Genomic DNA, 72,089 nt, shown 5'->3' on the forward strand with positions numbered 1-72,089 from the left:
AGCTGATTGCATATGGAACAGCTGTGGTAACATTCCCATAGCCAATTGCATGGAAACACACTCCAATATCTAGGAACATCATGTTGGCGTTGGTCCTTTTCATTCTCTGTGAGCAGGACCTAAATTTATTGTTTGGCAAACAGCATCACAGATGGTATTGTGATTTACCTCTAACATCATACAATGTGGAAACAGGCCAACAGACAGGAGGGGGATGTGCCATACATGACTACAGAATGTAAGTGTTGCGTTTTTGCATTTGGAGTAATGTCGGTTTAACAGGGTGTGTGTGGATATGGCTGATCTACATGATTTAATACCAACATGACAGTGTTAAGTGCTTGAGGAAACTCCCATCTGTAGGGTTATCTGCAGACTGGGCACTGTGTGGAGTCTTTTGTTCTTGTGTTACAGAACATCTATCTGAGAACTGCAGAAACATAGTCTGAGGATTGCAGTCAGTACATGGTGAGAGCCATGAGAGTTACTGACTTCATATCCCTCATAGGACATATGCCACAACAAACCCTGGTATGACAGTAAATGTATGAGGTTGTCACAGCAACATGCCAATATTGGGCCAGTGTTTGCGGCTCCAGCCACAAGTCTGTCAACCTTTGTACATATGTCATGCAGTAAGAGGTGCATATATTCTGTACATCATTATTTATTGACATCATACCTGATAACAAGCCAGTTAGATATCAGACTGCTAGACATGTTATGTATAGTAGGGGTTGTTTCTGAGAACATAGCGTGGGCATTCTGTGGTTGTGTGTACAGTACTGGGGTCTGTGTACTTATGGTGATTGTTGACAGTATGTGTATTGCCCATACGTACCTTGGGCTGTGCACAGACTGTGTTAGATGCCATTGCTCTTGGTCCTGTTCTATCTGATGTTACATGCTGCTCCAGTGTATGGTACCCTATTGGTTCACATCTGTAGGGCCAGATACACACGTGTCCCATACCACTGACAGGCATCAGACCACACTGTGTCATAACCCAGTGTATGTAGGGTTAGTATTTGAGTGGCACATATGAGGATGGTGTTTATCAGACAGTCCATATAGTATCATATTAAGCTTACCTACCATATGTGGCTGTGTTCACATTGGTTATGGGCATGCACTTTCTTATGTAAAAATAACCGAACAAACTGCAGTAAACCACCAGGAACAGTGTTGCAAAATCCAATAGAAAAAAGGCTCACAAAGTACAAATGCTTAATTTATTTAAACCAGATAAAAGCGTTCGGGATGTACCCTTCTTCAGTTATCAAAGAATATATTTCACTTAGAGTCATCTCATTTTATATTCCCAAAAGCATAATAGCACATGACACAGCCAACCAATAAAAAAACAAATCATATTAACAGATAATTAATCTAAAAATAAATAATAACAACAATATAATACAAAAATAACTATATATGCTTGTAGAGCATGTTAGCACACATTTAGAATGAATACTTATGCATTTTCAGATTATTTATATTTCATTTGCTTTTCAACTAAGTAAGGCTTTATGGTAACCATGTTATTTAAACCAGGAAACTTATCAGCTTCTAGTCTGGTTATCCACCCATATTCAGCTATATCCAATCTATTAATCATATCACCCCCTCTTATATTTTTGTAAACAACTTCCAAAACTTTTAATTTAAAGGTGTGTCCAGCACCATATTCACTAACATGCTTATCTAAAGCATTTGTCATCACATTTCTCCTTATATCTGACTTATGCTCTATAATTCTGTGCCATGTGCCATTATATACCAATAAATCTAGTCAACTATATATTATTTTGTGGTATCGTTCACTTTGACTGGTTTTTGGTGTTTAGTGACTGTGTTCCAGCCATACTCCATTTGTCTTGGTTTTTGGCTCTATAATTCTGTCTTTTAGCCGCCTAGAGCATTTGCCCACATAAAAACATGTGCATCTTGTACATGTGCCTAATTAAACAACAAATGTCGTATTACAAGTTGCCTGACATTTTATACTATATCTCTTTCTAGTTATTGGGTGCTCAAAGTCAGATAGAAGACAAATGTTACTACAAGTACAATTATAGCAGGGAAGTGTCCCTTTCTTTACAGTACAATATGTCCTAGTGTCAGTCTTAAAATCTTTATAACAAAGTTGTCTCCTCAAATTTATGTTTTTCCTATAAGTACAATAAGGCCTTTTCCCCAATAGTTTTTAAAGTTCTGGCATTGAGGTTAATATTCGCCAGTTCCTTTTAACAATAGCTTCTATATTTGCAGTCATTCTATTATATGTGGTTATATATCTCACATTAGCTGTTATACCCTTATCTTTTGCCTTACATAAGTTTTCAATCCCTTTATCACTAAACAAAGGGGGGCAATAGCTGTCCTATCAGCAAGTATTTCTTCCATTGTTTCAAGAACAAAGCTTTTATTATATCCTCTATTAATGAAATCATGCATTAATTTTTCCATTTGCTCTTTACATTTAACATTTTCTGAATCTACTTATTCATATAAATTGTGCTTTCACTATGCCACGAAATACATGCTTAGCATGCATGCTGTCTATATGTGTATATCTATTTACCTGAACATCCTTACTATAAACACAGGTATTAATCACACCATGTACATTAGTAAGCTGTACATCCAACATGACAACATATGTCATTACAGTAGCAAGGGATGTGAGTGTCATGTCTGGAACACAGAAGTATATAAGACCTGCACAGCACTGTTATCCATGTGAATGTGTTACAAACAAGGGTAATAACCCAGGTAACGTGCTGTCACACTGGCATGTAGTGTATCATGGCAGTACTACTGTTAACAGTGCTGTCCCAGTTAAAAGTAGAGTGCTAAATGTAGCACTGACAACAAGCACACCTGCAGGCATAGCTGGACTCTGAGGCCTCACTGTCATGTTTGGCATATACTTCTCAGAAGTACAGGCAAGCACGGAAGGGCTGTGGCTGACTAAGTTTGCGGACGACTGCAAACTGGGTGCTATAATAGAGTCTCCGGCTGCCATGGAGATCCTCCAGAAGGGCCTAAATGAGACTGATGCATAGTGACAAAGCCATGGTCTCAAGCTAAATGCAAAAAAATGCGTAGTAATCCCCTTTGGAAAAAACAGAGTACCCACAAACTACAACATAGGCGGTAATCCCCTGAAATCTGAAGAAGAAATAAGGGATCTAGGGACAAAATTAGGTAGTCAGCTTTCCTTTGATAACCATGTTGCCAAAGTAGTTAGAAAATCCTTCTATGTGACCCATCTGATCATGAAAGGGTTTGCATCAAGATCTAAGGATGTAATGGTGCCCTCTACTCTTCCCTCATCAGACCCATTATTGAGTACAATGCACCAATTGGAATGTACCTGGCTAGACATCTCCAGCAGCTGGAGAGACCACAGAGGTACCTAACCAAGAGGATTACTAGCCTCAAACAGTTGCCCTATGCAGCATGATTGAAAAAGCTAAGACTGTTCTCTGCTGCATACCGCTTTCTCAGAGGCGATCTCTGTCTAACATACAGAACCATGTCCAACCCAGAATTGTTGAACATGCTCCATCTTAGCAAAACCAAATCTACTCGAGCTACACGCTCTAGGGATATAAACCTCAACACAACAATGAATAGAACATGCTGGAGGGATAGATTCCCTTCGCAGAGACTTCCCTTACTATGGAATAGGGTCCCGATCGACATAAGACAGAGCCCCTCACTATCACTCTTCAAGAGGAACCTTGATGAGTGGATGGGTAACAGAAAGTTCCCACCGGGGATCACACCAACAGCACTACTAGACAGGGGCCAAGGGTACTAGCTGCTAGTACAAGGGTCTAAGGAACTACTAAAGGGGCAGTGAATACCACACAGCATGGCTGGGCTAATATATGCCTTCGGGCAGACAGCCCAGTACCAACCTATGAACCTATGAACCTATGTTCCTGGTGTGTGAGCTGTGTCATAGTATATATCCCCTACTGGATAATGACATGTTATGTGGAATGTAACTGTAGACTACTGTCTGTACAGCACATGTCAGTGAGGGCTTCCAATATGTATTAATGGCATACATATTGTTGTCAAACGTCTATCTGTGGACACACTCATACTACTGCATAGCTACTTGCCAAGCTGATGTCTGTCAGGCCTTGTACAGATGTGCAGATGGCAGGTATACAGATTGGATATGTACAGGCAACCTATGCTTGACTGACACTGACATGTCTGCCCAGCTGTGTTATAACTGGCACCTATAGGAGACAACACCCTTTACACACCACATGCCACAAGTATTTCCACTACACTACCACACTCAACAGAACATGCTTGGGTAAAGGTCTCCGTCAAAGACACTAACCATGTTTTGTAATATATGTTGCATACATGTCAACTGGATCACCTCAGTGGCCATTTGCAGGAAGCACCCATAGAATTGGCTGATGCATGTCACTCTCACCCTGAGGGTTACCACAGTGGTGTCTCTCAATAGATTGCCTGCTGGCACATGGCAGGTGGCATGATACCACTGTACACACATCCCTTACCCTACCCATCTCACCATGGACAATAGCCAGGTACACACCTATGACCACCTGCATCAATGCACCCCAGTACTGACAATGTGTACATGTGCATTACTAAGGATAGCAGTGTCTGTGTGTTAATACACCTGTTGTTGGGAATACCATGAGGGCCTTCACAACCATTGCAACACCCATTGCCATAGTAAGATGTGGCTGCTGCTGTATCGGACATGACATTACATGTACCCTGTTACACTCCTCTCCCTAACAGCTACATGAGCCTTGCAGTACCAGCACAACAGTGTTGTACAAATGGGACGATAGGCATGGGATACCCATTGAGTTCTGGCAAGTGTGTGCATGTGTGCATGTTAATATATCTGTAGGGTACAGCATTCTGAGGCCACATACTCCTATTACCATATGCATTGCCACACAGTAGTTGTTGCTGCCCATAGTTGAGGCATTACAATGCAACACCCTACTATGCCTGTGGCATGTGCATTAGATGCATATCCTTGTAGTACCACTGTTGGGATATACAATGGGTTGTATCACAGTCATGGGCAATGTGTGATGGTGGGTATGTCAGAGTGTCAGCATGGGTTTCAGTGAGTACAATATCCACTGTGGGATGTGGGTGCTGTGTACACTGTCATTGCGCCATGGTACACCCTGCATATGTCCCATGTACCACTGTATGGTGACCACTGTCACCATCAACCATACAGGTAACTGATACCACAATCCAGCCCAGTTATGCATGTGCTATGTGCAGCCTACATGTAACACACTGGACACACTGACAAGTTAGTTAGCACTGATAGGCCCAGGTCTCTCAGATGTGTGTCTGCTAATGTATATATGATGGTATGTCACACTATGTATTGCCCATATACAACCAGTACATCCCCCATTACCATACCATACATGTCTGGGGATGTTCTGCATGTAACATGTAACCTGGAACACACTTCACCCTAAACGCTGTGTGGTGTGTACAATGAAAGCCACACACTTCAGTAGCACTACATACCTAGGTAGGGGTCTAGTCCCAGTGTTGCCAAGTAAGAGTGTGCATGTATGTGGATAGGTCTACATCAGGTTGCTGATTATACATGTCCCAGCGGGTCACCTGTCCATGTGGCACAGGCAATAAGTGTTATACAAACCTGTGACATATGTTCAACTGTACCCCGGATATGTCACAGCCATGGTGTCAACACAGTGCCATAACCCTTGTGGAATATGACTGCAGACCATACTCCTGCTGACACATGTACAGCTATGACACAAATGGATAACATTATAGAGTCCACAATCTCCCAGTGTTACTAACAGCTATAATGCATCATTGCTGGACAGCTACACTACCTGACATTAAAAATTACTCCTGACAACATGTTACACTGCAGTACATTGGTACACTGTAGTTCAGTCACTGTGTGTATCAGAACCATATTAGCCTGTCCATGCATCGATGTTATGGATGACAGGGATGTGGCACAGGTATCCTCATATGCACAGGGTGTGTTGTTGGTTTGGCAGAGACCGAGTGTAGGCCATAGGTTTGGCACCATGTGTGTGGGAGGGAGGTATAATTATTTGAAATAGGCATGGTGATGTGGTGTGTGTAGGTATGGGGTTGCCCTAGGTGTGTTCATATATGCATGCACACAGTTCTCCCATGTGGCTGCCTGATACAAGTTTTTTTTGGACAGTGCAGACCATACCTGGCAGGGTGTGCAGTTCAACACCTCTGGCCACGAACACACAAACTGTGCCTGCCAGGGGTTCCATGAGCATGTCCAGGTGCAGGCCTCAATGTGCTACTCTCCCCCTGATGACAGATTTCTGCTAGAACCAGGTCCCTCTTGGCACTGGCCAGGGCCACATGCACATGGCCTGGTGTGGTGTGATGTGGACAGCACCCCCCCTGCAGTGCTGTTGCTGGTACTGCCACTATGGGAGTGCCTTGGTGTCCTAGCACATCCACGTTGACTGCCAGCTTTTGTTGTTGCTGGCTTATGTCCATGCAGCTGTCACCACATTCCCACCACATGTTCAACCATGGACAAACCACGGTCGATGAGGCCCACCATCTCACCCAACCATCTATCCATGACCTCGGTATAATCATGGACAGCACCAGACATTTCATGGAAGTTTTCACTTAAAGATGTGAGAGCAACCCTCTGCAGCCTCAGGCCCTGTCTGGGGTACAGTTCCATACGTGCCTGTGCCCCCATGACAGTCTAATACATGCACCTGCAAGTACCAGTTGTGGAGCTTCTGCCAGGGGCATGATGACCAATGGTCCTACCATGAGCACCCTGGTACATCTGTCTATGTGGTGCCCTGCTGGACATCCAGCTATGCCTGCTGTGACCAGACACAGTAGGCATAGATACCACACTCTCCTGTGCACTGCCACCAACCGCCAACTATCCCTCTGCTATGGCCACTGGTGATGGGGTATGTATAGGTACTGTAACTGTGTGCAGGGTTGAGGTGGCTAAGAGGGGGATGTCAAACGATGGCACAGTTTTGGCCCCTGATAACCCTGCCTGTGCTTCAGTAGTACTATCATCATCTTCAGTGTCTGTATGGGCACCAACATGAGACTGCATCCAGGATGGACCCTGACCCACCTTGCCACCTGTGGGGGAAAACAAGAAACTCACTTTAAGACCTGTACAGCATTGGATAACAGTACACACACATACACACACACACACACACACACACACACACACACACACACACACACACACACACACACACACATTCCACCTTAATACCTACCTGTTCCTGATTTTACAAACAGTCCAACGTTTATTCACATAAGTTCCCCATCCTGCATCACACTTGGTAACATACACTCATTAATACTACTCATTAATGTACCATTCCTCTAAATGCCTAGATGAGTGATCACAACACAAGACCTGTTATTCCATTATCTCCTTGACCTGAGTGGAGTAGGTTTTACATGGTCTCACTGCTGTCATCCAGTGTACACCCTGTGTATGTCCGGACATCGTGAGCATGGCCCCTATATGTTAGGGACTACTACGCTCACTCCATAATGTCAAGCACTGGAGTGTCATGTGTAAGTATTGCTCAGTACATGTCAGATCTACTGCTCAATCACCCTATCATGTGGACAACAGTAAAATATGGATACACTCCCTGATGTTGTCTAGTGATTCTCCAACGCATCTGTAGTGCTGCATACATGGGTAGTCATTCACTTCTTTCCTGATTGCAATATTAAGGGTATATCTGGTGTTTACTTTCCCTCCCAATGCATGTTCCATGCTACAGACCTTATTATACTATCAGCTGCTCTGTGATTACATATCAGACAAGTATTCCTGGTGTCTCATGTGTCAGTCCATGTCCATGTACTGCATGATCCCAAAGGGAAGTACTGCCGTATGAACAACCCCACAATTATACATGTGTATACATGGGCACCCACACAAACACACATCAACCCCCCTCCACTCCACCAGATTGCACTTTCAGACAAAATAACCCCCCCACACACACACACACACACACACAAACACACACATACAGGTGAGGTTGCACAAAGATAGTACACACAGTCCTCCCATTACCCATCTGTCAACATGCATAAGTTATGGTACTCAACAGCATGTAGTGCAGCTATAGTCAATCCATGTTAGCAGCAGTATACATGTGTGTGATGTGATACATGGGCTGTGTTAGGTGATGCCCCTTCCCCTGGAAAACACTGCACCCATGTACACAGTATTGCTGTGCACCTGTTCTGCACCCTGCCATGTACTGTGCACCAAACCTCACAGGTGTACAAACCATTGCTGACTGTGTATTACTGTGTCAGCTATGTCTGCTCAAATGCTCACAACCCCTATGTTTTTCAGCGACACATACCTGGGATGATATGTGGACAGATGTCATTTGTGAATGCCTGATGTCTGGTTTACAGATCTCAACATCAGCGGTGCATGTATGACCAATCCAATAGTATTACACTGACAACTGTCAAACCATACCATGGCTATGGGGAGTGTACACAACCTTATTGATATGATGCACTCTTCCTTGATCTGCCATGGGACCACATCACCACATATATTAACAGCACATGAGCCTGATATATGACATATGTCCTGTACATTCACATGCAGTGTCTAAGAAATGTGTTAGGTGTGCAGATGCTGACCACGATGCATTCACTCTGTGGGTGCATATGTGTGTATGTCCTTATCATGACAGTTTGTTGCACCTATTGTTATGTGTACTACAGCAGTCATTATTCCTGGCAGGGGTATACTAGCATGGGCCATCTGCATTTGCCAGTGTATGGTCAGTCTGCCCTACACATGTTCCCCAACTCTGCATGATTGCAAGGTCTACTCATGTGCACATCCCTTGGTGTTCACACACTGCTGTCACTATTGCTTTGGGGGTAGGGTTACATCTGCCTCAGTTCCTGAACATGACTGCGTACAGATACAGCCATTCTTAACATCCTTAGGATGCCTGCTGCAGTGCACTGGTGTGTCATGGTGACACACCCTCCCCACCTTCAGCCTTTTTGCAAATGCTTGATAAGTATGGCCTACACATGTGTCAGTTTGCAGTGTCCCATACACTGAACACCACATGTTACAGCCAAATCCCAGCTAATAATGTGGACCACAGTATTATGTTATGCCATAGTGTAGACCTGTAACAGTTACCATTGTAATACTGGTATATACACTGTTGTTGCACTGTATAAGGGTGATGTTTCACACATGTCCCTACTGTAGGCCATGTATCCCACCATTATATTCATCCCTGTGGACACATTTCACAATGACAGGATGTTAGTTATCCTGCAGGTGTCTGACATACCCTTCAAATACCCCATCATGGTCACCACTGTGATGCAGTGCATTTAACAGCAACAATACATGAACATGTATGGCATGCATTATGGATAGGTGTGTTAGATGTGTGCATGGAATATACCATAGCCATTACATGCCCAGTGTATTGGCAAACATCAACATAAACCATACTCAACAGCTACAGGCTGCTGCCTTGGTGGTATACCAGAGCAACCTACATAAGAGTGTGAGAGATGTGATGTCAGTGGCCACAGCTGTGGCATTGCTACAGGGTGGATGCAGCATTACAGTACATCAACAGTACAAGTCCACAATACTACACATGCACATCTATTTATTACTATTATGCAGCAACAAACTATATATATGACATCTCACATATGCATGATCTACCTGCACAGATGCGGATGCTTATGCAACAGTGGTCTACTGATGTGCCCTGTGGCCTTACCTGCACACTCCTCAGCCAGTGTGTGGGTAGCACCCACCTCCACAATGGTCTCTGCAAGTTGTTGGGTGTGCGGGCGGGCAGGTGCCACGGGGCTGATGAGGAGCTCATCAGCACGTGTCAGGGGAGATGGATGGCATGATTCCCCCCTGTTGCAAGCTGATCCCCTGGGACTGCAACAGCACACCAATAGTCATTGTAAAGCAGGTCAGAACAATGATGTCAGACCTGCTCATAACTGCGGTTATGCAAGCCGACATCATTGACCCTGTGGACTAGATCATTCCACAGGACAGTCCACTCCTGCTGCTCATGGGAAGCCCTGCTGAACAGAACCAGATAGTGCTGTATTAGGTGGTTCAACACAACCTCATTTTCTGCCGCTCAATACGTGGGTAGACAACTGTGGGTCATCTTGCATGAAAGACATAAAGATAGAAACAGGTCTGAGCAACTCATACAGCAAGGTTACCATAGTTCTTAATACACATCTCCGTCACTCCCCCACCATATCAGAGACAACAAACTGTTCAGACAACTCAATAGGTATGGCTACAGCTTACCTACCATTGGGACATATATTGTATTGTACCACACTTTGTGGTACGTGTTTGTAGCCATGTTCCCTGTGTAGACACTATCATTGCTGGCCTGTTATGGACTATTTCACCTGCATGCCATTGTCAGAGCCACTATGATTCCATATATGCATGTGGTATGCTTGCTATGTGATTGCTGCACATCTGCCATTCTGTGTTATTGGGGATATCTATGCATGCTGTTGGACATGTTCTGGGATTGTGTGGACTATTACTACCCATATATGTTCTATAACAGTGACGCAATAGCATGTTTAGGGTATAGTTGCCAGCAGAATCACCTCTCCTACCTCATCTGGCCATGTTACCAGGCCACATCACATGTGGGACCCAACTTGGGGGCTCCTCATCTGTATATATATATATATATGTATGTATATATATATATATATGTCTATATATGGTCCAGCACTACCTTCAGGTGAAACCACCTCAGGGGCACACACAGACACGATCCTGTCACCCGAGGTCAGGTCCAGGATCTGTTCCATAGGGGGTGCACAGACATTTGTGGGATGTGCTATAGGACCTTGAGGCACCCAATACACATTCACAGGGTCCATATACTCCTCCTGCTCAGCCTCCAGGCTAAGCACCTTCAAGGCCGTGGACTGCAGTTGTGAGTAGAAATCAGTGGGGACTTGTTCCCATTGTTTCCATATGGAGGCTAATGGGGGTTCCACATTGCAGACCACACACACCATCCAGGGTGTTTACCCACCACATGTGTCATATACCACCCCCTGTAGGCTGTCCTCTATATCTATCAACTCAAACCACCTCAACAAATATACCTGTTATCCTTCCCCATTTTCCCATTCCCTACTTCAAATACAAGGGCAATGTGGTCCCAACAAGGGGTTCACATGTGACATACCCATCCATGTTGCACACACTTACAGCTGTATATATCTGTGTATATTGCTGTGTGTGCTGTTCCCTCACACATGGCATGCAGCACTGTGGTGGTAATATAGGGGACATGTATTTACATACATATATGTGTGTGTATGTTTGTATATATGTAGACATACGCATATATATATATATATATATATATATATATATATATATATATATGTGTGTGTGTGTGTGTGTGTGTGTGTGTGTGTGTGTGTGTGTGTGTGTGTGTGTGTGTGTAGATATATATTATGTTGTATATATGTATGTATATGTATATATATATATATATATATATATATATATATATATATATATATATATGTATGTATGTATATGTATATGTCTATATATGGGCATCTGTATATCTGTAGACATACATGTGTATACATACCTATATATGGGCTACATTCAGACATCAGGTCCACACTCTCTAACTCCTTCCTGCACAGCTGCACTGTTCTGCCTTGCTACAACACAGACACATGCCACATATGGACACAGCCTAACATTAAGGGGTATATATAGGGCCAGATTGCAGATAAGCCTATTACACACCTATGGCATTTCAGCATGCTACAATACATGTTAACCTGAGTATCTTGCAAGTGGTGGACTCTGGAACCCATGTGTCCATCATTATGGCATTACGTCCACCACCAGCTATTGGCCACAGTAATATACATCCTTTCCATTACACAACACACACTATGTTGGCTTACATCTTGTCATTCAGTGCTGCTCTGCACAGTTGATGGGTATGGCCCACTCCCCACTCACTCACTCTAATAGCCATAGCATTATAACAGCAACACCTGATGGCACATATATATCATTCCACATCATCTACCCCAGTATTATGGACCAAGCACTACACTCAATTACATGCATATATACTTCACATACCTGTTGTGGGAATGAGGTCTGTTGTGAATGGTGTCCTTGTAGGAGTTTTTTTTCTCCTTGGCTGTGGCCTTAACCTGCTTCCTTTGTTTCTGTTTTTGGTTTGGTTGTGATTCTGGTTTTGGTTCTGGATCTGTTTTTTCTCTCTCTCTGTTTTTCTCTCTCTCTCTTTCCAGTAAATGGATTGAGCTGCTTGGAAGAGATTGCAGCATGGCTTTTGTAGGTGATGCACATGATCAGGTGATGGCCTCTGCACCAGTCAGTGTCCTCCACTTGCTACCTGCATGCAGCATGCTGTGTAGTACTTCCAATTACCACTGTCATGGCAACCCACTACTATAAATCCCTACATCATGTGGGCATAGTCCCTTTACCTTTCCTGTATGGTGGACATCCTTCTTGTGTGTGGGTAGCAGTATTACAGATAGCAGGTAGCAATACTTCTTACAAGAGAACTTACACACTCAAGCCAGCTACATATTTGTATGAGGTTTCAGAACTACAAACAGAGTGTGAGTAGTGTTGTTGTATGCATTGTATAGCACCACTGTTTCAGGGTTTGTGTGTATATACTAGTTTAACATGGACTGCAGTCTGCATAGATCTCAACTGTGTGCCTACCACTTGATGGCCAGAGGTGTGCCTGTTATGTTCTGCCTGTCAGGACTTGTGTCAGATATATCACTGGCAGTGTGTGTGTTGAGTGCTGTCAGTACATGGCTACATCCATTTGTGTTTCTGACTTCATATTCCTGACTAAGGGTATGTAGCAGACTATCCTGTAACACCAGCAACTTGCTCAGTGTATGACAACACTATTTCACATATGGGGCTGTGTTCCAGCCTCTGTCATCCACCTACATACCAGGCTTTGTCCATATGACATGCTGTCAGGGGTTGTTATGTATTGGGCTGTGAGTATGTCATGCTGCCATTCCTGCCATCATTCCACTGCTGTTGTGGCCCCCACACATATTGTGGGGTTGGGTCCATATACGTGTGGGCTTCATCTGCACAATACATGTGTGCCCTCATGCAGTCCAGAGGTTAGTGTATGTAACAGTAGTATATGCCCCTGTATGTCAGTCTATGTGGTGGGGGATGCACCATAACTAACCTAGGCTGTTACAACATGTGAGGGATATCAGGGCTAAGCTGCTTTAAGGTATCTGGATGTACATACAATTCACCTTGGGTAAATGCAAGTCTACTGCTTCCTGCCATACAGACTATTCTGTTTGTCAGTGTGATTGTGATGGTTTCAGTTATGCCTTGTTATGTAACAAATACATCCCATTGTGTCAACTGAAGTCTTTACCGCCTAGGGATTGTGTACAGACTGTAGATAGAGGCTGCTGGACTATACATCTGCATTACTTAATGTTGATTGATTGTTATCCTGTGGCCCAGACTGTCTTTACTGTTGTACTACTTGAAGGCCTTGGGCTGGACAGCAACATATGTTATGCTTTCCGGAATGCTGTATTAATTGATCTGTTTGAGAGTTGCATTAGTCTGTTTATATGTATTTCATAGTCTAAACAGCTATATGACATGACATATTTGACTGTAACAGTACACAAATAAAGCTTTTTCATGTATGCAAACCTGTGTGTGGTGTTATATCCTTTGACCTCTCTAAAGGTGTATGTTTCAGGCAACAATTGTCTTTTGTATGGGTGACTCATACAGTGTCCAGTTGGTAAGGTGGCAACTGTAGGCATACTGGCTGTTCCGTATGATGTGCACCCTCTAAATATGTATCTTCCTATACATATCTCTGTGTGTGTATGTGTAGTTACATATATATATATATATATATATATATATATATATATATATATATATACATATATGTGTGTGTGTGTGTGTGTGTGTATATGTATCTTAGGAATGTTTATTGCTTCCACATTGTACATTCCCTATGGTAGCCAGAAAGTACTGCATGATATGTTATTGATACCAGCCTGACATCATGCAGGTGGGATGGATTACTGTTAACATCTTGTGTCCATGTTGTGTGGGGTCCTGGTTATGGGACTTGCAACAGTTGGTACTGTAGTGCAAGGCAGACCAGTTTGGCTGTGAAGCGGGGGGTAATATCAATAAGTAAAAGAGGTATGTAGCTTGGGCCCCCTCACCCCCATTAACGGTGCCTGTGGTCATATATGTATTTATGTTCTCTTTTATATCTATAGATATATATCTGTATATATATATATATATATATATATATATATATATATATATATATATATATATATATATATATATATATATATATATAAATCATATATATATATTTATATATATATATATATATATATATATATATATATATATATATATATATGAAGACATATATATCTATAGATGTATGCATATGTGTATGTATGTATGTATATATATATATATATATATATATATATATATATATATATATATATAAATGTATATATCTATTTAGATATAAATATATATACACACACACATACATCTACATGTTTAAATACATTTCCTGTACTGTTGAATGCCTGAATGCCTGTGCTGGATGATATGTTTGTAGAAACATCAGGGTTATGTATATCTGGCATGGTTTAGTGGTAAATCACTTTGGCTATGGTATGTAGGGTCCAAGGTTTGAGCCTTGCAAAGGCTGTTTATTTTGTTGCTGGGCAGAACAAGGGCTGTTGGATACAGAGTGATTAAGGCATTTTTAAACAGTTGTAAGCGGGTTTGCGCAGAGGTAAGTACTCATAACTTCTGGTTACAGTTTATTATACTCAGCTTCTAAATTGCTTAACTTGTGTAGGCATTGCTTACCCCTGTGCAAACAGGCTTATACCCGCTTAATGTTGCTTAAAGGTGCTTACTCCCGCTTAACCCGTGCTAATTTCTTTAAAAGAAATGAAAAAGTGTTGATAGGAAAGTGGTGAAAAAGGGGCACAAAGAGGGAAAGACATTATGGAAAATAGCTAGGGATGTGCAGGAAGGGCGTAGGGAAGTCCATAGCTGCCCATTTCTTCTACAGCAACAGCTGTGCATATACACTGAATTTGGAGATAGATTTGGGCACTCATACCCCTGAGAGAAGGGTGAGGACAACAATAATATGTTGTTAAGCCAATTAGACCAGATTACATTTGTCCAGTGGACATGTGTGCGAAATAGACAGCTATGTATGGTGCGAGATTTTTTTTTTTTTATAGGAACAGATTGCCCTTTTTTTTTAGGTGAGAGTGGCATGTTGGGGAGAGATAGTAGGTATATTTTGGGAGGTACATTGGGTAGGTTAACAGATAAGACAAACAAGATGCATACAGGAGCAGTATATGACACATGTGGGGGGTAAACACCTTGATGGGGGGGTGTTGGGAAATCGGAAGCCCATGAGCCCCCTAGTGGAAACAGTGGGACTGAGGTCCCCATCCATGGGCAGTCACCACTGCACCTTCACAGCCCCGAAGGTGGCTGTGCTGGGGGTTGAGTAGGAAAGCCAAGCTGACCCTCTAGTCATGGCACATGGCCCTCAAGCTGGCGTAGCAGATCTCTGACCTCCCTGCGGAGCTTGCTATGCACCACGACCTGGACCTGGCGATGGGTGACAGGTTCCTTTCCGTGCTCACTCCCAGAGGTGAGGGAACCCCTTCCCCCTGAGACAGTTCCACCCGAAGTTGCTGCAGGACCAGTGGACGAGAAGGTCCCGGGTTGGGCCCCAGTCATGCGGCTGCCCGGTGCCATGGCCAGCTGAGGTGGAACAGGTGGTTCCGCCGGTATCCGCCTTCCTATATGTGCTGTGATGTTTAAGTTTTATCAACATATGTGGGTTAGTAATAGTCAGCACATTCCAGGATTAGGTATAACAGCATGCATAGATATTCCCCTTTAACCCAAACAACAGATATGGAACAGTTGCATATCAAACAGAACACATGCATATATGGGACCACAGTGGTCATTACAACAGCATGCAGGTACAGTGATGGCAGCATGACACCAATGTGGGAGTATTTCAACATAGCACATGCACAGAAACAGATTTAAATAATTATCATACAATAGGACATATGTCCCAACATTAGAGTTAAGTCAGCACATACCAATTGAGTTGTGTATTTAGTTTATTGTTGCAGATATGGTGGGGGGAGAAAAATATGTCAATTAACTAGTATATTCCTGTAGTTCACATTACTTTCCTAGTAAGTGCTGTGATCTATACCTTACAAGTATTAGTACACTAACCTATTGCCTTAGTGTGGACAGTGGTATGGCTGTCAACAACTATAAACATGAACTGGTCTTACCTGCAGTATACCCCTCTTACCTGGTATATCTGTGGAGGTATTGCTTGTTAACACTACCTAACTGTTTCTACACATACTCCCAGATTCCAGGTTGATGTTATGCACATACCTGTCCATCTCTTTTTGCACACACTCTGGGCATGTCTTCACCACATGCAGGTGAACCAGGACATATTTCCACTTTTGCCCTCTTAAACCTTTAGTGACTTGTACAATGACAGGTTTGTTTTATTTGACATTTTTCAAATATGTACAGGTCTGACAGTCAGTTATATGACATGACATTCTGCCTACATGTCCGAAATTGGCACACTGCTATGGCAGGGTAACAGCCAGCAGATATGGGCCAAATAACTGGAAATTCTGGACATTTCTGTACACTTGTGGAGTATGATTCTGCATACAACTTACTACCACTCCCAGGATTCAAACCATGGCTGTGTCTGCTAAAAATAAGACACTCTCCATCACAGTTGAATGTGCTATATAGGTATTGCTGTGTATCTCTTGTTTGATTTCTGTCTGTAATTCTCCTGTGGTTTTACATTCTGACCTTGTAATTACAACAGTCTTATACAGGATTTCTTAGACAGTTGTATTATGTAGTACAGTGTGGGTGACAGTGATGAGTAATACCTTATTACTCTGAGCACCTGCAACACTAACAATACCATACAATACCAGAGTAAACAGTACCAGTACAGGATATCAAACTTTTATTTATAGGCACAGTGTTCGTATCTGACAGACCTGTGGGAGCAGTGTTTGTTAGCACTACCTGCATGTGTCCACACAAATTACCAGTTTCCACATTAGTGTTATGCACATATGTCTCACTCTGTTACTGTACACACTCTGATCACAGCTTGACAACATGGGGTTGGAGATGGGACATACTTGGCTACTTACTCTCATAACATTTTGGGGGGTTGCTAGAGTGACAGGTTTGTTGTTATAGATGTCTGACAATCAGTTGTATGTCTTGTTTGCTGTCTAAATGGCTGGAATCATCCCATTGGTTTGCCAGGGGGACAGGGTGACAGGCAGCAGCTATGGGCCAATTTACTGGACATTCTGGACACTTATGGGGTATGATTCTGCATACAGCCTACTATCACTCCCAGGATTCGAACCATGGCTGTGTGTGCAAAAAATACAACAGTTCATGTCGCAGTTAAGTGTGCTATTTGGATTTTGTTGTCTGTCTTTTCAGTGTTTTCTGTCTAAGTCTCTCTCAGTTGTACTATTTGACCTCTTGGGATTACAACAGTCATATACAGACATTCCTATACAATTTACTTATGTAGCATGGTATGGGTAACAGTGCTTACTACAATAGTACTATTAAGTGATTGCAACTGTACATTACCATATGATACCAGAGTGAACACATGCAGTCCAGCAGTTAGACCTTAATTGTCTGGCTATTATGCTTTTATTTACATGCAACCTATATGAGACTTTTCCTGCCCTATTCTCTGGTGTATGCAGTACATGCCTTAAACAATACAGGTTTTATACTGGCAATTAACTTACTACTACTTTTAGATTTATTTCCTATGACAGTACATGCAAGAGTATTACTAACCTGTCTCACATCACAACTACTCCAATCTACAGCCATGGGCCTCCTGGTTCATAGCCTGCTCACTTGCCGTTGTGAAAGACATAAGAGGAATATTTAGCCATACCTATCCATAATATACATGAGCTGGCAACCATTAAACAGGTAGTGGACAGAGATTTACACACAGCTTGGACTTCCGCTGTCCTCCTAGCCTCTTGGATCCACTGATCCAAGAGATCCCCCTTTCACTATTTCAGGTCAGCATAGTGATGCCTGATCTGCTCACCAGTTCGGGGTATGCCAGTGGCACTGGTGAGGTCATGGGTGAGACTGTCCCAGGCTTCTGCTTTGTATTGGGAACCCTGTACTGGCCCTGCAGCAGTCTCATGTCATGGTCTTTCACAAGGAGTCCTGCCATGACTCTGGACCCCTGTATGCCCTAGCGCTGCACCCAAAAGGCACTTCCCACTCCCATTCCAGACATAGTGCCTACAAGGGGAAGCTACAACCAGTTATGAGATGTATTCCCGCCTGTTGGGTTTAAATAGGGCTGGTTTCCTGCACTGTGCCATGATTGGATGGTTTTGAAAAGGCTAAGCTATGGGCAATCCTGCTTACCTAAGGTTGGCATTGCTTATAGGGATATACCAATGGGCAGGCTGAGTTAGCTGGCCTATACATTGCTTACACCTACTAAGCTGGGCTGTGCAATGCTTAGCGTTGCTTAATATTTAAGATGGATTATATCTGCATTGTGGCATTGATTTATTATTCATTACATGTTATATATGTGTTTGGTATCCATGATTCATGTGTACGTACACTGTATGGGGTCCTTGTGTTTATTAGGGGATTTCAACACTTTATTACAGTGACACCTCACATCTGGGCTGAATGCAGTACTCCAGTTCACATATTTATGTCCTGTAGTTGGTTATACAATATAAAACTGTATAAAGATTCCTTTCACATGTTCAGTTTGTATTTCCTATGGTGAGGATCTGTTTGGTGATACCTCAATCATATGTACTGCTGTGATGGCTTAGTGGTTAAGTACTGTGTCTATAGTGTACAGGGTCCTCGTTTCAAGTCCTGCAAAGGTTGTTTATTTTGTTTCTGGGCAGAACAGTGGCTGATGCATACAGAGTGATTAAGGCACTTTTAAGCAATTGTAAGCGGGTTTGCGCGGGCATGAGCGAAGGTAAGCAATGCTAACCTCCATTTATGTATACTTACAGTGAGTTAGCTTCAATATTGCTTAACCTGTGTGCGCATTGCTTACCCCTGTGCAAACAGGCTTAAACCTGCTTACTACTGCTTAAATATGCTTACTCCCACATACTACGGTGTAATTATGCTTACTCTTGCTTGCTAGTACTTACACCTGCTTACCACCGCACTAATTTAGACAGTGATGTCTAATGGTTCTTGGGCAGGTGGTGGATTTGGCAACTGTATGGATTTATCATCATTACACATTTTACCTTCCATTTGTATCCCTGATTCCTGTGTACATATACTGTATGAGGCATTTGTCATTATCTGTGGACTTTGCAACATTATGACAATGACACCTCACATCTCCAGTACTCCATTTCACAAATATATATTATGTTGTAGGCTATGCAACAAAATAAATTGATCATAAAGTGATATGACATGGAAAATGGATTGTATTGGAGTGGGACTTGAACCAGGAATGACTGTTCATAAGGCAAATGCTCTGCCTACTACACTACTGCTAGACTGCTTCATTTGCATATATCTTGCTTTTTATCGTCTTGTGCCATTTAAGCTGCATTAACTGTAGCTAAGCGATGGGCAAACCTATGCACCTATGGTTAAATCTGATCTGTTTCATAAAACAAATTCTTTATATTTAAATGTTGTAACTATTGCTCTTGTACACTTGGGGGGATGTTGCTGGGGATATACGAACACCTATGAGCAGTTTCGCTCATTCTTACTCCAACACTGCTGTTCCTGATTGCAGGGGCGTGTATATTCTGAGATCTCTGCTCTCATACATGCTTCATGTCCATTTAGGAGCTCAGGCAGCATGTCTTCATTACTATGCATGGTCCTGCTCCTAAACGTCCGCTTCCGTACAGGACTAAACTAGTCCTGCATGGAAGGATAGTGAATCTGGGGGACTAATTATTATGGGAATATTGGTTTAATTCTTAAGTATGCCCTTCAGGCCATTTTAGAGTGCTGCTGTCCAGTAGGATAATTGAAAATATGAATTATCTTCCAAATGCCTCACTTGTTACCGGCCAACACTGCTACAACAAAATAAAACAAACATACTCCTATATTCCATCATTAAAATGAAAATAGTAGCTTTTTTCCAAAATAGTCTACAAGGCAATATATCTCTACACACTGTTAAAATACAGGAAAACAAAGTCTACAACAGTATACACATTAGTATTATTAGGAGGACAGGTAGTTCAGAAAATAGTTGCTTTTGTTTGCTGGCCTTAGCATGACTGTTTCAGATTCATTATATAGAAATCCTTTATTCAAGTCTTTGCAGTACTGAGTTCCACATTATATAACACAACTGTTAGAGGCAGAAAGTGAGACTTACTTTCAAGGATTTGTGGCTCTGCTATTATGATAAGACAGTAGTGACTCCCTATCCATTCTCTCCAGGAATCTCATGAAACTTTAAAGGGCACAAATGTCGTAGCACATACCATGCATTTCACCTGTTAACCAACATTTTTATGAAGAAGTGCTTCTTTTATTAAGATTCAATTTTGCCAATAGATATGCATGCTCATATTGTGTCTCCTTACTGCTGCATCCTAGCCTGCCATTCCTTTGCAGCATAAATTCATCACATTTACCCCTTAGTGCTTACTACAGTCATATTATTTTCCCATCACTCCTTTCACAAGTTATGACTAAGCTTCATTATGCTCCTGTCATGTGTCATACACTGCACTGCCCTCACCAACGTAGTCATTTTCCTCTGTACTTTCTCCCGCATTGTGACCTTCCATTTCCAGTGATGTCTTCAGACATGTACAAATTACTCCAAATGTGACTTGACTGGTGTCTGATAAAGGGAAACTGGTGGTATTTTAGATTAAATTCCTACTGGAATTTAGTTCTTCTGTTACAACAAGTGATTGTTGTATCTGGCACCTGTTTTCAACACTGATATATTTCCTTTCATTTCAAGTGCTTGGATTTGTCATTTACAAGAGCAAAGCAATACGTGGACTGATATTTTGTATACTGACATTGTGTCTTTGCTATGGGTGCCTATTGAATGCTCATGGACTCAAAGTCCCAGCCTTCATAATGGCTGGAGAGCCCCACAATTAGAATATACAAATACCAGGGGAGAAGGGGGAACAGCTTCCCACATCAAGGGTTTGGTAAAGTGTTACAGTGATATTCAGAATTCACTTCTGTACTTTTTAAATCTTACTTTATTTTTTGAACTGTCAAAATTCACATTATTGGGTCTCACTCCTCTGAGAGGGGGGCCTTTAGGCATATTTCTAAATTATGGAGTGACTGTGTAGAATGTGATATTGGGTCCAGCCTATAATCTATATTACCATTATTTTCTCATATTAGAAATGAGCAAAAACGTCATTGAAATGTTGTACCAGTCACAGTAAAGTAAGATAACAAAGATTGTCTATAAGTTAAATGTAAATTTATATATATGACAGTAATACCTTTGCACTAGAATTGTGTAGTATTTACCATTCAGTGGAAAATGGTGTTATAAAATTTAACCAATATTTCTAAAGTAAGTCTCATTTGCAGAGAAGAGCATCTGCTTGATGTAATCTTTGAGCTGAGAATTTTCTTGTCATTAATAATAAGATGGGAGCTGTTCTACATTTCTCAAGTATGTCTTTGGTATGCAGTGTAGCTCACCTGTATAACTATGGAATCAACCAAGATCCTCATGCAAAATATCAATTATTAAGAAAACTGTAGTAGTTAGACACTATTTATTATACAACCAATGGCAATTCATAATTTCCTGACTATAAAGCATATAAATACTTTTCTGGTCATCTGCTAATAGAAAATCCTTAGATTGATCACAACTAGAAATAGATTCCCCTGCAGAGACTCAGCCACAGCATAAGGGGTGAACTAAAAATGCAGGCTTCAGTAAACTCAGTCTCTTTGCAATTCAGATGAGATGCTGAACATCACAGGATATAATAAGGTACCCTCGATTACATTGCCAGTCAGTTTCAAACACAAAAAGAAAGAGGCCTTAGGCAGTCTATCCCTACATGTGTAAAAGAAATAATTAACCTTTTAAGCAGATTAATGTGGGTAATGATCTGAACAAACGAAGTCTGCCATGCATTATTAAATGTGTCCTTATTTCTAATACACGAGATGGACTTGAGGGATTCTCTTTCTCTGATAATGTCAAATCATTGACAGTAAAAGTTTAGACCTGATCAGAGCTCTGACAGAAGCATTAAAGATCATTATGCTTCAAAAAGGGAATTGATACAACATTGAGTAGAGTGCATTCCTTTCAGCACAGCCTTTAATAAAAAAGGTACATAGAGGGACAAAGGACTAAGGCAAACAGATTACTTCCTAAAAATAAAACAAAATATAGTAACTTAAGGTGATAAACATAGCATAGGTTAATTACAAAATTGGTACACCACAGTTTCTCCCCCTTTTACTTAACCATGAATGACATAAAATCTACTGTACTAATCTCCCTACTTAATGCAAAATGTTGCATTCATAGAAGCGCAGTATACAGATTGTAGAAGGAAATACTTCATGATGTAAGCATATTGTTCAAAGTCAAATAAACTTTTAAATAAGAAAATATAATATTGTACTTGGTTTTATTTTCCTCTGAGTTTTAAGAGATGGCACTGTACCTTATCAAACAGAATCAGTAATTTGCTGCTTTCATCATTTATGCATTTTCTTCAGCACACAGAAGTATGAAAAATGTGTTATGTGACTGACAGGGAACATATTGCATGCAGAAACTGGATTTAACAAGTGTAGGTAGAAATGATACACTCCCTAGATCGCTGGATAGCTGACAGGTCACTTGCAAGTGGTGGTTAATATTTTGTGGAATGGTATTTGTGGAGGGTACCTTCACCTTTTTTTTACTAATGAGAGACACTTGTGCCAGTATACAGGAAGCATGTTGTAAATACTTGTTAAAGGGTACTTTAACTGGGAAGGTGGGTAAGAAAGTGATTGATAAATAGTCCATGTGACAAGACAACTGCAACTCTCTGATAAATGAATGTTGAGAGAATGGACCTTTCAAGCTTCATACAACACTGTTTATGATCCATCTCTGCTCTTCCATAAATCCCAGACAACCCACTCCCCAAACACATGCACACAGACACACACACACACACACACACACACACACACACACACACACACACACACACAAATGCACACGCACACGCACACACACACACATGCACATTCACACATTCACACACACATGCACACATGTATAGATACACATGCACACCCATATGTGCTCGCATAAATACACCCACTTCAGTGGTTATAGAATAGTTATTAATATCAATCTGCAACAATATACATAGTTCTGGAGGCCATCAGTCTCAACAAACTGAAAAAATAATGTTTGTTCTAAAGTGTACCAATAACATTATGCTTTTTTTTTCAAAACCTTTACTGAATTATCACTTGTGACACTGGCAAGTTTACATTCATATAAAAGTAATCAACCTATATTAACATAACAAACATTATACTTCACATATATTGCTATATATTATATGCTCTAAACAATATTACACAGGTTATTCAATTCTTGATTTTTAAACAAGAAACATCTTTATTAAACCATCACTTATTACATAGGCAATCATACATTTGTATAAATGAAAACAAACCACTCTGACTCAATCCTAGTTGCAAGCATTTTGCATCACAAACCATACTGACACACTCTTAGTTGCAATTATACATCACTTATAATCTACCCAATCCTTCTCTCTCAAACATTACATAGCTCATTTAAGTCCAGCTGCCTTTTAGACCTCATTCCCCTTTTATATGTTTTGTTCCCACAATTCCCATTTTTTCCTAAGTAGTTTGCTCCTGCCCTTTTCTAAAGATCTCAATTCCAGTTGTTTTATCTCTGTTACTATATTCACTACTTCCAGTATAGTTGGTTTAGAGTTTGATTTCTATTTTCTAGTAATTGCTTTTTTGGCAGCCACCATTATTAACTTTTTAAGTTAATAGCATTTAAGACTGGACATGGACACAGGGAGACCACCTGGATTGAACGGGACTATTAGCATTAAACCCGTTTTGAAGCTTAGAAGGGCAAGACTATAGTCACTACATTCTATTTAATAGTTTTTTTATTTCATCTTTATAAATATAACGTCCTCTATTCATCACCACTTGATACATGCTTATTTGCTTAGAATATATGGATAGGTACTTAGTATTCATAAGTTTCTATTTCCATAGTTGCTATGCTCTTTTTAGTGATTTGATAGCTAGACACCTGGTTTTGGAGAGCTTTTTGAATAACAGGGCTGATGTGAACAAAGAAAAACAAAAAATAATTTCATATAAATTAAGACTGAATAAAAGGGTCCCTAACACTTCCATAGAGTTTTATCTCCCAGGTTACCAGAATACATAGATTTCAAATGTTTCCAATAGCAGAATTTTAAACTCTTTTAACATTCATTTTATTACACTGAAACAATGTTCATTAATTCAATTTTATGTATTTACTTTTGCGGAATCCAGCTTTTAATAACTTTTTAAAAAATAACAATATTTTATTCCATGTTTTAATTAATGCGAAGCCCCTTTAAATACCTGAATGATTGATTAGTATCACTTGCTCATAATTAATGTGGCACTAATGGTTATATAAAGGTTTGGTTTAGCAAATGCTTTTGTATTTACTTGAAAAAGCTCAGGATTACCTGAGTGAAAGCGCTTGTTTTCCTTTTTCTTTTGGATTTACTTGAATAAAGGATTTTCGTATTTCACACTACTTCCTGGTATTCTGTTCCTGTTGGTCGTGGAGTTGTGTTATTTGGATTACTGGCGCGTTTTTTTGGACTTTCTTAGCCACCATTATTAGACACAGAAATGCCTTACCATGGTTAGGCAAATTTGATTCTGTATCATAGCTCAGAAAAATCATCTTCCTCATCAGACCAATCTGTTCCTACAGCATCTCCGACAGTGCATCCCATAGGGAATAATTAAAGTCTGCCAACTCACAGCACCCCAGAAAATATGTTCCCAATTAACTCTTTCTTCCCCTTCACACCTCCAACATTTGCTGCCTGCCTGAGGAAAATTTCTCTGCAGTCTACTTGGGGATATAAAAATATCTATGTAAACATTTCCAGGCAAAAATCCTAAATCTTCTAGATTTTGTTGCATATTTGGGAGACATACCTATATCCTACCATTGTTTCTTTGTGAATTTATAATCCAATCTCTTTTCCCAATCCTTTCTAACCTCCCCTGATTGATTCTTATAGTTATCATGCAATATTTTATATGCGCTACTAATTATTCCTTTTTCAATCACAGTTTCTGTTCTAGATTCTGCTAAAAACTCTACCAGTGCTGATCTTTCATTTAGAACCTACCTATTTCTTTCTCTTTGCCTGTACTCTGATATTAATCCCTGATAGGCAGGGCAATCTCCAACCTGCAGGCCAAATAAATTTTTGGCATCTTTCCATTCTATCATCTTTCCCTCTCTAGTCATTTGCTCCCAACACCTTGGTTTCTTTGCATGTTTTCTCCAATAAATTCCAGCCCTTCTTGCCTATTGTCTGCATCCCTAATTGCAGTCATCCCTGTCAGCAGAATCTCCTTTTTCCATTTGGTTTAGTTGGTAGAAACTTTCTGCTACTTTATGGATATAGGATAACATGATGCTTAATCTTTACCAACAGCCATGTGAAGGCAGATTGATAACTATACAGACAGTAAGACATAAACATGCATACATGAATATATGTAGCCAGTGTAAAACAAAATAATTGGTACAGCACCATCTATCTTGCTATCTAATCTTGCCCTGCCTTAGCAGTCTGTGTACTAGATCATACCATACTCCCTTTCCAGCAAATTAATCTCTCACCCCCTAAAGGGCCCATCTCTATACTGGAAGAATACAAAGTTCATGTAATCATGGCTGCACAGGTAAAAACACACACTCTCCAAAGCCAAGAACACAGCATCCATGGGACCTGGCAACATCCCAGGCTGCATTCTGCATGAACTACAGAACGAACTGGCACTCCACCTAAGTACCGTGTTCAATCATAGCCTCACCTCAGGCTTTCTGCCCACTGAATGGCGCAGAGTGACAGTTATCCCACTCCACAAAGGGGGGAGCCACCATGGACCCCAGGAATTACCAACCCCATTAGTCTTACGAGCCTGGTCTGCAAGGCTATGGAATGTATCATCATGGAACTTATAAACAATGACATTGGTAATCTCCACACTCTGGACACCACCCAGTTCGGGTTTGTAAAAGGCAGATCATGTCTCCTAAACCTGATAGACTTCTTTGAAGTGGTCACCAAAGACGTAGATGAGGGTAAGGTAGTTCATACAGCCTATCTAGATCTCGCCAAGGCTTTTGACACCATCCCCCACTCTGGAATTATAGATAAACTCACTAAACTAGGTATAATTCCCTGTCACAAGATAGGTTGACAACTGGATCACTGACAGAACCCACAGTATGAAAGTAGCAGACTCCAAATCCATTTTCAAACCAGTGACAAGTGTAGTACCACAGGGTTCAGTCCTGGGTCCTCTCCTGTTTGGTATCTACTTCTCAGAAGTACAGGCTAACACAGAAGGACTTTGGCTAATGAAGTTCGCAGATGACTGCAACTTAGGAGCCATAATCGAAACTCCTAATGATGTGGACATCGTACAAAAGGGCCTCACTGAGACAGATGCCTGGTGTCAAAGCCATGGCCTCAAGCTCAATGCCAAAAAGTGCATAGTCAACCCTTTTGGTAAAAACTCTGTACCCATGAACTACCACATAGGTGGTAGTCTACTTAACACTGAAAGTGTGATAAGAGACCTTGGGACACAGGTAGACAGTAGTCTCTCCTTTGATAATCACATCACCACAGTAGTCAGGAAATCCTTCTACATGGCACACCTCGTCACAAAAGGTTTCTCATCCAGGAAAAAAGAGGTCTGTTCCCCTCTACTCGTCACTCATTAGACCCATTATAGAGTACAAAGTCCCTTTTGGTATGTACCTTACAAGACATCTACAGCAACTAGAAAGGCCACAGAAATACCTCACAAAGAGGATTACTGGCCTCAAACAGATGCCCTCTGCAGACAGTCTCAAAAAACTCCAGCTTTGCTTCATCACATATCACCTACTCAGAGGCGATCTCTGCCTAACATACAAAACTATGTCAAACCCAGAGCTGTTGGACATGCTCCACTTAAAGAAATCCCAATCTCTCCAAGCTATACACTCTAGGGACCTAAACCTTGTCACCACAATAAACAGAACATGCTGGAGGGACAGACTGCTGTCCCAGAGACTTCCCATACTCTGGAACAAACTACCTATCTATATCAAACAAAGCTCCTCATTAGCACTCTTCAAGAAAAATCTTGATGATTGAATGGGAGATAGGAAATTCACCCCGGGGATCACTTCTGTGGCTCTGCTCGACAGGGGCACAGGAAAATAATTTTCTTGGGTGGCAAAAGCCAGGGTACCTTTTAGGATAGGCTTATATAGGCCCTAGGGCCAATAGTGTAGTACCTACCTATGAACCTATAATTCTATAGTTCTGCAACCTTGTACATAAAGTGCACTTTGCATCATTTTTAATGTATTTACCAACTCCTATATTTATGTATGACCTTGTCTTCTTTCTTTCTTTCTCTGCTCTTGAGTTATGGCCCTCCTAACTGTACCCTTCATTCCTTTTTTTAATTTCAGAGATACTCATTTGTGTCTCCTTTGTATTATTCTAACCTCCTTTATCATATAAGGTCTCCAGAACTTTACACACTACTTCATGCAAACTTCTTTGCATTTTTTTTAATAAAGAGTTCATTATTTATTCAGAAATTCTTTTGGAAAATTTCATTATTGCTGGGAAAATTCTCCAGAATCTGAAATGCATTGGTTTGCAAAGTACAAACATTCCCTCAAAACATTTGAAATGTTTCCTTTCAGGAAAAGGATGTAAAACATTTGAAAGGCTAGAAGAAGCCACTTCATTTATTAACATGACAGACTTTGACAACAGCAGCATCAAGATAGCTTCTCCAGAGATTAAGGAAACTGAATATTTCATCACTGACTCAGGTAAGCCTAAGTTTAACTAAGATGATTAAGGAGCATGAATAATTTATCATCTAGGAGTATGAAATCTTCAATATATCACACCAAAACAGTCTGATTCTGAAACATCACTTGTAGGCAAAGGCTTTAGGATTGAAGAATTTGAGATTCATTTCAGTTTTCTTACTAAAGATTTGCATGAAAAGTGATAATCATGAAAATTACTCTATATGTAAAAGATAACAGCATACAGTGTCCTTGCAGAAAAGAAGGAGCTAAAATTAAAGAAATTGTTAGTTGCGCAGATTTTCTACTGTTCTGTCTGTACCATGAAAATCATCTTCCGAAACCGGGAGAACCCATTACTTCTCATAGCATTCACCCAATTTAACAACACAAAAAAATCCGATCCAGTGTAAAAACAAATGTCTCCTTCCATTGAAAACATTTGGTCTTCAGACCTCTGTGACGCTGAGCTATAGATAAGTGGTACAGTTATCTTATGTAATGAGAGTACAAAAAATATGCCAGGCATGAGGTGCAGTCCATGAATCCATTTCACCACTGCCTCTTCAAATAGTAGCCACCATAGATAAGGATGACCTATATCATGTGATAGCAGTTCCACAGCTATATCTGTTGTGGAAGTTTATATGCCCAGGAGAGAATGTTGCCAGGGTTACAGTAGTCAAGGCAATAGCACATCTCTTAACAGACATCACTCATGGTCATGGTACAACCAGTGCAACTACTGATAAACCCAGTTCTCATGGGTGGATGTGTGTACAGAATGTTCAGACCTCCATCATGTATGCCCTGGACTTGTCCAGTACATCCAGCCACAGTGCTGCAACTACTTCTTTGGCTGCTTTGTCCCAGAAGATGTATATTCACACCACCACAGCCTGCAGTACATCACACACACACACACACACACACACACACACACACACACACACACACACACACACACACACACACACACACACACCACTCTTCCACTGACAATGACCCTTTACAAAGCCTTTCATTAGGAAGTCCACACTGAAACCCATATACACAACAGAACTGTTTATTTTAATGGTCCTCAGAAATCTCACATTTCCCTGTAAATGGCATCCACACGTGCCCTCTTCCCCACCTACCCTTTGTACACTTTTCCTTGAGTCATCTATATCTGATGCACAGCGTTGTCAGCCTATGCATGGGTAAACAAAGCCTGGTGTTGGTTTTGCATGGATCACTTTTACTGTAGTGCATCTGCTTTACCGTGGTCTGTTGTGTTCTGAAACTAACTGCAAGTCACTACCTCTTTGCAAGTGTCACAGCATTATTTTTAAATGACTTGATTAAACGTTATGGTACAGTAAAAGCACTTATTCTGTTTTCATGTTTTTTTGTCATTAAAAATATTCATTCCACTGTGTTTCCTGGTCTGCCTTTAATATACTAGAGTTGTATATACTGACTGGGATTTATCTGGTAATTTTAACACTTACATTTATCTTTAATGGCTGTGGTAGCTATGGAGTAGAAAAATCTACCACATTACTCATTCCGGATTTTCTATTATTAAAAAATTTCTTATATTATTTTTTTCTGTTTTCCTAATCATCTGTTTTATTTATTAACCAGGTATTTAATTTCAGTAAGAATAAAATTTGTCTTTCTTATAGTTTGTTTACTTTGATTCTACCTTCTATATCAAACACTTTTATATGCTATTAATCATGTTGTGTTGCTATAGGATTAATAATAATAATAATAATAGTAATAATAGCAAATTTGCCTGTTTAGTGCAGTTATCTTGAGTAAGGTCAATTTTATTTTGAATGTGATTAATTTGCATTGTAAGTTTTTGAAAATTCATAATCACTTGCTACAGTTCTCATCTTAATGTGTTTTCTGTAAAAGACTGTGGAATTCCAGTTGAATGCATTTTTAATTATCTTGTGAGGATTTTTTTTTTCGGTGTGACCAGTAATGATACCTTTTTTGTTATAAATAACTTGGTCTAGATAATTCAGTTAAATATATCTCAAGTATATATAAGCTTTTTGCAGATTTCACTAAAAGTCCTAAACAGAAAATTCTAGAATTTCATTACTGACTAGTATGAGATACAACTAGTGATGTGGGTTAAATTCTTAATAATCACTACCCCACCAAGAACCTCACCATCACCCTATCAGATGACATTTTCATAGGTTCATAGGTTAATAGGTTCATAGGTAGGTACTAGGCTATTGGCCCTGGGGCCTATACAAGCCCAGCCAAAAAGGTACCCTGGCTTTTGCCACCCAAGAAAATTATTTTTCTGTGCCACTGTCGAGCAGAGCCACAGTAAGTCCCTATACAAATACTCACTTAAAATGACTATAAAATGCCTTCCTCTTCATAATCTCTGTGTTGAAGATATGAAATTGAGCCAATGAGCTGTTAAGTCCACATCTTTCATAAGTGTTTTTTTTTTAGTTTTTTTGCAATGCATTCTAATGCTGTGTAAGCCTTATTTATACATACCTTTACCTTGAACAATTACCCGATTTCATTATAATACTCCAGTTCCCATATGTGCACAAAAACAGTAAACATATTTGCTATGGATTTTTCTTGCCGTTGTGACAAATGTATTGCTAGGCAGTAAAAATGTATACAGCAAATTATAAGTTAACGGTAATATATAATGAGTATGTTCAAGATATTGCATTTCTAATTTGCAATGTTCAGAATCTGTCCAAAGCTAGTTATGTTGCCAAATTGTTATCCAGACACACAAAAATAAAAATGTACAAAAAAGTAAAAGTTCCTTGGAAAGAGCCACAAAAATCTGATCAAGGATCTTAAACAAAATTATATTTATATGATTAACAGATTATTCTGCATTTCTTTCATTCCTTTTATCTTTTTTGAGATGTTTATTATTTTTAAATGCTCCTACTTTAAAATGTTTGTTGTCTATAAATGGCTGATGTTTTCCTCATGCAGCTGGTTGGAGATCATTATCAATTCATGTTAATGTTAACATATCTTACGTAAGACAATCATTTCAGGAGACATGAATATCAGTTGGAAAACCATCAACGGTAGCAGTCATACTGATATTAATCCATATAATTTCACTCAGCTTATTTCAACTCCCACATGGTACAACAGAAACTCTGATAGACTTTATCCTTTAGATTGGATTCTTTCTAATGAACCAAACAAAATCTTCTCAACAAGTGCCTTACCTAATACCTTAAGAGATCACCTAGCCATCTTTGCAATATGGCATCATAACAATTTGCACTAGCTTTTCCCGTCTTTGTCCTAATCAACTACTCCATCACAAAAGCTATGTCCCAGACCCATGCAAAAGGTTCTAGTTCATAGTTCAGTACTAAGCTAACTGCCCTTGTGGGCTATTTTTAAGCCTAGACAATTACCCCAAGTGAGAATCAAACCCTGCACTTTGTGTGTGCAAGGTAAACACCTTAACCATTATGCCAACCTCTTCCCCATATTCTTTCTCTCCATAAATGTGGAAATTCAAATGAGCTCTCAAACTTCAGGTCTACAGCCATATTGTCTCCAGTCTCAAAAATTCTGGAGAAGCATATCCAGTCTCAACTCCTCTACTTTCTCTCTGACAGCTCCCTCCTTTCCCTACACAGCACGGTTTCTATTCTTTTTATAGTTTACATCTCTCCTTAGTTTGCTAACATTTGCTAACCAGTATCAAAATTCTGAGAACTTATTCACACTTTTCTTATACTTTTCCTAGATTTAGCCAAAGCTTTCGACATGATATCCTATGCAAAATTGTGTCAAAACTAGTTTGCCTAGGAATAAATAAAAATTTCCAGTCTTTGTTCTCTAGCTATGTCTCAAATAGGCAACAGGCAGTAAAAGACAAAATGGCAATTCCTATTTCCTTCCCATTACAATAGGTGTCCCTGAAGGATCCATTTCAGGTTCCCTGTTATCACAATATATTCATTAATGATCTCCTAGTTTCTAAACAAGTGACTATCATACAGTATGCACATGATTCAACAATCATCTGTTCGGAAAAATGCATAGATAAATGAAAACAACTTGCCCAAGTGTCTTTCTCCACATTAGAGGCCTGGCTGTCTCATACATAGTTGCACCTTAATCTTTAAAGAAAATCTGTCTCTATTTACCCCAAAGCATTTAAAATGAATATGAAACTAATTTCAAAATCACTTCCTGAAACAACACCAACTTGAAACTAGTAAGTCAAATTAAGATTCTAGGAGTCACTACTGATGAAAGTTTAAAAATTAATCATCACATAAAACAAGCAGTAAAAAACACTCACCAAACCTAGGTGCACTCGACAGAGTCAAACAATATTTCACAGATACTGCCAGAAAAAAAACTGCTTAATCCCATCTCGTCCCTACACTACTTTATACTGCTGCCATCATGATTAACCTACATACTCACTCCACTCTCAATCTTGGTGTAGTGTGATAATAAGTTGGTAACATTTTCAGTAATCATCATTAAAGGACACATCAGTGTCTGATCTTAAAAACTTCAGTTGTTAGAGCTAAGGCATTACCTTACACTTTCCGAAGTAGTCCCTTCTCATAAACCCATCTGCTATCCGGACAAATGCCATTGTTTGAAAAAATATTCTGCAATGTTATAAATCAAGTAGACTGCAAAGATCCGCTGACAAAATGTTATTAACTGTTTCAAAAACTAACAACTCAACTGATGATGCTTTGTACTCTTTTTTTTCTGCTTAAAATTTGAAACTCCTTTCTATTCTCTCTAATAAAAGCAGTAAACACCAATTCTTTTAAGGCACAAAAAAAAAGAATACCTAAAAGACACCTGCTTTGTACATGCACATCTCCTGGTTGATAAATGTCCTGCACCTTCCTTTCTCCTTTTCTTTCCAAGCCCTGTATCTTTAGTTCTTGGTCCAAAATGTCCTCGTTATCCTCTACCTCTCCCTTTTCTTCCTAATACCTATCCTAAAACATTTGTTCTCACCTCTTAATACTGATCCTCCATTTCTTCCTTTTTCTGTACTTCTACCAAGTTCTTTTCCAAATATGTTCTGGGACTCCTTATACAATACTACTATTAGTTAATGGTGCTCTGTTAAATATTGTATATTTGTTAATTACTTGTATACCTCCATTTACTATGTTCTTTACATAATGTTTTTTTCCCGAGCTTTTCCTTCCAGAAAAAGTTTCATAGCTCATTACATGTCATTAATTAATACTACTCTGTTTAAAATTTGTATAGTTGTTGATTAATTGTATAAACGCTGTTTGCTATGTTCTTTATAGGTTCAAAAGGAAGTACTAGGCTAGCTGCCCTTGATGGCCATTTTGATCTTAGCCAATTTTCTTTTTTGTGCTTAAATTAATCTATCTCATTTGGTTAGAGAATGGCCTTATCCATCCCATGGGCGATAATTATCTATTGCCCAATGATAATAACTGAGATCATGACTTAATTATCTGAGGACACCTATGTGTGAGATAAAGCATTTAGCAGTACAGGGTGAAGTGCTGGGATACATTTTCTGTTTCCCATCCAAAGATCCAAGTTCCATTTGAATATGGACAGTGATTTACTTTGATTTTGTGGATGTGGAGTCTAGTCCAGAGCAACAGTATTCTCTACAATATATAAATGTCCCCCAAAAGCATACTGTTGATGTTGCAGAAAAGGTTTAGATCCATTTTTTAATGCCATTTGGCTTTCTGATATGCAGTGATCCATCAGTATTCAAACAGAGGATGTCTTGTATGCCAGGCACAGGAGACCTCTTAGCACTCTGTGCAATGGATACTGAATATAGTGACATGGCTTTGAGTCAGTCCATGCAGGATATGTTGTTCAGGTCTTCAATCCTTTTAGTAAAGTATCTCTGTGGGCGTTCCAGTCATTGCATGTATCTGGACAGATATGTGCCAAAGGGTGCATTATACTCAAAGACTGGCCTAATGAAGACTAAGTAAAGGGGGAGAATGACATCACTAGATCTATGCAATTTCTTGCAACAATGGACACGTTGGTCAAAATGGCTATTTCACTATCCATATAAGTTCTCAAATCCAGAAAAACGGTGTCAACTCTTAGGGGTGTATTGTTAAAGTGGTAGTTCCCTGGGGTAGATGACTTCCAAAGGATGCAATAATATATTTTTGGCATTTAGTTTCAGTATTTGATTTTGGCACTGGTTACTTATTTGGGACAAATCTTCCTGCAGGATTGCTAGGTCATTTGGAGATTCACTGACTGCTCCTAGCTTTCAGCCATCTGCAAACATAGTCAGCCAGAGCCCTATGGCATTGGTTTTCACTTCAGAAAAATAGATGCAAAACAGGAGGGGTTCTAGCACATAACCTAGGTGGACACAACTGGTGACTGGTCTCTTTGTGGAGGTAACTTCCCCTATTTTGATTTCCTGTGTTCTGTCTGTGAGCCAGTTGGACTTTTTCTGTTTTTTTTCTCCTCGGGTCTCAGTTGAAAAGGGTAGATTTCTACCCAGGTGGACTATTCCAGTAAAACAATGGAATAAATATATAAATAAAATAAATAAATAAATAACATATGTTCAGTCAGACAAGATAATTACTCTTTTCCAGTAACATGCATGTCCATTATTGAAAAAAGGATATTTTAAGAGCAGATAACTGCAGTACTACATATGAAATTGGTAATACACAGTAAATTAAATAGAAATTAATGTAGTAATCCTGAATCCTGAATCAGATCTTATTTTGTTGTCTTCTGCTATTATTTCTTCCTCTTTCTTCCCCTGTCTAGTTTGTTTTATGGAACCAATAAAATGTTTGATATGAAAAAAATATTGTACTGCTTGTTAATGGCATGTGTAATGAATATATTATTTTCCATCCCAGGTTTCAACATTTTTGGAACAAATAGTGTATAACTCAGGGCTTTGGCTTTGTATGAATTAGACAATCATCTGGAGACATGCAAGCCTGTACTTCTGCATCTGTCCAACATAAAATGCAGGACTGTGAGTGGAAGATTTAGATATTTATTGTCAAACATTTAAACTGGCTATGAGGTCAGAGTAAAGTATCCAGCAAATTTTTACTTCAGAGGCAAACATCAGCAAACACCAGCAGTGGGATTAAGCACAGGAGAAAATATATAGCTATTAGGATGAAAGGTGGAGACAGTGTGTGAAAGAATAAAGCAAAAATGGATATTTCAAGAGAAAAAAGAAGACAATGATCTCCAATGTCCAGAGCCAAGAGTTACCAGAATTAGTGACAATGATGGAAGAACAATATCTTGGTATTTTGAGAGTAAATGAAAGCTAGTAGTTATAGTTGCATGAAAGGGATTTACACATACCTGGGTCTAGAGGTATAGCTAACTACTGTGGCATCCCTTTCAAACTTTAAGTTGAAGAACAAAAGTTAAAAGAATGAAAAATAAAGCTTTATTTTTTACACTGTAGCAAACTGCTTGCTATGTTTCCTGAGCTCATCTGTTACAGTTCATGCCTCAATGTCTGCCACACAAGGATTGCAGAAGCATTTCAGTTCTGACAGAAAATACCAGCATTCATACATCAGTAATGCACTGATGAATGATTGGCTTCTGATGATCGTGACCTTTAACACCTGATATCCATGGTGGCTGCCCCCTTTGTCCCACCCTAGCTACAAGTCTAGCAGGGTCAATTCATGATACGTTATACAAGCCAAATGGTAGTTACAACTGAAGGCTCTATATCCTCTAGTCAAAGGAAGGAATCCAAGTAACAGAACATACAAGCAAAATGGAAGAGAAACATGCAATGGATTTCACTACAAACTGTGAATGGCAGGACAATCCACACATGCAATAAATACATAATATTTCCTACAATGAAGAGAAAAAAGCAAAAAAAATGGTCAAGTCTATCCTCTGAAATGCATATAAATGTTATGAAGATTGTGAACTTAAGTATATCAAATGTGTAGCGCAGCACCTGGTCTTCAATCACACCTTAGACCAATCTAATTATTATACCTTATAAGAGATAATTGTCAGGAAGGTAGCACTTATGCCTACTGAAGAAAAAGCAGTCTTTGATATGGCATTCTCAAATGTGTACAGGGGGAGGAACTTATGCTTGTAAGTAAACAACTGTGTCAATGAGACTTACCCCTAACAGTGTGGTTTAAAGACAGAGTTAAGTAAATTTAAACTGAAATCTCTGTTATTTATTGTTTTTTTTTTTCATTTTATATCTGTGCTTATTTGCTTTTGTTTGTTTGTTTGTTTGTTTGTTTGTTTCTTTGGATATCTAGGCCTAGCCTTTTTTACCATGAAATGGGGAAATAGCATGAAGTAACATAAAAAATATTTAGCGTATGTAAATAAAATGCTGAGGGATGAATCTGACTCTAATATTAGCACTAATAGTAGACAAGTGAGGTTGTAATGTCACACTCGAATGTGCAAATTTACAAAAATCAAAGCAAATCAAATTCATTACCTGAGAACAATTAAATAGTCAACATTATTGGATAGTAATATCAGTAAGCACAATATTGTTCCTAGCTTGGATGCTTAAAACATTTGCAGGAATGATCATAATGATGAAGGGGTGCACGAGTCAGGAATTGAAAGTTGAGAGATCATAAAAGTTACAGACAGTCAGTGGCATTTTAGAGAAGAACAGCTCTGTACAAATGAGGCTAAAGGCTTACCTAGTGAAATAGTACTGTGAGAAGATGAAAACAAGGACCAATACTTAGCAATCTGGACTTCAAGGGAATAGCCTATGAAAAACAAAATGGAACAACAACTCAAATAAATGTAAGGTCGGGGTAGTAGAAAAAAGGTGATACATCAAGGCTGTCTTCACAGTAAAGCATGCCTGAGTGAAAATTCAATCTATAAGTCTGAAAAGGGAGAACAGACTAATTCTTCAATGAAGTGACCTCAGAAGTAAGACAAAATGAAATTGGGCTACATTCAATAAACCCTACATGACTCGCTAAAACTGTGGGCAGCATAGGGCAATGTGCACGTTAGCTCGCTAATTTGTATTCAGTAGGTGGTTGTACACAGTGAGCAGAGCTGTGCAAACATGGTAAATATCATGGCATGCTAATTACAGTATAAAGTAACTGAACTGTATGTTAATCAACCAATCCAAGATGAGGAGCTATTTAACAAGCTATAAAGCAATTGTGCACACTCGGTGTAGGCTTTGGCCATGAATACCAAAAGCTGTTGGAATACAGCCATGGAAAGAATGTTAGGGGCTGCTGCTGCTCTTCTACAAATGTATGAGTGACAGGATCAACCCTATGCTGCTGTTGCTGCTAATAAACCTCAGCCAAGAAGGAGAAGGGTGTTTAAACCCCATTTAACTTTTCATGGTCTGCATGAGGTGGAAATAGTAGACTGTTACTGGGTGGAAAGAGATGCACTACAGGAACTCTGCAACCTCTGTCATCCTCAACTGATAGCAAAAGCAAACAGAGATAAACCAATACCTGTGGAATCTAAGGTCTGTGTAGCACTTAGAATTTTAGTTACAGGAACCTTCCAGAAACCAAAAGGGGACATGCTGTTGGTGTCACAGGAATCAGCATCCAGGATCCTACATCAGTTCTTGAATGCTAGCACACTTTCCTGAAGTCTTGGGTGACATAGACTGTATGCACATTGAGATCAAAGCGCCACTTTTGGAACAGGGAAGGGTCTACACAAACAGAAAGGGCTTCCACTTGATTAACTGCCAGGTTGTTTGTAGCACTAAGGGAATCATCCTGAATGTGTTTGCTGGCAACTCAGGCAGTTACCATGACTCCCATATCAGGCACAACTCTCATCTCTACCAGAGGTTTTCTAGGTGGAATATCTCACAAGGTCATTTACTGGGTGATGCATGTTATGTACTCAAACTATGGCTGATGCCTTCCATCAGAAATGCATACACACCCACTGAAGAATGATATAATGAGGCACATGCTCAAACAAGAAATAACATAAAGCATGTGTTTCGGCTGCTGAAGTTGCTGTTCCATTCGCTAGGTACATCAGAGGGGCCCTCAAGAACAATCCCCATATTTTTGCTGAAATTTTCAATGTCTGTGCTATCCTTAATAATATTATCCTGAGAAAACAGCTTCAATAGGAACACCAAGGAGAAGGTGCACACATCCCACCACCACTGGAAAGGTCACCAAAGCCACATGCTAGTGAAGACTCAGAGAGGGAACTATAAGCCACTGTGGATGTAGACAGACATTGGTGTGCACAATATGCCCTCACCCTGGCCAAGAGGCAATGGATAGCATACATGCTGGCACCTAAGTGGTAAAACTTTCACCCTATGCATATACATACAGTAAAGCTAATGCCATGTAATGGCTGTGCACTGCTAGCTTAATACAGAGTCAGCCCTGAATTAAAACAGTTGCAACTGCAAGACTATCAAGGTAAATGTTGAGCCTGGAACAGGAAAATAACTGGGTAAGAACACAAATGAATGACAGATTCTTCCATACTGTTACTTGCTAATATACTGTAGTAGAAGGTGTGTGAGTTTTAGAGCAATGGCATTAATATGTGACAGGGCTGACTTATGTCAATAGATGTCTGCTCTTTATCAATTAATAGGCCTCATGCATCAAAGATACACACAATACAAAAACCTGTTAGAAAACAGTACAATATTTGAAACAGCATCACAAACACAAATATACTAAGTACTCAGTCAGCTATGCACCCTGAATCCATAAGATAAAAACAAGGATATGACACAGCCATCAAAATTTGCATAGGATGTTGTTGGCGGGGGGGGGGGGCAGGAGGCCAAGGCTGACACAAAATGAAATGAGTGTGTCAGAGTCAGAAAGATGCTCAGGCAGAAATTTAGCTAATTATCAAATGACCAAAGAGACAAAATGAGCTGCAAGCCTCATGAATGCATCATGTACCTATTATATGTATGTGCCTCTATGGACAATCAAGGTGAAACATGTGTGTGAGTGTCTGCATGAACACAGTCAAGCACTCTATGTCCCAGCATGTTGGACAGGTGTGAACTGTGCATGGTAGAGGTAAAAGTTAATTGTCATCACACCTGACTGGCTCTGCTAGGAATTGCACTGGCATGTCCATGTCCATGATCAGATGGCTGATGCTATCCAAACATGACTGATGTCGGCTGGATGAGCTCTCCTTATGAATTCACCTAGGACCACAACCACGTGGCCTACTGCATCTGGGTGTGGACACTTCAACCACTGAGGAGGCAGTGGAAGTAATGCCACTATGGGAATGTTATCAGGAACAGCCATGTTGGCTAACAGCAGATGATGACGCTATCCAGCATCCACACGGATGCTGTTTCATCACAGATAATGCCTGTTCCATTCTGTCATTCATCTGATCCATATAATCGGCCACACGGTAGAGGCAGTCATGCTTGTTAGCCTGTGCCACATGTACAACCCTAAGCATGCCCTCAGAGGCCTTACTGGAAAATACTTATGCCTCCATGACAGCAATAAATATTCGTTGATTGGCACATAATGACACACTAGGATCAGCAGAGGATGGCCAGCAGGCCTCCTCCGATCACCCCTAACAACTCTCCTGAATGGCACCTCACCCACACTTTGGCTAAGGCCAGCATCAGCTGGCACTGAGGCCACAGTAACCACACTACCCTGATCAAGTGTCTCACCCTCCACCTGTCCAGTATCTGAGGACTCTGTGCAATGGGTACTCATAGGCATACTGACTGTGTCTGATGGAAACCCAGGGGATGGTTGAATGTCAACTTCAATGTCAGATTCAACCTCTGTACCTATCTTTGGGAAGTAAATATTGTGGGAAGAAATAGCCAGGGAATTGTTATGGCTAAGCTTGTATAGGCCCTAGGGCTGATAGCCTAGTACCAGCCTATGAACCTATGAACCTATGAACTGTGCCTTTGTTTGGCCACCATCATCATCAGAGTCTACAGATACTGCAGCATCAGGTGGTAAGAGCCCTACACTTCCACTGTCAGGATCATCTGTGATAATTAGCAACAAACACAGGAACAAAATTAATGCTACACTAAATATTAAAGCAATTTATATGATAACAAACTAACACTGGTCCCACTATTGCAGATGGTACAGCAATGCAGCCACTCATTACACCCACCTCACACACACAGATAAATGTATATATCTGACTAATAGTCATCAATAAGCAAAAAGAAAATGCTTACTACATGCAGATTACTTCCACACTTTGTAGGTAGGATGGTTCTGGAAGAAATTAATCAAGGAAAGGACACAAATTAAACATCACCATAGTAATAACACAGGGGGACAGTGAAATTGTCTTTATGTCTGGTAAGAATAGTTGTAACTGAAACTTGGCTGACACATCCACCAATAGCCCATGTGTAATGAACAGTTGTGTCATATAAATCTATTAACTTATCAATAGGTACAAGGAAAAAAACTCCCCAAGGAAGTATTACTTAAATGATATATTTTACTATACAAGCAAATCTAGAACTTGCCATATGTAAGCTTAGCCAGAAGCTGCTCCTGGGACACGGTTGTCCTCCTAGACACATCGACATTGACATCAATCACATGTTGGTGTGCAGTTTCCACTGAGCTGTCTGGATCTCTGACAGTGGATAGGAACTCTTCATTTGGTATCAGTGGGGACTCGGTAGCAGCTCCTCCCATAACCAGTTGTTCTCAGGCAAATGTAGCTGCTCTCCTCTGAGCTGATGAAATCATATCAGTGGACTGAAGACACACCTGATTATTATTCCTGTCACGACACCCTACTGTATTGACATTTTGACTGGTTCCAAATTTGCATTCTAGCAGTAATATCCACACGTCCTCTCTAAAGCAAAAAGGTGGCATGGCACCAGAACATCTTCATTTTCAGTCACTGAAAGGGGCTTTACATGGATTTGTAATCTTGGATAACTTAATCCTATGTGACATAAAACAGAGAAGGATGCAACACATAAATACCATCTAACTAAAGTCTTGCTTACATACATATTTGTAAACATTAAACACTGGAAGCACACTTTTCAGTTTTAAACCTGAAGGTTAATTGGTTGTCCCACCTCACCCTCACAAACAAACCAAGGAATACCACTTTAGTAATGTATTATGTTTCCTACTGAAACATCAGGATGCCTACACATTTTCAAGAGAAAAACACTTGAAACACACTTTTGTTCTGGCAACACACAAATGGTAGGTGGCTCCCCCTCTCCCAAAATAACAAACAAATAAAAGTTTGTACAAACCAAGAAATACCACATAATTCAACTGGTATATATGCTTTTCACATAATTATCAGAAAGAAAAGAGAGAAGGAAGACACAATAGCAATTCAGACTACCTGCCTGCTGTGGGTCTGTCACTCATGATACACTTACATAGCATAGAAGTAACTTTAGCAAGCTTCTAAATGAACTAAACAGCACACGCACATCGTTTTTGTTCAATAGTAGACAAACTTTCCTGCTGATAAATGTTTTCACTGTCATATATTTTTTATCATACAGTTAAAGGAGAATGATACACAATGCACTATAAAATGCATGGCTGAGATTACAGCACAGATAAGGGAAGAATAAACACAATACAAAGAGAAGACAGAGCTGCATTTGTGCAACGATATTCATAAATGGTTGTGTGATCACTCATTCCACTAAATATGTAGGCCAACTGAGAATGTAGAAGTAAATATTCTGTTAATACTGTAGAGGAAATAGGAATTGCTTGTATGCACACAATTTGTTTTCCTGCTGCAAAGCTGTGTCTGTGGCAAGGAGAGATAACACACTTCTGCTGTGTTTTGTAGTTTCATTAGTATAAAAGTTCAAATTCGTATCTTTGTAAAATTCTTTGTGTTAAATTTTTTTAAATATTAATATTTGCAAAGCATGTGGCTTAGTGCACACATGGTGAAACATGTAAGTATTTAAAATTTAATATCAGTTGCCTTAAGAAGCAAAATCCCACTTAGCACCATTGCACGGCAGTCAGCAGCTTGGATGATATGGACAGCATAAAATTACACCTGTAAATCAGTTGTGTATGTAGTACACCTTGTAAAGATATTGAGGCAAACAGGACATAAGATAGACCATGGTTCAAGTCCTACATTATTTTTAAGCATAAACGATAACAGAAAAAAACACTCTGCAGCCAATATCCTACAGTTTTTTTCTGTTATTTGTGCTTTTCGACACTCTTTCACACCATTTTTTTATGTTCTAAGCATAAACGATGTTAAACATTTTTTACAAAGAAAGTATTTTTGTCTTTGCCTGTCTAGTTTGCACATTGTGCACCTGTGCACAAATATGGCTTACTGCTGGAGACAAAAAAGATACATTGTTACTTGCATAAAAGATACATTGTTACTTGCATAAAAGATACATTGTTACTTGCATAAAAGATACATTGTTACTTGCATAAAAGATATATTGTTACTTGCATAAAAGATATATTGTTACTTGCATAAAAGATATATTGTTACTTGTTTCGCCTTCCTTAGAGCAAACACACTAAGTGGTGTTGAGCAGCAGTCAGCACTCAGACACAGCACCCGCAGACAAAAAAGAAAGATTACAACTTGATAAATTAAACATTGTTGCTTGTTTTGCCTAGCTGCACGCAAACACAATAAGCAGCTTGGCATGGTGGTCAGCACTCTGGACAGTACTATGTGTAAAATATAAACCTGCTGCCTAGCTTTCCCTGTGGCACCAGCTGTACGTTCATAACTATAACATGAGTAAGGCAAGGTTCTAATCCAGTGTGCTGTACTTTTTACTAATTCTGTTCCACTGTAATTTATATAAAAATAAACATAATTATACATAACAATAACTATGTATAGCAGTTCATATTATAAGAATTATATGTATAACTGGAGGTATCCTGGCAATTATGTTTTTGTAGTTAATTATTTTTCTGCCCTGGGGTGGAGTTCATACTTTACTGAGAGCCCTCTGCACAAGTTACATAACACAGGTATAGCTGTAGAACAGAATGTATTGTGTGGTGTGACCCAGAACTCAGAAATGTAACCTGAAAGAAATACAGTTATATGCATTTCCAGTATATTGTCACACATTTCCCCTGCATTACACATGAGAATGCATAAACTAGGACTTTGTCAGGTTCCAAACATACATGGTTAACTGAAGTGCATTTATGGCTTGCCTGCTGCTATATCAGTTAAATGACTTGACTTTTAAGACATGAATTGGGGGTATACATTTTATTATATGTGACATATTTTGTGGGGCCTCACACACTGACAAAAGCAGTTTGTACAATGTGGGATTCAAACCTATATAAAACAGATAATACATATTCTTCCACATAGATGTTCTTTTCTCATTGCCACAGAAGATGTGCTTGCTAGACATGGCTGGATGAGTTTAAGACTGCTGACATCCCACAGTAGTGTACGTTATACAGATAAAGTGACATTAACTTATGTAGAAAGCTGTAGACAGGCAAGACTGCTATGCATAATGCTTTCATGTGTCTTTTTCGCTCATTCTTTATTTTTTTTTTTTTGCTCAGGAGATTTCAGTGAACTGGGGCGGGGGCAAGCTGAATGCTTAGAAAGACCCAGAGAAGCAAGGGGTGTGTTTGCAGCACAAATCAACATTATTTTATTAAATTATTGTTCTTCCATACATTACTAGCAACTTAAGCATGTATATCTTAACCGTAAAAGCAACCTCCATGCTTTATTTTGTAAATCAAAGTAATTGCATGAGTCAAGCGTGATAGTGTATATAGATGTTGTGTGTTCAAATCCCATAGCTAACAAATGCATATTAATTAAAAGTATATATTTTCAACAAAATTGGCATAAATTCCATGTTGTTGACTTAATCAGTATTATCTTTATGGAATACATACAATCTGTGCATATTGCAGGGATTATTTGGAACAATTCTGAGCCCTACTTTGGATTTTTAAAAAAGTATAGCTAATGTAAAAGTAAAAATATATTTTTATTGTACTAAATTATTGTATGCAACATATAATCCTTCTAATTATCTTTGTTTTTCTTTTTTTCCCTTACCTCACCCTTTATCTCTCTTTTTTTATTTTTATATGTGTGATCACAACATTCTGATGTAATCATTTTCTGACAACAAACAAAATGATCTGCAGCACAGGGAGATATGCCAACCACTGCGGCTCAGCTTGCCACCCATCTGATGGCTGTTGGACCAACACCCAGCACATCTGAGGCACAACCTTTTAGTACTGCCTCTCAGTCCCTGCATCTACTAAGCCCTCCACATCAGGTAGCATTTCCCAGCAACTGGTGCTTTGGTACCCTTTAGGAATATTGGTGGAGGTCAGGATTATGTCACCCACCAGGAGCTGCCAGGCATGGTGCATGTGGTCTTAGGAGGTAGCATTGGTGCACAGCTCAGCCATCTGGAGAAGTTACTTGTGGGACTACAGAAAAAAACAAACAGCAAGCAATCCAACAAGAAGTTGAGGAAGGGGACAGTAAAGCCCTTCACTTTTTGTCCTCTGCATTTGTGCTATTTAACATCACACACCAATGCCAAGCAAAGGTCAATAGCTCTTTATGCTCTATAGCAAAAACTGGTGAGTGTTTGCCACCAGCCACACCAATCCTGTTATCTCCATGTAATGCTGCTTAACTACACTGCACTAGAGGAACACAGAGGAGGGAATTTAATAAAGCCTACATGGTCTTTTTTACTATGTAGGCATGAAAGTAAGCAGGTCTGTGATCCAGTAAGCACTGCTGGGTGGCGCGCATGTGCACGCCAACATGGGAAGTCCTGTGGCATGCAAATCACCTCATAAACAGGTGAATCTCATGCAAATGAGGCAGGTAGAGTGATCCAGCAAGCAGATATGCAGCCCTGCAGACCCCGTGTCAGTGTCCGTAGTGTACATGGAAAAATTCCATGTACAGGACTGTAGACAGACAAAAGGGCTGTAAAAATGTAGATAGATAGACAGAAATGGCATAGCACACAGAGACATGAGTGAAACTATCCTCTGTGTGTCCCAAAGTTACAGTAAATATGTTAAAATAATTTATTTTTAATAATCTGGGTATGTTTGCATGGCAAGCTGTAGTGCACAAACATGCTTATATAAAAAAATGTGGAAAAAATAAAATATTATTATCATGAGACAGAAATGTATTACAGGACCCTGCATGCAGTATCTACAATGTTACATTGTTGCTATTGCTAATGTGGTAGAGCTTGGCAGCGTGTAGTATCCTGGTTGTGAGCATGGATCCCTATGTAAATGAGGTGGGGCTACTGAATAGCATAATGGGGTAATCGTGTCTGCAGATCCCCACTGTGTAGACACGGAACAGTGTTGGTGTCCACAGAGGAGGTAGCTGACATTAGGAGAGGGAGTACCACCAACTTCTGAGCTGACTGGAGCAAAGCTGTTCCTGTTTGCGTGGATCCACACCATGCTGAGTGTGCAAGTCTGAGGAGGTGTGAACTGATTGCTAAGCATTTTTTACCTACAGGGTGCATGTTTGTGTGGTGCGCCACAGTACTCAGAGTATCTAAAAGGCCAATGCTGTATTTAGTGTTTATCCTTTCTTAACTTAAACTAGGCCCATTACATTATGTCAGTGATATACTAGGCATGTGCAATGCATCATAGGTAGCCAACTACTCAGGCAGCACTTACAATAGAGCACTATCAAGTATGCCTACAACCTACAATCTGATTTTTCCCCCATACTCTGCACCATTGAAGTACAGACTTGGGAATTTTAACTGAAAGAATGCTAGAAGCTGCTTCAGGTCTGCTACATTTGTATGTGTTAGATGCTGAAGTCAATGCTGCTGCTGGTGCTGCTGACATTAGGTCTAGGCAGAGAAGGAGAAGAGTGTTCAGGCCCAGGGTAACCTACCAGGAGTTACATGAGCTGGAGATTGTAGAGTGCTACAGGGTGGACAGGGACATACTACAAGAACTCTCTGCCACCCTCAACTCATGCCCAGAGCCAACAGAGGGGAACCTATCCCAGTGGAAACAAAGGCATGTGTAGCCCTTAGGATAATAGCCACAGGTACCTTCCAAAGACTGCAGACATGATAGCAGTCTCACAGACATCATCATCCAGGGTACTCCATCAGTTCCTGGATGCCATGCTACCACATGCCAGTGAGCACATATATTTTCCCCTGACCACTGAGGTGAGGGCCAGCAATATGAAACACTTCTACCATGTAGCACACTACCCTGAGGAATTGGGTGCCATAGACTGCACTCATGTGCACATCAAGGCACCACCCAGTGAGGAGGGTAGAAGCTACATCAACTGCATGGGGTACCATCAACTGCCAGGTTGTGTGCAATGCCCTGGGCATTATCATGAACATGTGTGCTGGCAGCCCTGGCAGATGTCATGACTCCCATATCTGGCACATATCACAGCTGTACCAGAGATTTGCTAGGGGAGACATCCCACATGGCCATTTAGTGGGGGATGCTAGCTACGCACTGGAACCATGCATGATGACACCCATCACAAATGCACACACACCTATGGAAGAATGCCATAATGAGGCACACATGCAAACTAGGAACATCATAGAGCATGTTTGGGTTCATAGGTTCATAGGTTCATAAGTGTTTACTAGGCTAATGACCACAAGGGCCTTTTTAAGCCTAGCCATGTATCCCAAATCTCTGACAAGTTCTGATACCCTTGATAAAAAATGAACACCTGTACCACAAAAAAAATGTATTCTATAGATAGCTCTTCACTTCGCACATGGGTCTTTTCGACACACTTGTTTAAGTCCAATTGGCTATACAACATGACTGCATTTGTGTCACCCATTTGTGTTGTGTTGACAGTCTGAATTCATCCAATTTTACATACATGTTCATATTACACAGTTAAAGAAATGGATAACTATGGTTCTTTCCTAATTCCCTCCTGCACATTCCTATACTGCTTCCCCTTTGTTCTTCCCCGTGTTTGCCCACCATTTAATCACTTTCCTATCTACCCCATTTTAACACATTAAACCTGCTCAAAAAATAGAGTAACACATTGCACACACGGCATAAATGCCCCATAATAAAGCCCTTCAGTTTTTGTCCTCTGCATTTGCTCTACTTGATATCACACACCAATGCCAAGCATGATAAGTATAAGCATGGGCCTGGGATATGAACTATTTGCAGGTTACCTCTGTCCATTAGAGACATTGTTGCCAAACCAGGGATGAATTTCCAGTTTCCCATCCAATTGTCCAAGTTGCACTTGAACTGGATTAGGGAGGGTTCCTGTCATGGCTCTAGTGCCTCAATATACCTGGTGGAGCCCTGCAGTACTCTCCAGCCACTTGTGCGCATATGTTCACAGTATGTGCAATGCTACCTAATATGATCCTGTGGAAGCAGCTGCAGCAGGATCAGCATAGGGGAAGGGATATACAGCTGCCCACCAGTGCCTAGGTCACCACAGCCACACTCACAGGAGGACTCAGAGGAGGACCCCCCCCCCCGATGATGTCCCTGTAAGCAAGCAAAAATTCCTGTATACGACACTAAAACTCAGTCAAGTCAGCCCACAAAAGACTGAAAAAATACCAGGAATGAAGGATGAACCACAGATCTGTTCTTTAATAACAGACAAGTACAGCAGAGATAAAATACAATTAGTTGAGCGCTTTCATCTAGATAAACTAGATTTCCTCAGAACATCTAACACAAATTCACTTGCATTTAAATACTACAAAATTCCGCCTTTTCTATTCAATTAATCAATTATGTGCAATTGATCTCAATAAAAATTTAAAGTAAAATGTTACTGTTAAAATGTCTCATACTGGTATTATCTGATGTAAAGTATATGATTATATACTAACTAAGATAAAATCAACCATAACAGTTAAAATTAGATACATTAAGTCATCATAACTTGATAGTATATAAATTATTTACATCAAGTTGTTTATTCTTATATCTAAAATGTTCATATAATAATAATTACATTTAATTGTGTCTTAAACTCTCTTTAACATATTCAAAAACAATACTGTAGTGTTTTTAATAAATATAATGATATGTATGTTTGTTGAATCTTAATAAACTCATAAAACAAAAAAGGTGTTGTTACTAAAAATAGTCTATGGTCCCTGTAAGCAAACATGGGCATGCCCAGTACACTCTGACATCAGCTAAGAGACAATGCATATTACATTCACTGACAACCTAGGGTCCTAGGGACTGACACCTTACTCCTATTCACATACATATATTAAAACAGCTGATGCCAGGCAAACCACACAACCTGTACCTATCCATGTACTGGCTGTGTACCTTTTGCATCACACAGAGTCAGCTCTGAACTACAGTTCTGTCAACTGCTACATTCTCAAGGTAAGTCTCTAACTTGCACACTAAGTGTAAGGATTACTGTGGTGGTGCTGCGGTAGCGTTGTCGCCTCACAGTTAGACGTTGCCTGTTCGATTCTCAGTTAGAGCGTCTTCTGTGTGGTGACATGCATGAATGAGCGTTCCTTTGTTGAAGGTTGTGTGTTAGGCCCGGCAAGCCAGCACGTAAAACTCTACTGACAATCATTAGCGGACCAGAGTTCCGCTGTGGCGACCCCTAACCAGGAAAAGCCGAAAGACACAAACAAACTGTAATAAGGTATCATATGTATGGATCTGCTGCTGTTATGCAAGGAAATATAGTGGGCCATTTGGCCAGATTTAACATCCACATAGGAGTACTGATACCCAGTCCAATAGTATGTGTTGGTTAATATTCACTAGGCCTCATGGTTGTTGGAATATTCATGACATCAGGCAAGGGAGATGTTAAACAATGGGCACACATGATATGTGGACTACTACCCAAGCTGATCAAGTGCTGTTGTTTCCCCACCCCCAACACAGCAGTGTACCCATATAACCACTTTAACAGAAAATCAGCTATGGTATATCAATGGACCAGGCAATCTCAGGGCTGTAACATAGATATCACTTACACGCTGTATGTCTCTCTTCATGCAGGATAACATTGTACATATGTATGCTGTTGATTGTGTGATGAATGACCCCTCTCTGTCTAGCAACTTGTGTGGCTTAGTGGACTAGGAAAGCTGGCATGGGTGATGCTGCTGATGGTTCTAATCTGGAATTACTCACATATTTTGCATGTGAGGTAGTAGTATGTTGGTGTTTTCACAGAATGTCATACCTCCCAACCTCTTAGTGCAAGAAATCTGGACAAAGCCAGAAAGATTGGGAGGACAAAGGCCCAAATATAGGGATAGAGTTTAAATATTGGTCACATAAACATAGATAACTGCTGGAATTAAAGGTGTTGCATAAGTACATATTTTCTGAGGGATATAAAGTCTGACACACAATTGTTTGTCTATAGTTAGTATAATGAATTGATGTCAACATTCAATAAAGCACCAGAAGACCACAAATGTGTGAGGAACAGACCAAACATATGAGGCAAAACTCTGGACAGTCTGTGAAAATCAGGACAGTTGACAGGTTTGCAGACTGTCAGTCTGTTGGTGGTGTAACATTACCAGCCTCAGTCACATATTAAGTACAGCAGATACCTGGGGAATGCTGTGGACATTTTGAGTGAAGTGCAGTACTGCAGAAACAGGGATGGATGTTAATGTCTGTAACATACAAACTCCCAGACTGGAATACAGGTAGGTGTGGTCTGCAGTCACATTACAAGTACTGACAATCCCACTGTGCATGCCCATACACTTAGTAAAAATGAGTGCAATTCGGTTGGCCCTTCAATGAAATGACCTATTATGTATAAGTGTCTATACATACAGACATATAAGGATACATGTATGTCTGTCAGTATCTGTCTCTCACATGCATAGTATTTCTATCGCTATGTAGTATCAAATAGATATATACTGATATATATAGCTATATATATTAAAATGATACATAGACTCCCCCATATATCTACATAACACATATACATATCATACACACACACAGCTACATTTATATACACATCCCTGTTATATACAGAAATATGTGTGTGGATGTCTGCATTGTCTGGCATAGCCTAATAATGGTGAGCAAACTTCACTATCACACAGCCATAATGTTGCTCAAAGGATCCAAACTAAGGATGCAACAGTACATAATCCACTTACCTACAGACCCCTTTTCCTGTTGGATGTCACCATGTAGACAGACACAGGTAAGTAGGTGGTGTAATGTATAATGTTGTCAATGCACATATGGATAGGGCACATTGGCCCTGCCCACAGTGTTGCCTATCTGACTACAAGCAGCCACGTATGGCCAAGTAAATGTACTCAGCTAGAATAACAGCAGTTATCTCACTGCTAGGATACTAGATGCACATAACAGTACGAAGCAATATCACTCTGCAGGCCACCGATGCTGTTCAGCACAAGCCTAGTTTGTCTAATGCACAAGTACTGCACCTGCAATCACATATACAACAGATTTAACCTGTGGTGTATGTGATAAGTACTGTGATCTATAGTATATAAGCCGAGATAGGTAATGGGGTAATGGTTCTAATCTCACTGCAGCCCACATGTGTGTGTGTGTGTGTGTGTGTGTGTGTGTGTGTGTGTGTGTGTGTGTGTGTGTGTGTGTGTGTGTGTGTGTGTGTGTATATATATATATATATATATATATATATATATATATATATATATATATATTTTTTTTTTTCACTCCTGCAAAACAACAAATGGTTATGCACTTTTTCAGCCTGTAACTTGCTACTGGCTTCCAACTGCCTTCATATACAAGGCCTGATGAGGTTAGACACCTTAAGACTACCAGCTGAGAGTGTAGCATCAGACATAAGCTGTGGTGCATGTGATAAGTACTGTGATCTATAGTGTATAAGCCTAGACAAGTATGGGTTCTGATCTCACTACAGCCCACTTTGTGCGTGTGTATATCCATGTGGCATATGTATGATAACCATTGTAACTTAGACATAGTTAAGGTTTTGCATCATTTTATTTGTAGTGGTTGATGTGCCCCCCCCCCCAAATGACTGACCACAACAAGGCTTGCTGATATCAACAAGCATTATATGTTCTAAACTTTATAGTACTAGTAGACATGAGTTGTGTTGCCTGCATTAGGTACTGTGATCTATAGTGTGTACCAGTACATAGGTAAGTGTTCTAATCTTTATACAGCCACCACACACTATGTGTGTGCCTTGGCATGTCCTGTATGCAGTGAGTGGAAGTGTTGCTAGCCTGAATGTGACCATGTTTGTGTTTGAGGCTGTAGCAGCAGTATACATCATGTTATAGATTCATAGGACATGTGAACTTACCTAGCATAATGGCCATACAGTCCTTCCAATCAGAGACATCTGTATACCCCTCGATATAGGACCAGCACATATTGCCCCAGTCCAAGAGGGACTCAGGCAGATGCCGTGTATTGAGATGGCAGCAACACAGTCAATCAAACAGATGGCATGTGCTGAGGTGCACTGAGGTACTCTACGTACCATTAGGCAGGGTCTGTTTCAAGGGTGTGTTTATGTCTGCTAGATAACTGTCTCCCACAAGCATGTAGTAATAATGTCACATTGTAGGTTTATGTCCTTACAGTGAGTCATCCATCTACTATGCTCCATACAGATAGACAGCATATGCACTCCAGCAGGATCACACCATGCCCTGTAGCAGACCTTATCACAAATTATGAAAGCATGAGTACGCTGACTGCCACCATTGTCCTTGGTACAGATGTTAACCTATGCAGTCATGCATGTATACTGCTATACTTTGCTGAAGTTATATTTCTGCTGTGCTGCCATGCTATGCTGTTCCACTTCACTGTCACCGTGTGTTCATAGATTATCCCCTCAGACTCCTGTAACAGAAACATACACAGGTCCATGACATACCTGTCATTGTGTAACAATGCCACCAGTAAAACATCATACAACATAAGGTCCACAAAAGTATGTTGCATACTCATGACACATGCCAGCATACAGTGTATGTTGGTGACCACTACAAGTGACATGGCAAAACAATACTACATTACACAAGTACATGTCAAGTAATATAGTCACCCTGTGCATCAGACACATAGCTTCATTTTCCTGCATCGATGGGAAGTATGACAGGGATGTGGCACAGGTATTATCACTTGCACAAGGTGTTGTATGGGGATGCTGGGAGGCCTAGGCTGGCCTAAACAGTTGGCAGCATGTGTGTGTGAGTCAGGAAGGGGAGTGGGTTAGATGGACCATGGAGAGGTGCCATGTGTGTCTGTAGGAAACCTGCATGTGACAATGGTGTGTAAGTGTGTGCATGTACACAGTCAATCTCAGTGCTAGCCTTACATGTGTGTATGTTGGAAAGCTTTAGACCATACATGGTAGAGTTGACAGTTCACTGTCTCCGGCCCTGAACATGGGAACTGGCTCTGCCAGGAGTTGCACTGGCAGCACCATGTCCAAGGACAGATACAGAGCTGGTACCTGATGGTGACTGCTGTCCTCTGGGACCATATCCCCCAGAGGACCACCCAGGACCACATGCCCATGGCCTGCCATGCCAAGGTGTGGACAGCACACTCCTAGTGCTCGATGTACTGCATGACAGTGATGACTCAAAGCAGATGGTGTTGCTGACCATGGGTCCAACACCCAACTCCAACCACATGTTCCAGCACAGAGATTCTGCAGGCCCAGACAGACATTGTGTCAGCCCACTGTCTGTCCACTGAATCAGTGAACCAATGCAGGGTGTCCCCAATGCAGTAGAGGCAGTCACAGATGTCAGACTGTGCTGCATCCGTAACCCTAAGCATACATCTAGTGCTCCATTCAGAACATGCCTGTGCCTCCATGACAGCCCAAAATATACTCAAAATGACCTGTGATGTGACACCTGCAACAGGTAGTGGACAAACATCAGTTCTCCTATGAGCACCCCTGTCAAGCCACCTGTGTGGGACCTCACCAGCTCTCTGGCAGTGGCCAGTGTCTACACTCACTGAAGCCCTTTTTGCCACACTGGCCCATTCAATGTCTCTACCATCTGACTGTCCAGTATTTGAGGCCCGTGGGGACTGGGTATGTGTGGGCATACTGACTGTGTGCAGTGACAATGGGGCCAGCAGAGGGATGTCAACCTCTGGGACAGATGCAGCTCCAGACACCCCACCTGTGCCTCACTGTGGCCACCAATTCAGGCGCAGCTCGTGCTATAGGATGGCAGGATTGCAGCCCCCCACCTAGAAAAACCAAAAAAAAACTGTGAAACAAGAAAACTAACAAAAAAATCACGAGTCCCAACTCCTCCACGGACATATTGGGAACTCAGACTGCCTTTGTCAGCAGTCCAGTTACAGAAGAAGAGATACCCAGGAATCTATGCTGTGAGATACCCAGAAATCTGTGTGGTGACAACCGCACAGAACAGAGGAGCCAGGCAGAACCAATGAGGACTGAGAGGTGAGCTCTCACATGGATTTCACTGCTGCATGGGCTTTGTTCATGCTGCTAGACTGGAAGCTTTGTTCATGACTTGGAAACAGCTGGACACATTTTTTACAGCAGGTAGGTGTGGAAACAGTTGCTGGATACATTACTGGTGTGTGTGTGAAATGCCCCAGTTGCTATATACTGATGGCTAGAGAGCACACATGTTGGTGGGTAGAGATACTCAGGCTTGAACCTTGTACCTTGGATGCAGGTGGCAAGGACCTGAATTCCCTACCCGCCACAATTTGTAAAAAAAATTGCAGATTTTTGCCTCATATTTGTTCTGTTCCTCATAAAATCTGTGGTTTCTGTATCTTCATTTTTCCTTGCAAAGTCTGTAGTGCTGTGGTGCACTGGTAGCATTGCTGCCTGATAGCTACAGGTTCTCTGTTTTGATTCTTGGCTGGGGTGCCTTCTGTGTGGAGTCTGCATGTCCTCCCATCTTACAAAGATGTGTCTGGAGTTTCTCCCTGCTCTGCTGAAAATTGTCTTTTGTTCCAAGTCAGACTAGTTTCTTGGTTAAATGTTTAAAAATAGCAGGCATTTGAATTTCAGACTTCATATTCTTCAGAAAGTACATGGTAACATAAAACCTTTTATTCTAGCAGTTGTCTAAGTTTATAACATGGATATTTGAAATTTGTCCCTATTTTTGGGACTGTATTCCCCCATTATTGGCTTCATCCAGGTATTCTGTGCTAAGGTTGAGAGCTATCTATGGTGAGAACTGAATTCACTGAATGTTTGGGGGCTGTATTCCCCCCATTACTGGCTTTGTCCACATGTTTTTTGCTAAGAGGTTGAGAGCTATGGTGAGAACTGATTCACTGAATATGTTTGGGGGCTGTATTCCCCCATTATTGGCTTTATTCAGGTGTTTTGTGCTAAGAGGTTGACAGCTATGGTGAGAACTGAATTCACTAAATGGTAGCCATTTAAGTTTGTCTTCCTCTCTTTCACAAAGCAGCTGATTTGGCATAGTGGTATGTTTCTCTGACTGTTTTGCACAGGGTCCCCTGGGTTAAAGACGTGACAGTGAAATGTATGGTGATAACACAGCATTTTATTCTAGCAACTTTCCAACATTATACAAGCAATGTTAAAATGTGTCCCTGGTTTTTGAGCTTTTGCCCCCCCCCCAATAAATTTCGGCTTTTTCCAATTTTCTTGTGCCACAAAGTTCAGTGATACAACTGCATGTCGAGTAGATTTTACAAGGAGTTGAGAGCTGCAGGGGAACAAAACTTTAGTGCTGCTTATTCTGAGCCTGCTTGCATTGTTAATAGCACAACAGGTAGTGTACGCCCTTTTGATGCAGAAGGCTGTGGGTTCTACTCCCACAGTAGGTAGATGCATTGCTGATACTGTACTGTGTTGTAAAGGGGGTAGATGCTGCAGTCCTTTTTGGTGAAGATATCTAGAGTAGTAATTATGAACCTGTTATCAGTTTGCCATACATTCCCTATTGCGATATTACTAGCTTATCAATTTTTTTAATGCATGCAACATAGGCAATTTGTTCCTCAAGGGCAGCAGGCACTTTATTTGCAGACAAATAAACAATGACATATAACGTTGTTTGCTAGCAGCAACCTCTTCATTGTTACAGATTTCTTTAATGTGTAATTATTTAGATGACTTTTACTACTTCAGAGATTGTGCATATTTACTGATACTGGTAGACTGTAGAAGGTTGAGTAGACTTTTATGATGGAAATGTTCTGAACAGGGCAGTTTTGTCATTGGTGCATGCATTTTATTTCATTGCTTACTGGAAAAATGTTCAAAATTTAAAATGCCATCTAACAACTTACCTGTATTGTACAAGGAATACAATTTAATACAATCGGGAAGGTGTATTAAAGAGCATGTGTATGTTTTGTGTTCAAGGGGCCTATGATTTGAAAACAGTCCAAAGTTAATCTTTATCTGCCACTGGCAAAATGTATTTTCTTTGAATGTGGGTTTCAATGCTGTTTCAATGCATGTGAGTTTCAAGAGCAGAGAAGTTTTAATGCTAAGTCTGTTTTCATTGTGAGACTGCATTGCTTTGTTTAGCAGATATCTATTGGGGTTTGTGCTGTAAAAAAGCAAAATAAAACTTTCAAATGAAATCCAAATCATCGCAGAAGTAAAGCAGTATGCACATTACAGTGTTTATGGTAAATGGGGCAAAATAACCAAGGAATGGGGCATTGGAATGGCTGCAGGGGGGAGGCTCCATTCGACCATGATTTTGAGAGGGGAAGGGTAGCAAACTAAAACAGCCCTGTTTGAACTACACCTCTCAGCTGTCCATATTTTTGCAGAATGAATAGATATTTGCTTCTTATTTTTGGTTTGCTCCTCATAAAATGTATGGTTTTCTGGCAAATCATTTAGGAATGAAGTCACTAAATGACAGACATTGAGTTTCAGACATCATAACCTTCAGAAAAGTGCATGCTAAAGCAAGACCTGTTATTCTATCAACTGTCTTAAGTTTATACAAGAGCAATTTTTAGTAGTGTTTGTATTTTCCCCCAATATATTTGGCCTTGTCCAGATTTCCTACATTAACAGGTTGAGAGGTACCTGCAAATAAATTGCTTTATAGAATTAGGCATATCCAAACCTCTCAACTGTCCCCGATTTTGGCTCAAAATGTTGGTCTTCCCCTAATAATCCTTCTGCAAAATGGCAATTTTGGAAGAAAACATGGAGGGTTTACAATTAATAAATAACTGTAATAATCAGTTATAGATTACTTTTATTTCAGAAATGCATGTAGATTCTTTTATTTTGTCAGCTGCTCAAGTTAGCAGTACTAATATTAAAAAGTGTCCCTTCTTTGACAGGTTCCCAGCTGTATTGTGTGGCTATTTTATATTTTTGCATCACATTTTTGGTCCATTTTTCATAAAATTGTGTTTTTTTGGCAAATTAGTGGCAAATCATTAAAGACTGAAGTTAGAAAATAATGACAGACATTTCAGTTTCAGATTTCATACCCTTCAGAAAATTCATACTAGTGCAAGACCTACTATTATATTATCTTTCTAAGTTTATTAGAGCAATATTTAAAAATTGTTCTTATTTTTGGATCTTTGTCCCACTTCCATGTATAGCTTTGTCCAGATTTCTTGCTCTGAGGTTGAGAGGTTTGGCAAATGTGTCAGGGCCATCACAGTCAGCCAGAGACATTTCAAACTGTGACAAACTTGTTGCACCCCACTCCCCCATGTAGTGACTCTGGATGTGTCCAAGCAAGGCAAGGAGCAGTTATACAGTGTAAATGTGCAGACTATTCCTCCCCCCCATCCAAGGTAAACACAAGTACTACAGTGGCTTTTCATCTGTCATTGATTTTGCGGAATGTTCTGGTTTCTGTCATATTTTTATACTGTTAATTTATGCTTATTATTATTCAGAAAGTGCCTTTTGCTCTGTGTTTAAGTAGCAGTGCTTTAATGACCATCAGATAAACTTGTCTGATATTGTAAGATGCAAGTAAGTTTTAATTAGCAGTATTGCCAACATTGAAAGCCTTTCTGTTGTTGCCATGCAGAGAATACTTACATAACTAGATAATGTATAAGCCTTGGGTAATGAAATGCATATGACAGTATTTGTAATAAAGGACAGTATTACATTATGTTAAGCTCATTACAGGCTTTACCTGGAAACTAAACAATGCCAATCTATCATGTGTGGTCCATATCCTGTGCAGTAATCCTTTAAGCAATATATGTTGAGCTTGTTACTTGTTTGCTTTTCATTTTTTACTTTGATCATGTTTTCCCCATGAAACAAGTAGATAGTTATTGTCAGGCAGCAGGTCTTTTTTGGATAAGAAACATTTTTACAAGTGGGGGTATCACAGAGATTGCTACTTTCAGCATGTTACTTGGTACTTTAATAAAGCTGAATATAAATTATAATTAGAACTGGAGCGCAAGGAGAAGTGATTTGAGTTAAGTGCTGCTTGTTTTTCTTATACTTGATTTTGACTGGCATTCCAGTAATGTATTTAAAAAGTAATTTATTTTTTCATGCCTCAAATCCTTTTTGTTTCCATCTAGATATTAAGTAAGCTGCCATGCAGCCTATGGATTGAAATATATTTTTTTCTTCTACACTTCATTTTGTCTTGATTGGACTCTCATAATGATGGTTTGGCACCCAGGGCAGCATATTTAATTAAAGTTACAGTTTTTGTGGTTTGAGCACAGCCCCTCCTCTTTATAGTTGGCCACACCCATTCCCATTGACCCCACCCATTCAGCTGTCTCCTGCAGCCCTCCTTTGATTTGAAGTCACCAGCCACCACTGGCCACCATCATCATCATCATCAGAGTCAGAAGAGACACTGACATCAGGTTGTGAGAGGGAGAGACCCAAACCCCCCTGGTCACCTGTGGAAACCAAGACAAAAGCAGTACATTACTACCTGCACTATTATGTATGGAAAGTCCACAAAGAGTCATAATAATGAGGATCAACAACTGCATTACCAGTCTCTCATCTTTTCATCTCTCTTCTCATGCACAACAGACTTCCTCACAACAAAATACACATTTGACTCAAGGTCTTTATAACAAGCACATCAGGTAAATCACATGAAACTTGATCAATGCAATTTACCTTTTAGGTATGCAATATGACTCTATACCTGATAAAACAACACATAAAACCCAGTACACCTATCTTAACAAATATATACAAATAAAAATTTCAGTGACTAAGATATGCACCATTAACCTTTTGGTTTTTACAAGGCATGTTGGATTAATTGCCTCATGTACACCAGGAGGTTTATTCACTCTGAACTATAACTGCAGAAGTGTTTCTGCTCATTCAGCTACACTCCTGTGATTACCAACTCTAGGAAACTTAGGTAACCATTCCAGACTGGAACATACAAATATTCTACTCTGGTTATACACAACATTAAATGCACATATGGAATTATCCTGACCCTTAACTTTAATATCATATATATCTTCCATAACAAAACAGTATCAAGCTTACCAGGAGCAGGACCATGGCCTTGGACAACTCCTGAGGGACCTGTAAAAAGGTGAAGCTGAGGTAATTTCATTACCACTGCATGTTGCAGCACAACAAGGTAATACCTGCATATATCTCATATGTACAGTAGCTACTATGTTACTTGATGTATTGGTGACATTCTGAGAATGAGTGCACAACTAAGCTTAAACTCGCAATGGTGTGATGGATGCCTGGGAACTGTTATGTGTCCCTAGGTTCACCAGGAATTTCTCAGTGGTCATGAGTGGTTGTTACATTGCAGGTCCTCCACTGGTTATGGCACGATCCCTAGCTACATCAGCTGCCCTTCGTTGTGCAGCATTCACCATGTCTGTAGCTCAGTGTCAAACCTGCTCATATGTCTTGTCCTGGTGGCCACTGTCATTCACATCCTGGACAAGGTCTGCCCACAGTGCAGCCTGCTGTTCCCTGTTATGCCTCCCCTTGGATAGTAGGATGTGATGATGATGCTGTAGTCCTTGAAGTATGAGTTCATTCTCTGCATCTGAGAAGGGGACATGGTGACTATGATACATTAATTCTGAAAGACACCAAAAGGGAAACACATTAAAGGATCAAATACATGGATGTCCACTATGTACAGATACAGCAATAAGAAAATGGCCAGCACTATCCACTGCTTGCTCACACATGTCATACCCTACAGTGTGACAATATACTACGTGTGTGGATACAACCAAGATAGTATCATTACTGAGTTTGTTCCCTGTGTGCCATGAGAAATTCTGCTGTATAATCATACACCCAACACTCCAGTTCACTGTGGTGTGTCCCCTAATACCACCCAATAATGTGTCATAAGACCAGTGCCAGACAAATAGCAGTGTGCTAGTACAACCATTATATAGGGGCAGTCCAACAACACCAGTGTGCCATAATGACAAAAGACAACGCAACCCTGAAATATTGTACATCCCCTTTATGTGTAAGACAGCAGGGTATCAATGACATATCATTAACACAGGTCTAAGACAGGCTTACTGCTGTAATCCCTATTCCCCATACCTCTATCCTCCCATCTGCATCCTGTTATACACCAAAAACAGTTACATACCTGATGGAGTACAGTGCTCCTCTGTTGAACTGTGTGTCTGGTAATGTTTTGCAAAGGCATGCTCTGTGTGAGAAAGTCTCATACAGAATGTTTTCCTATAGCCAGCTGCTTGCATTTTTAAAATGCTTTTCATTAGCAGGTAATTGCCACTAAACCAGTCTGTGGCTCTGATATGCTAATTGCAGCCTAAGCAGCTGAATTGCACTATCATTAGCCAATGACATGCAACCACTGTATAGTTTATAAGGCCTTCTTGTATACCAGGGCCCCTTCCTTAGATATTGAGATGGACATTATTGGGATGAGGAGATGACATAATCACAGATGGTAGGTTTGTAGCAGAAACCTTTCCATAGAGCTGTGTGTACCGCAGGCTGCAGCTGCTGCTGCAGGTAATAGACATAGGCTGAGGTTGTAAACACTTTGGAGGACAAAAAGATGTAGGCGTACCTGTGTCAGCTGTGTCAGCCTTGTTGTAGAGGCAGAGCCAGGGTGAGGGTACCCTTTACACTCCAATTAAAGCATGTGTGTAAGGCACATATGTTAAGCAACTGTGTTGCTAACAGAGTACTAGGCGACATATAGTTGCGCTATACGGATATGTGAAGTATGTCCCTACCTGCAGGCCTGTGACTTCCAGCACTGAAAAGCTGTTATTTCATGTGCAATGTTTTGTGTGGATAAAGAGTGCATGAGTAATTCTTTACTTGCTGTCTTCAGAATAATGTAATTGACATGCAACACAACACTAAATTTGAACCCAGGACTGTGTCTGGCAAAATGTACTGTATGCAAGGTACTTAACAGACTGAGCTACTGAGTCACTGCTACAGCAGATGTATTTGCAAGATTTATATGCACACATACAGACTGTGACTAAAATTGTCTACATTTATCAGTATGTGCTTGGTGTTATATGGATGTATTTCTGCACAAGGGTCCCAGTTGTAAATGTACTTTGCCATTGATGCCTTAGTAGGTGTCTTTCTTTATGTTACTGATAAAAGGGCACATTTGCCTGCCATCACAGACCTCACTTACATCCATAATCATGTATTTGGGTGTCTAGTGGTGTACTATTGCACAAGAGTACAGGGTACACTCCCAAGTTTTCCATTGCTTTTTATTCCAATTTGTGTGACGGTGCAATGTGCAGCTCCACTGAAACACATCTAATGACTGTAACTGGCAATTACTTTTGTTTTGTTTAAACCAGCTGTGTTAATAAAGAGTTGCATGGCATAATGGGTTAATGCAGTATGCTGTAAGTGTGATGTGCTCGGCTTTGATACATGGCAGAGGTGTTTATTTTGTACATGTGTCTTAGGATGTGATAACCACATACAGTCATTATAGCTCTATTTAGCTAAGCTAAGTGAAGCTGCATGATGCAGCTCATCACAAAGCACTGCACTAAAAAGATATAAAGAAAAGAAAAAAGGGAGATAGAAAAATGGTGAAATGGGGGAAAGCAGGAGGAAAAACAAAGTGAAAGACAGGTAGGGATGTGCAGCACGGGTGTAGGAAAGAACCATAGCTATCCATTTCTTATACAGCAACAACCGTGCACTTTGACAGAATTTGTACATGACTTTGAACTCTCCACCCCAGACAGAGGGGTGAAGACAACATAAGTGCATTGTCAAGCCAATTGGACCAAATTATGTATCCAGCAGACATGTGTGTGAAATGGAGAACTATGTATGAGACGATTTTTTTTTTTGAGACAGGGGCCCTTCTTTTTTATGGTGAGAGTGGAATGCTGAGGAAGGGACATAGGTACAGGTAGGGGAGGTAAGTTGGGTAAGTGAAGATGCATTTGGAATCAGACAAGGCAGACAAGACAGCAGACAGTGGTGGTTTGTGACATGAGGGGGATGAACACCTTGTATAGGGTGGGTGTTGTGGAATCCGAGTCCCATGTACATCCAGACAGCAGCAATGTGACTCATTCCTCCACCCATGGGACTGCCAGCACTGCTCCATCATTACTCCAAGGGTGACTGTGTTGGAGGCTGGAAACTGGGGTGAGGCTGCCCCACCAGGTTGGCGAGCATGCCCTTAATCTGCCACAGGTGGTGGTCATAGCAATGGTGGATTATCCTGTGCATCAAGACAATCAGCCCCACTTGAGTGATAATGCCCCCTCCACCACTGTTCCCAAAGGGGGGCCTGTCCCTATCCCATGGGGCAGTACTACCCAATGCCACAAGTAGTGCAGGGGCAGCAGAGGGGGGCACCACTGGTCTGGGTCCCAGATGTGCTGGGACCCAGCAACATGGCCGGTTGAGCCAAGGTAGGGGAATCAACCAGAACCAGCCTACCTTGACGTGCTGTAGTAAATGAGGTATAACAAGAAGTTATGGTTAGTAAAAACCAAACCATTGTTAGTATTAACAGAATTGAACATCATATTTATTAATCCAAATACATATTGATGTATATTATGTGCAACATAACATTAAGTAACATAGCAGTCAGTATGGTAATAGCATACCAGTATGCAGTAAACCATAGGGCCAACAAAACAGTTAGTTTACCAAATATATTAATATTGCATCATAATAAAACATAATAATCAACCACATTTTCCAAAATATAGTTAAGCAAAATATGTTATTATTAAATCATAATAAAACATAACAATAATCATCCATATTTTCTAAAATATAGTTAGTGTAACAAAATATGTTAATATTAAATCATAATAATAAATAACAGTAATAAATAAATGAAGATAAGGGGTGGGGAGAGAGAGAAAACATTTCATTACTGACATTGCAGATTATATCCCTGAAAATACTGATAATAAATACTCTACAGGTGTATAGTGTCAGTTTTGTGTACAGTGACTACAATTCTGCTATAGCTGATGTAGCACATAAACACATCTCAAGCTGTTAGCATGCGTCAGTATGGACCAACAAATAACATATGCAGGTATACCACTACACAGAACAGTTTCGCATAATGTGGACTTATATAACTACCCAGGTGTTCTGTAAATGGATTTGGTAATACATTGCATTCCAGGTAATAATTTATCTGCTAATCATTTGACAGATTAGGCAGTTTTAAGTAGATTATGAGAAATCATGACACTTGAGAGGCATATCTGTGTATAGTAAGTAAACTAAACATTTGTCATGCCTTAGTTGGCAGGCATGGGAGTAGATCCCAATAGTTGTGACTGCAAGGGACATCCACAAATAATGTAATAACTGACTGCAGCAACTTTGTACAGACGTGCAAGGGATACAGCCATAATGGGATTACACAGCTTTATTTATGAATCAACAATGCTGAACACATTCTTGGTATTGATGTTAACATTCTATGAAATCTAAACACAATATCTGCTCATAACATGGGCTACCTGGGTCTATATTGAATTAGCGAAAATCCTCTTGTATGAATACGTAAACATTGACACGTATACAGTGAAGTGGCAGAAGAGCGAACATCCAGAACCACAAAGATCCGAAGATCGAACTGTCATAGTTGTCCATGGCAGTAGGTGATTTTCTTATCGTGTATAGCTCCCTAAGGTGAGTATGCAATAGTTACTGACCTTAGGGTTAGGGTGCGAGTTAAGATAAGTGCATATGTAGTGGTATGTTTAACTTAGATGTTAGGGTTAGAAATAGGGTTAAGTTTAGTGTATATATAGTAATGCAGTTGAGTAGCGGAGCATATACGATAATATTTATTTTTACTTTTTGTGTGTTTTTTTTATAGTTAGATGTATTTGTGTGTCATGTAGGTATTATTAGGATATGGGATATGTAGGTGAAATGTAGGTATGGGTATAGTGTGTTTTTTTAATTTTGTTTGGGTAGGCAGTATGTTGCGGGAGGTGGAGTTGGCCAACAATGGGGATTCGACATTTTGTATTTCGAGGTTTTGTACTTTCGCTGTCTTTGCATATCGCTGCTTATGTGTCGACATTTATTCATTCGCGCAAGAGGATTTTTGGTAATTCAATATAGACCCGGGCTACTTCACCCATATATTTGTTGTGTTCTTCGTGAGAGAGAAAATGTGAGCATTACATGACTGATACTGAGCATTTAGTGCTACATACCACTGCGTTTGAACCCAGGACTGTGTGTGGCAAAATGTACTGCGTACAAAGTATTTAACAGACTGAGCTACTGAGTCACTGCTGAATGTTGAGTGACTTCCTCTTGCCTGGAGATCACCTGGAACTATACTATGAATTGAGCAATACAAGTTACAGGACATTCCTCTTGCATTCTAGTACTATTACAGTGTTATACTAGACATCAGTGACAGTAGAACACACATGCATGGAATACAACCATACTGCATATATTAAAAAACACTTTATTTTAGAATCAACAATGCTAGTGAACACATTTTAATGTTTTTGATTTGAAAGATCTGTGAAGTCCACACACAATAAATGACCATTGACATGGCAATCTCACACATATACCTTTATTGCTTGACATCTGAAGAAAAGAGAGCATTATGTGACTGATATTGGCCTGGAGACAGCCTTGGACAGTACTATGAGTTAAGCAACACAGTTTGCAGACCATTAGATTTGCAGGCTACAGCTATTACAGTGTTACACTTGACTGCAGCAACCTCACCATAGACAATCAATGCATACAGAGCTACTGCAATGGTTTTGACCACACAATCCTGCTGAACAACAATTTGCTTGCTGTTATTGGTATTGTTATTGTTTTATTGAAATACAGTTCTTATTGTTCATTTATTGCACTACAGCTCTACAGCTCTAATTGCCCATTTATTGCACTACCATTCTACTAGCCCATTTATTGCACTACACTTTTTCTTGGTATACTTTATTGCAGTAAATGCTTTACTTTTTCTTGCTTACTGCACTATAGTTGGTATACTAAATCTGTACTTAACACACTCACTGCACAGCCTGGCCAGGCACCTGACATGTGATTTGACATTGTGAGCCCTCTCAGCTCCAGCTGTTGGGAGAGAAGCACACCATTATTCATACCAGTTTTACAGGCATTTAGCTTGCATTTTAGTAAGACAGAGGAAGACATACTTACATACTTGTGGGGCATTCCCATCTTGAGTTTCCTGGACTCAGGTGTCCAGGGTTTTCCTCTTTTTTCCTTTTCAGGTCATCATAATGGTGACAACACTGCTCACCTGTGTGGGGAATACCAGTAACACTGGTGAGTTCCCTGGCCAAACAGTCCCAGGCCTTCACCTTACACTCTGAGCCCTGGAATCTGCCCTCCATCAGCCTGGGTTCATGATCTTTAACAAGGAGCCCAACCATAACCCTGGATTCCTGAATGCACCACCTCTGCACCCAAAAGCGCACACCTTCACCAACACCACAAGCCATACCAACAGTTGATTGAACTCTAATGACTACTGCAGAATTCCCGCCTATTGAGTTTAATATAGGCTGTTTTTCCCACTCTTATATGGCATAGAGCAACATTCAAAAAAGAGTGGCATCACTTAGCAGCTCGCAAACCAGCTAAGCAGAGCTGATCAGTGTGAAAACTCACAGAACTATGGCTGTAGTGAATCTTAGCACTGAGCAAACATTAGCAGCCATTATGATGTGTATGCAGTGCTATGCATGATTGAGCAGAGCTCAGCAGATGTCAGCAGAGCACAGTAGTGACATATTCTACAATTTTATTAAACTATACAAAATTAGTACATTAAATTACAGATATGTTCTGCTTGCTATAGATTCCAGTCCAGGACCTGCTACACATATAGCCATAATTCTACCCATTTAGCCACTTGGATATTATGAAAACTCCTATACTTTCACATATACTGCTGAGCTAGCTGTTAGCATTGCTGAGCACCATGCTGTGCTGCACAAACATGCATGAACACACGTAAACAAACCTTTAAATAAATAATTAAATACATCCAGTATCTATTTTTAGATGTCTGGCAGGTTTCAATTATGTATGTATGAGCTCTGCTCAGCTCTGCTGTGCTCCGTGCCGTGCCATGCCACACAAATGGCAATTAAAAAAAAAGAAAAAAGAAATGGAATTATGATAATTAATTACATCCAGTTTCAATTTTTAGATGTCTGGCAGGTGTCAGCTGTGTATATGTGAGCACAGCTTGGCATTGCTGTGCTCTCCATCACACTACACAAACATGCAGTTAAAAAAAAAATTAGAAAAAAAACATGAAAAATCATAAAAATAACATAGTAAACATTTGACACGCTTCACATTACTACAATGGTGGAGAGCATTGCAGGGAGTCTCAAACTCATCTTCTGCCATGGTTAGCCACTACACCTCTTCCTACACTGATTCAATATTCATGTTCTTCACCTCTCCTTCTGCAGCGTGCCATCATGTCACACTGCTGAGGGGGAACTGTGGCAGTGTACATGGATACATTCAGTGTAGGCTCTACACAGTACCAATCCTGAGGAGGCTTAAAGCAGAGTAAAGGCAGTACTTTGAATCATTTACTGTGACAATTATTTAGATGGCTGAATCTATAAAAATGAAACTCTGTATGTGTATTTTTGACATAAATAACTTGCCTGATGTTTATTTTTTATACAGTACTTCACTGTAGTCATTGCTTCAAACATTTGCAAGAATTATCACATTTATTTATATAATGCCACCCTGACGTGTAAAAAAATTATGCTGAGCTAGATTTGAACCCTGTGTCATTTGTGCTGTGAACATGAGCTCACTGCTGTTACACCTACTGCCACAGGGAGATCTAGACACCAGCTGTATTTTGTTACACTAAGTTCTGTCTAAAGTGCTGACGGCCATGCCTCACTGCTTAGCATGTTTGTGCAAAGAAAGGAAGGTGAATCAATAAAATTATTCCTATTTTCACAGTTAATCAGAGAACCTTGTCTACTCATTGTTTAGCTTCACGCAAACCAGGAAGGTAATAGCAGCAGTCCTTAATGTTAATAGATTCATAGCTTCATAGGTTCATAGGTGCATACTAGGCTAATGGCCCTGGAGTCTTTACAAGCCTGGTCCATATAAGTGCCCTGGCTTCTTGCTGCCTGACGTTAGTTCACAGTGCCTCTATCAAGTAGAGCCACTGGAGTGATCCCGGGGTGAACTTTCTATTTCCCATCCACTCATCAAGATTTCTCTTGAAGAGGGCCAGCGAAGTGCTCTGCTTGACATGTATGGGAAGTCTATTCTAGAGCATGGACAGTCTCTGGGTTATGAACCTGTTGCTCCAGAATGTTCTGTTGATTGTGGTAATGAGGTTGAGGTCTCTGAAGTGTGTGGTATGGAGGGATTGGGATTTCTTTAGATGTAGCATTTCTAACAGAGCTGGGTCAGACATGGCTTTGTAAGTCAAGAAGAGATCGCCTCTTAATAGACAATATGAGACAGAGAATAGCTGGAGATTTTTGCGTCTGTCCATGTAGGACATGTGTTTAGGGCCTTGGATCCTCTTTGTGAGGTACTTTTATGGCCTTTCCAGCTGTTGCATGTGTCTAGTGAGGTACATGCCAAATGGGGCATTATACTCGATGATTGGCCTAATGAGGGAAGAGTAGAGAGAGATGATGACCTCTTTCCTCCTGGATGCAAAACCCTTGGAAAAGAGATGTGCCACACAGAAGGACTTTTTTACCGCAGTGGCAATGTGGTGGTTGAAGGAGAAGTTGCTGTCAATCTGTGTACCCAGATCTCTTATAATGCCTTCAGTGTTCAGTGGGCTCCCATCAATGTGGTAAGTAGTGGGAAGTGAGTTTTTCCTAAAGGGAATGACAATGCATTTTTTTGGAATTAAGCTTAAGGCCATGGTTTTGACACCGGTCATTTGTCCCAGTGAGGCCTTTCTGTAGGATGTCTACATCACTTGGGGAGTTAATAATAGCTCCCAGCTTGCAGTCATCTGTAAACTTGGTCAGCCAGAGTCCCTCTGTGTTGGCCTGGACTTCTGAGAAAGAAATAGATGCCACTCCACTCGTGACAGGTCGGCAGCTTGACTTGGAGTCCGCTACTATCACACTGTGGGTTCTATCTGTGAACCAATTTGCAATCCACCTAGTGATATAGGGATTGATGCCTAGTTTGGTGAGTTTATCAATAATTTCTGTAGGCTGTATGAACTACCTTGCTTTCATCCACAGCTCTGGTGACTGACTCAAAGAAGTCAATCAGGTTGAACAGGCATGATCTACCTTTCACAAAACTAAATTGAGTGGGATCTAGAGTTTTGAGATTCCCTATATCCTTGTTAATGAGCTCCATGATGATGCACTCCATAGCTTTAAATATCAGACTTGTCAGGCTAATGGGGTGATTCCCGGGATGTGTAGTCACACCCCCCCCTTTATGGAGAAGGATGACTGTAGCAGTGTGCCGTTCAGTAGGGACAAAGCCTGATGTGAGGCTGTGATTGAACAGGGCACACAGATGTGGTGCCACTTCACTTTGTAGTTCATGTAGAACACATCCACAGATGTTGGGTCCCATAGAAGCTGTATTCTTGGCCTTGGACAATGCAGCTTTAACCTGTGCTGCAGTAATGCTGGGTGCCTGACATTCCTCTGGTATTGTGATTTGTCATTGGGGGGGGGGTAAAGTTGGCACTGAATCTGTCGGCCAGTATGTTGGCAATATCTTTTGGCTCAGTATAGGAGGTACGATTATGCAGTACCTCAAAGCTAACTTACCATGGAGATTCTTGATATAAATATAGAAGGCTTTGTGGTTGTTTTTAGTATTTGCTGCAATTCTGCCTTCATAGCTGGGTTTAGAGGTTTTGATGAGGGATCTCAACTTTTTTTTTTGAGGCTAACAGGGAGTTTTTCCAGTCTTGGGACTTCACCTTTTTCTGAAACAGTTTCCTCCTTCTATTGTAGAGTTTATTAATGACAGGGTCCACCAAACTGTCTTCCTTTTTTTGGAGGAGAGCATCTTGGTTCTGTTGGGTATGGCTAGTTCCATGAATTTATGCACGTGTTTGTACAGTGCATTGGTGCATGATTTGTCCGTCATGCATCTATTTTTCATTGACATGGGTGCTGCGAAGTTAGCCACCTCTGTTTTTAGGAGCCCAAAGTCAGCTTTGGAGAAGTTTTTCATGGTGGTTACTTTTGCGAGGGGTGTGGGTGAGATGTGGTTTTCCATGGTGATTAGTTTGTGTTCAGATCTAACCAGGGAGGAGTTGACTATTGGTGTAGAGCAATGGTTGCTCATGTTAATAATAACCAGGTCAAGGATGTTGCTTTCTCTAGTGGAGGTAAGAATGAGCTGGTCCAAGGCATTGGAATTACTGAATTCCATGAAGCATTGAGCCAGTGTATTGGTGCATGAGTAGTTTTCCCAGTTGATGGAGGGGTAGTTGAAGTCACCTAGTATGAGAGTGTTAGGTTGGACCCTAATAGTTTCCAGGGTGCTTAGGAACATGGCGTGAGAGTCTTAGGACATAGTTGGAGACCTATAGCAGACTAAGACCAGAATCACCATCTTATCCAGTGTTAGTTGTACCTGAAGTATCTCAGATGCATTATGCTGGGCTACTAGTCTGGGGATGTGCATATCCTTTATGAATATGGAGACACCACTGCCTTTGGAGCTTCGGTCCATGTTCTGGGGCCGAAAGGTTTGGAACGAGTTATAGCTTGGTAGCACAGGGGTGCTTTCTGCTGCTTTAAACCAGGTCTCCGTTACAGCACAAATGTTAATGTTCTCCATTTTGAAGAGTGCTTTGAGCAAGTGCATCTTGAGATTTAGACTTCTAGCGTTGAGCAGCATGACTCTCAGACTGCATTTATTTATAGCAGTTATGGTGGTAATTTGGTCTTTGGAACATTGCCTAAAAAGACACTATAGGGCTGGCAAGATACTTAACCAGTATCCAGAAACCCAGGGGTGACAGATGCAGGTCATCTCTGGCAAAGTATTGAGGTCTGTCAATCATGTCATCCCAAGAAGAGAGATACTGGATCCTCTTAGAATGACACCAGAAAACTTAGCCAATTGTTGAAGTCAATCATTTTCCACTTGTACTGTGGTATCATTCTGGGCAATGGTAGGATGCTGCTCAGGGCTAGGGTCATACCTGCCTGGGCCACATAATTCAAGAGCTCCTCCATGTTTCTTTACATGTAGTCCAGGGAGGTGCTTCTCAGGTCATTCACACCCACATGGACATTGACAGAATCATACTTGTACTTGTGGAGTGACGTGAGTGCATGTGTTATGTGTCGGATTCTGGCACCTGATAGACAGCTGACTGTTACCTTCTCCTTATTCAACCTAGTGAGTGGGACATCATTGTGCCTCACTATTGAGTCACCTATGATTAGTGTATTGGGCAACCTGTTTTACTTAGGGGCTTAGGTTGAGGGGTACACTGTGTAGGTGAGCTATGTGTCTTGTGGTTTGTGTTGTGTTGTGGTGGTTGAGTGCATTTCTGTCTTGGAGGTCTCTGCTTTTTGGGTCAATTTCTATTGAGATCCTCCACGAAGGTGGGTGTGTAGTTTGTGTTTTTATGTGAGAGCTGTAATGGTGGGTAGTCTGGAGGGCTATGTGTTGCATGTGGTGTGGTGCAGGTGTTGACCTTCTCCTCTTGACCAGCTATTCCAGTCTTGGCTTGAGAGTGCATGGCTTCCAATTTGGATACAAGTCTGAGTATTGGGAGGTAAGAGGAGAGGTTTGTCTGTGTACATGAGGCAGTTGCTACACTGCCTCAGAATGCCAAAGTTCACCAGGTTAATTGGAGAAAGCACAGGGAACTGACCTTTAGACATGCCAGGAGGGATGGTCATTATTAATAAGTACTGGAGCTGTTTCTTTGTATAGTCCTTTTACAGGAAAAAATGTCACTCAAGTTGTCTAAGTCTGTAAAGAGCACTGCCTAGCACTTGAGGGGAAATTAATACGTAGACCCTGAAAATTTAAGGATGAAGTATTTAGGCAGATATTCTGAAGTTAGAAGGAAATCAAGCAGTATTACTGAAAAATAGAGAATTAGCTTGTCAAGAATGATGAAAAAAGGAGTCACATGAATGGCTACTGCCTGGCTACTACTAATGCTGGTCTCAGCAAAACTTCACTCTGTTGGGATACAATACTCCTTTGCTTCTTCTCTCACCAGATGCCATATTTTAGCACCAATCCCAAGAAGAGAAGCAGGCCAATGCCTGTTTGGTGATCCACAGTCTTGTCCCAGATGATGCAAGAGTCTGCAGGCTTGTAGCCTTTTTCTGGTAGATGCCTCGAATAGCAACCAGACCAGTCAGGTACATTAAGCACAGACACTCACTCTCCAACCAGAAAGAGTCAGGAATCTATGCACTCTGCTCCTACTTTCACCAGGATCAGAATATAAGCACAGATTCCAGGCTGTCACATATAAAGCTGTTATTAAGCTTTCTGGTGATAAGCAGTCTCCAGGAAATAATGTAGCTGCATTCCTTCTCTCACCAGGAGAAAACAGAAACACTAATCCCAAGATGACTACTGAGAGGCAGAATGTGGGTTCTCCAATAACTGGCGGTCTTGCAATAGATACTTAAAGGTAAGATAAAAATAATGTTTTATCCTAAACACTGCAGTATGCACTAGAGGAGTTAGATGTGAAAGTAGGTAACTTAAGTTTTACCTTTCTAAAAAGTTAAGTTTTAGTGGAGAGTCACTATTTTTAAAACAGCAACATAGATTGAAAGGGGACAGTCACTTTTGTATTCTGGTACTATGGAATACAGTAGGATGGCCAATACATTTAAATATTTGAAGGAGAGTGATTTGGCAAAATTATAATGTTGTGCTTACTCACACCAGCCAGTAAAAGCAGAGAGCAAATGAGATATATGGTCAAATTAACATATGAGGCAAGCAACTAGAAAGACAGTGGTGTTTAAGAACACAACAGTAACTGTGTGGGAGGGTGGGAAA

The sequence above is a fragment of the Protopterus annectens genome, chromosome 2.part0 (assembly GCF_019279795.1).
Source record: "Protopterus annectens isolate FY-2018-M chromosome 2.part0, PAN1.0, whole genome shotgun sequence".
NCBI lineage: Eukaryota > Metazoa > Chordata > Ceratodontiformes > Protopteridae > Protopterus > Protopterus annectens.